This window comes from Argiope bruennichi, chromosome 2 (assembly GCF_947563725.1).
Source record: "Argiope bruennichi chromosome 2, qqArgBrue1.1, whole genome shotgun sequence".
NCBI classification, from domain to species: Eukaryota; Metazoa; Arthropoda; class Arachnida; order Araneae; family Araneidae; genus Argiope; species Argiope bruennichi.
Genome location: NC_079152.1, coordinates 113,592,468 through 113,664,556, shown reverse-complemented (window position 1 = coordinate 113,664,556; position 72,089 = coordinate 113,592,468). Strand labels below are relative to the sequence as shown.

Genomic DNA, 72,089 nt, shown 5'->3' with positions numbered 1-72,089 from the left:
AGCTGAAAAATAATCAGCCAATAAAAATGGGTAAGGCGCAACAGCCAAAACCACCACGCAAACACAGGAAAAAAATATGGTTCATCTCACCTTCGATTCACTGGAGGTGGAGTAATGTGGTGAAGCTTTATATGCGAGATAAAAGCTACGGGACACGAGTAATTATTTTTGTCTTGTGCTCATGTTACTCGGCTACTAACCCAAACGTTGCGAGTTCGGTCCTCGCTATCTCCAATAGCTACAAAATTAATTAAATAGAACAATACCGACTAATTTTCTTCTCTCATATTGTAAAAATCTATTAAAAGATATAAATTATAATATAAATCCTTTAAAAGAATTATAAGCCAGATATTGTAAAAGAAAGAATTAATTACATTAATACAATCATGAAAGCTATGGTAACTAAACATAAATATGAATTTATTGAATTCAAATCTCCCTTTTGAAAGCAGGCGCATTCCTTAGTATCAACCTATAATTGAAACTATATCTGAATTAGCAGCTTTTCTCTAAATTATTACATCAGACTAGCAAGAGACAATATGTTATTTACATATTAAAAGGCAATAATCTTTGATGGGAATCGCGATTTGTGCCCTTTGTCTTTCCATCCCTGTTCTGAGATAATGCCGTTAGGAAGCAGACAATAAACCAACAAATGGATGAAATAACATCAATTATCTAAGCATTGAACAAAAAAATAACTTAATGGAACACTGCCGTATTCTCCAGGCATATTAGGTGAACTCTAATGAAAGTTTAATAATATACTAGTCGCATTTGAAGGCAAGATTGAAGACTGGGTTACTGACTTCTTATGCTGCTAAACTATTAATATGGAATTCATATTTTATAATTTCAACCAAGTTATTTGACGACTGCAAAGCATAAATTTAATTGAATCATTGTATTACAAATCAATGCGCATGACAATTTAAAAAAAAATGAATGTACTACGAAATAAAAGTGAAAAACTCCCTCGTCAGAATTAAAGATTAGCAAAAGCGCTCACTACTGAATGTTTGATAGGTTAGTTTCAATTTCCACATAATATTAAAAGCATAACATATAGCGCATCAATATAAAATTAAAAAGTTTGTCAAAATTAAAGAGAATTATGTTGAAAATATAAAAATGAAATGTTAAAAAATTATTCAAAAATGAAATGTTAAATAATTATTCAAAAATGAAATGTTAAATAAGTATTCAACTGCAAATGTTAAAAAATTATTACAAAATGAAATGTTAAATAATTATTAAAAAGGAAATGTTAAATAATTATTAAAAAATGAAATGTTAAAAAAATTATTCAAAAATGAAATGTTAAAAAAATTATTCAAAAATGAAATGTTAAAAAAATTATTCAAAAATGAAATTTTCAATAATTATTCAAAAATGAAATGTTAAAAATTATTCAAAAATGAAATGTTAAAAAATTATTCAAAAATAAAATTGATATCATTTTTGAAAATTCAGGTAATGTTTGTAAGATAATAGTTTTATAAGAAAGAACATAATTTCCACTGGCAAGTAATAGCGATTACCCATCCAGCAAAATGTAAGCCTTTTCTTCCGCGCTCGAATAAACTTTCTATTTCACACATGTTTGTATTATTTTATTCTTTTATATTTTCTTTCCTCTGACTCAACGGAATTCTTGGAAATACGATGAGCATTACTATTATTTTTACTTTTTAAATAATTATTATAGTTCCATTAATTAGTTAGGCGAAGCTTGAATGAGTGAAAAAGTTCCATTATTATTCCAAGTACGCTAGCGTTTTACGTATATAAATGTTTGAATTTGCATTACAGCAATGAATAAAGTATATAAACAGATTATGTACATAAATGCACAGATGGTTGTGTCATTATAGGATTCTGATGTAAATAGAATTTATATTTTTAAGAATGAATCAGATGCGCAATGAATCTGTTAATATTTATAGAACTCAAATATATTAGTCAGAAATTGATTAATCCTTTTACACATTTATTTGAAATGACTTTTGTATTTGAAGGGCATTTAATTTTTTAAACATGTGAAGGCAGTAGCTCTTACGTAAGAATTCACTTATTTCTTATTATTCAGAATATATACTGCCACTAGACATTGAGATGACTTAAACTAAGTAAATGACAAAAATAAAAATGGAAACAAAAATTCAAACAAATACGGAACCTTATGATACGTCAAATCTACTCAAACGGTTAAAGTGAAACTGTAAAACCATTCAACATTTTCACACAACACAATAATTAACATTGATAACCTAGTTACGCGTTTCTTTCAATGTAAGTTAAAACAGATAAAAAAGATATACTGATTAAATTAGAAACCAATAAATTAATATTATTTAACAAAAAATTCAGTTATTTAAAAAAATTGTTTAAAATTATAATAAGCTCCAACTTTTAGATAGATTTGAGGTAAAAAATGATAATGAGGCATCATTATTTTTTTATTAATTTTAAAATTACATTTTTAAAATTATGTTCTTTGAGGTAGTTAATTACTACCTTAAAAATGTAGATAATTATGCGTCAAATGTTATTATTTCATTGACATTTTTTTCTTAAATTCAGATCTGCAGGATTTAAATATTCTATTTCAGCAGAAAGATTTTTGTTAAATTGTTTAAATGAGTGCTTTCTAAGAGAATGAAAAGATGGAAAATTTTCTTCGTCTTATTTCATTCATAGGAACTCATTCTAATTTGCAGGAGTTCTATGTATTGCTAAATATCACAGAAAATTAATCTAAATCAAGGCGTCTGAAACTTTTCGTGCTCAGAAAACTTTTATAACTAAGAAAGAATTCCCAGATTCTGCCTAAATCCAGACACATTTTTCAATATGTCATTTATCATAAGAAAAAAAAATTATAGATGTTACAGTAAAGAAAAATAGCATTAATAGATAACTCGAAAATGTCAACATCTCATATCCCAATAATATTGTAATGGAGTTACAGAAAATATTATACCTAAATTGAAAAAAATGTCTGCCTGTTCAAATGCCGATAAATTTTTTCCTGCTCAAAGATACATCCAATCTTCTAAATGCAACATTTTGCTTAGAAAACGTATGTATAAGAATTGATGAATATTTTTAATTAGTATTGTTTCTTTTTTTAATATAGATGCATATTACTCTTCTTCAGTCTTCAGTTCCAAATTGCTATTACAGTGCAAGTTATGCACTGTATGGAGCCCCGTCTCTATTCAACTTAAAACGATTATTTTAATTAAACCATTAAGAATAAGATGACAGTTAAAACCATTAAGAGTCAAACATTTATGATATGAGTAAGCCGAAAACACAAATTATTATTTTCTCAAGTCTTATAAATGAAGACTGGATGTGTCTTTGATAAGAGTTCTTGCTACTATTAGAACAAGCTGTATGAAAAAAAAAAATCTACAAAAATGTGTTCCTACGCAGTTATAAGCATGTTGCTTTCTGCTATTATTTTAGAGAAGTGTATAATTATTTTATATATATATATATATATATATATATATATATATATTACGAATCTGCGATGCGGCTTTCCTGCATAATTGGTTCCATGGGAGGTCCCAGAGCTTGGCGACAAACTTGACGACCATTTGGCGACTTTGACGCCAAAATAGATTATACCCGAAACATCGAGAATTTTCCCGATCCGTCGAGTAGGAACGGAGATACGCCTCGAAAATTCCTGATTGGTTGAGAGGTGTCTAGCCCCGCTTCCTGAGACCTATAAAAGGAAGCAGCCACAGCTGCCGGGCAGTCGTGAACCGGGGCGGTGAATTGAGAAGAAGTCGGAAGCGGCAGAGCAGAGCAAAGTAGAGTGAACCAGAGTCGTCGTCGTGGATTGGAGTGGTGAACCAGTGGTGAATTGGGTTGCGAACCAGTGGAGTCGAAAAGTAGTCGGAATCGACAGAGAGAACTGGCCTTCCAGACATAAGCGGAGCAGCGACGGAGTGAAGCTAGTGCTGAACTAAGCTGTGTTCTACTGTCTGCAGTAGAGTCTGTTGTATGCTGCTGTGTGTGCTGTTGTCTGCACGTCTCGGCTGAAGATAATTGTGTGCTGTATATAGTTGTCGTCTTTGCGCTGTCCTGTGTGTCTTCGTGTAAATAAACGTCGTTGTTTCATTTTCTACTGCCGCCTGATGATTGGGTGTTCTCCACACCATATAACTCCCTCTATCCAAACGAACCCCAGGAAATTCCGTAACAATATATATATATATATATATATATATATATATATATATATATATATATATATATATATATATATATATATATATATATATATATATATATATATATATATATATATATATATATATATATATATATATATATATATTCGAGAGCGAGAGAGACTTACAAAGATATGTCTGTTATATATTTCCATTGATTTCAATTCTAAATTGCATGCTTTAAAATTTTGCTTCAATGTATTCCCAAAAAGGCTAAGATGCTTTTAAGAATTATCGGGAAAATTTTTGTGTGTTGTTATTTATGAGAATTTTATAAAAGATTGTGCAAGAAATACCTGATTTTTATTTGTAATTATATTTAAATTGAGATGTCTTGAATTTTAAAAGAATATATTTACATGGCACATCATTTGTCCCTTTTTATATTGCTATCATTTATAGCTGAAAATGTCTTCTTGAAATTGTAAACATCAACAATGAATTCTGCTATACGAATGTCTGGTCAATAAGATATATTTTCCAACTTCAGTTGAATGATTTCTAATAAAACGTATTTCAAAGAGAAAAGAAGTTATCATTATTTTTCTAGAAAAATAAAAATTGTTTTTGTGAAGAAATTAGCTATATAATAACTTCTATCAGGTAACTCTGTCTTTGTCTATAATATCTATAATCTATCTACTCAGTTAACTGTGTCTTTGGTAACATATTTTATCTGAGAAAATTCAATGATCTCTACTCTTTAAGGTTTTTTTTATTATTCACGTGCTTTCATAAATACTAGTTAGGGAACAATCTGTTATTCTTATTCTGTTAATTAGATAATTATTGAAATAATTACACTATTATAGAGAATAAATTTTTTTGTTACCGCCTTCATAAAAAATTATATAAAATATCATTACAAAACATATTTCAAAAAATATGGATATCATTCCATATTATTTCCAATTAACACAACGGTCGTTGTTATTTGATTTTCTTTAAAATTATTTGCCATAGGCATGTTGGTTAATCAAGATATTTAATGTTAAGATATTGAGTAAATAAATTAAAATTAATTCCCAATTTTAGAGAGATTTCTTTTTTATATTAAAAATGTATTATCACTATATGCAAGACATCAGGAGTAAAATTTGAAAAATTGTGACATATTAAATATTACTTATATTTCGCAATCAGTAAATTCGTCTAGAATATTGTTTGTGTTTAATTTTAAAAACATTTCATGTGCACAAAGTGAAATTTGTTGCTCGTTCTATAAAATATTTTTCAGCATCAAATTGTGATATATTTAATCTGGCTACTTTAGTAACATTTCCCCTTTTTATGTTTATTTTAAACGTAATGAAGTCAAATCATGCTACGTTATGTTCTTCAACCAGGAATCATTAGTGTACGTTAACGTAAATTTTCACAGTCAAATATCTTACATAACTTTCTTATTTCTTGAATAAAATTCGTAGTTGATTCTAGCAATTAAATTCCAACATTATATGAGTAAAATTGTAATAAGAAAAGAAGGTAAAAAGAGAATAAATAAAATGGCAATTGTAAAAAAGAAAATATATAATCGTTCACCATATCAGAGATATTCTTTCATGTGTAACAGGGTGTTGATAATATATATACATTTGACAAAATGTTTATTTGTACACTTCAATTTTGGAATATTATAGCAAAATCAAATAAGGTAACTAAGTTAAAATTGCAGAAATATATTCTAGTGAGGTAAAATAATAATAAAATATCAACAAAAAAACAATCATATAAACTTTAGTTGATTAATGAATAAAACTTTTTAAAAACTATACAAAAAGAGTATTTCTACACTTACTTAGTGACAAATTTTAAAAATAATTATAATTATTTTATAGAAATTTAATACTTTGTATGCATTCCATTGGCTTTTACAATTGCTTCAAGACATCTTGGCATTGATTCTATTAACTTTTTGATGGTTTCTTGATCTATTTCTTCCCAAGCTTCCATGAGTGCTGCTTTCAAACTATTTTTACTTGTAATATTTTTTTTTTGGACTTCAGCATCCAATAGCATCCACAAATTTTCAATTGGATTTATATACGGGGATTGTGGTGGAGTTTCAAGGCTTCTTGGAGCATTATAAAGCAACCATGTTTTAGTAACTATCGCAGTGTGTTTTGGATCGTTATCTTGTTGGAATAAGAAAGTGTCACCGATACCCAATTTTCTAGCACTGTCTAATAAGTTATGCCTCAACACATCAATGTAACCTAAAGCTGTCATTTTTGTGTCAATAAAGTGTAATTTTGCAACACCGCCATGAGCTACACAGCCCCAAACCATCACATTTCCACCACGATGTTTCAGGGTCTGAAGTACATTTTTACTATCAAGGGCTGTTTTATTTTTTCGCCAGATTTTTCGGATAATAGGGGGTGAAAAAATTTCAAACTTACTCTCATCTGAAAAAATAACCTTTTCCCAGAAGTCCATCCGTTTGTCTTTGCATTTCATAACAAATTCTAGATGCTTCTTTCTATTTGCTTCAGAGATTATTGTTTTTTTTCTCGGAGTTCTGCCTTTTAAACCAGCACTATATAACACATTTCTTATTGTTTGAGAGGTCACTCTAATGTTAGAAGATGCGAGAAGGTCAACTGCAATTTTCTGAGCAGAAATTTGTGGTTTTCTAATAGCTGCTTTAACAATACTTCGTTTATTTCTTGAAGTTAATTTACTCGGGCCGCCTGGCCTGCTTTCATTTTCAACGCGTCCAGTATTTTTATATTTTCTTACGATGTAACCAATAGTTGTAAAGGGTAAATTAACCATCTTTTGAATTTCGAGATAAGATTTTCCACTTTTATTAAGGTTAACAATATGAGTTCTCATGTCTAAAAAGACTTCTTTTGATTTCGTGGCCATTTCTCAAATTTTCTCTGCGAGTGACCTTCACTGTTAAAAAAGATAATCTTCAAAGTTTAAAAAATACAAACTATCCAAAAAATTAACTATAATGTGAAAAATTACATGAAATGATAGTAATACTTACCGGAGATATAGGTGTACAAATATACTTTTTGCAAGAAATTTTCCAAGTTTGTAAGATTTAGATTTTATTTTCAATTATTTCAAATTTTTTTTTTTTATTTACTTAGAAATAAACAACAAACTCACGCTCACACGTCGCAATGAATAAAATAGCTGCTTATATGTTTCTAAAACTTTAAAAAAAGTGGTGTACAAATAATCATTTTGTCTACTGTATATATATATATATATATATATATATAAAATTTGATGTAATAAAATATGAAAGTAAAGATTCATATCTTTCAAAGAATATGAAAAAAATTAGAATCTTTAATTAAGGCAGGTCATTAAATAATTACAGAAGTAATGAAAATTATTTAAATGAAAATTGCTTAAATTTATTACAAGCATAAAAAAATATTGAGAAAAAAAACTAAGAATTCATAACAATATATTTTTAAAAATTTTCAAAATTCAGGAAAACATTATACTATAAATTAAATTGACCTCTTAAAAAACAAATTCTTTTGGAATTTAAGCAGGATCAAAAATTATTTTGTGTAATATTATTTCCCAAAAGTTACAAGAGTGAAAATTTTGCTTAATTTTATTTGAATTAAAATGTTAAAGAAATCGACAGAAAGTGAATATTTCTGCACTTAAAATAAGCGTGTGGAAAATTTGGTAGATAAATATCAGTACAGACCCACCAAAAACCTATATACATTCGTTTTTATTATTGGTTACTGTTGGTTTGTTTAATGCCTCCACTTCCATGATGTGCCATACAACCAGGTAATGTGTCAGCTTATATATATTTGAAAAGAAATTTATGATAATAAATACATTCAACAGATTAGGTTTTATTAACAAAAAAATACAGAAAAGGATCTATTTTTATATTCCTGAGATCTTTAATATGTTTATGCTCCCTTAGGATTAATCGCTAATGTTGCTTTGCCGGAAGTATAGTTTTAAGGACAATTCTATTGGATGTTGCATTGAGGTCGGATCAATGACTCCCAGTGTTGGCGACCATTTGTTAACTTTCCTTAAAATATTTCTCTTCAACTTTGTCACATTTTTTAAAACTTTCTTAACAATTTAACACAACTTGAAACAATTTTCTAAGCTATTTATTTTTTGTCAACTACTAGTAAAACATATTTAAGGGTTTAATTTACTTTTAAGAAATTTCATTCGGCAAATATATCGTTCATCACTAAGTGAAAACCGTAATTAAAAAATAAATAAAATCCAGATTCTTATTTCTTACTCATTAAGGTTACTTCTTCCATTTTTCCTAACGAAGTTTGATTATTTATAAAACTTTGCATACTGAAGTCTTTCATTGCGTTCAATGAAAAATAATTTTATCAATTAATAAAATGATTTCGCTTTACGAAACCTTAAGTAAAAATAGAATAAATTAAGTCAGTAACAACAATAGTGAGGCAGCTGTACAAACCATAAGTAACAAAAAACATAACAGTCAAGCTCCAGACTTTCTTAACAATCGGAATAGCAAATATAGCACCTCTAATGGAAGTGTCAACACAATAGAGAGGCTCTTCTCAAATAAAGCAAAGATTCAGAAAAGTTCTACTAACAAGCAAGTAAATAAAAAGAGGATAAGCATGTAAACCAAGCATCAAGTTTTATTAGGAGGTTATTTATTTTTTTGCCTAGAGATTGCTAACAGTATGGAAAGTAAATTCTAATTACTTTTCAATAACAAAATTATGTTCCTTGTTTTCAATTTAAGAAACATTTTTGTTTTCAATTACATCTATCTGTTTAAGAGGAAAAATTATTAAATATAAATAATGTTTATATTTCAAAATTTCTGCGTTTAATAAGATTTACTAAAGAAAATTCTTCAATTATGCAAGCGTAATTTCATCATGTAATTCAAAATATATAAAATGATTCATTATGTAAAAATCATCCAACCATGTAATTCAAAATGTAGCATTTAATTTCATGTTCTCTTTCAATTCCATAGTTTTAGGAAAATTGTTGTTTCTATCATACATTAATTTGTAAAAATAAAATTTATTTTGCTCAAATAAAGTGGTCATTGTAATGCAAAAAATGCAGTTCTCTTTCACAATATGTTAAAAAAGGCAGATTTAGAGAAGGGTATATATAATTATAAATCTTTAATGTTGTTTCTCAGCACAATTAAATTACTTCCCAGAAAAGATAGTTTTGCAGACACATCTATTGGTTGCTGAATTTATGTCGAATCAATGACCCCCGGCCTGGTGACAAATTTAGCTATTATGGCAACAAAGTGCACAAACAAATTTAGCTACTATGGCAACAAAATGCACAAACAAATTTGTCTGCTTTGGCAACAAAATGGATAATTCTAGAATCTTCAAGAATTTTGGCGATATGACCAATAGGAGGCGAATTATGCTGATTATTTGAGAACATTCTGTGATCTGCTCCGGAAGCTGTAAAATATCGGCCGATCGAGCAGGAAAATTGTGTTGAGTCGTATATATAGTGACGAATCTGTTGGATCAGTCCTCTGAAGTGTAAGCTTTGAGAGGAAGTCAAGCAAGTAGTGAATTGAGAACTGAGTCATGCACTGAGTAATGGAGATATTGAAATAGCTTTGGGTCGTGTGAAAAGTAGTCAGTCTTTTAGTAGAGTATCGACAGTTCAGTTCAGTTAAAGCAAGGCGACAGTGGAGAATAACGAGGAGAGATGTGTGTAGCTACGTGATTTCGCTCTTCCTAATGAGTTTGTCTGGCCGCTTTGTGTGCTGTTGTGGTTGCTTACTACAATTACTACCTCTTGGCTGCTGTTTGTTGTGAGTGCTGCTGTGTTTTGCTCTGTATGTCTCGGTTGAGTTTCGCCGTCTGCGTCCTCGTGTTAATAAAAATCGCTATTTGTTATTCAAGCCTATTGACTACTCCACCATACAACCACTAGAACGAACCCGTCGAATTTTGTGTGGAGTATTTATTTCTTTAACAACATATAATTGGTCTGAAAGCTAATGCACTGTCACAAAAGGCATGGTTTTAAAAAATTGGCTGTTATCATTACGGGATATTCTTGTATATTTTACATGTTATCTATAATGTCAATTCATTTTAATTTAAATTTATTCTTATTATCTTTCTTGATAAAAATGTTAATTGACGAACTTGGACAAACTGTGTCCTTCCCGTTTCTTAAAAGAATATAAGCTTTTAAACTGAGCTTAATACAAATGCCATTAACTATTTCTCTGATAAACCGTTTAAAAGCATATTTAAATAAAGAGATGGGCGATAATTTAGTATGCGAAAATCCGTATTTTGCTATAATCCAAGTACTCTTTTGGAGATTGTATTTATGACTGAGCTAACATCCATTTGTTCATGACAGTCAAATGTCTGCAAGTTCGAGTCTCATTATCAATAAATAACTAAACTCGATTAAATGAATTTTATTCGAAATACAGTCCTTTACTGACCAACCAAAAAAAACGAATTTTCTCTTTTATCTAGGGTTACTTTGAGTCTAATTTTAAGAACTAAAAATGAATTTCGAGATACGTTACATATGTTTTTCAAAAAACAAGGGATGTGATTTTTCTTTTTGGATGCTTAGATAAACTTTATTATAATTGAATTGAATTTATGATATCAAGAATTTAATAATATGTTTTTATGCAGTTATTTCATAAATGGATATTTTTTTACGCTATTTACACTTGTTATTACTTTTCAACAAAATTGCAGTAAACAATGTTACATAATGTTAGGTACATTTTCTAACAACATCAAAGTAATCTTATATAACTTTAAATTGCGTATACACTTAATTACAAATTAAAAATAATTATACGCCATTGAAAATCACTCAAATTGGTGTGTCGTTTTAAAAATCCTTTTTATCTTGTCTTTCCAGAAAATGGATAAATCATAATAGAAAATATATGTACTACCTTACATTTCTGTTTTATTTATTATTATTTTATAATTATTATTTTAACGCCTTTCATTAAGTTCATTAAATTCATAAAGTTATTAAATTGATTGACATAAAATGAAATGGCCTTTTCCACTTCATTGGATAAATGCAAATTTTTTGATAATGTAATTTTAGTATCAATCAGACAATTATTCTGTAATCTCTCAGTAATTAATGTAGAACTAACTCAATATTTTGTGAAAAGATAAGGGCCGTTGTGTTTCTTTAAATATATTAATGCTTCTTTAAAAGCTTAATATTTCTTATACAAGTCTGAGATTTCATATTATTTATCTAGCCGTTATTATAATATTGTATATAGAAATAAATGCAATTAAAAATTCAGGCAACAAAACATTATTAGATTAACATTTAAACTTTTTAGTATTAAAATTTTGTATGCCAAATATAACCTGCATTTATTCCTTATATTTATGAAAATAAAGAATTTTGAATAATATCAATCATTTAATAAGTATTGATTAACATTTTAGTTTACTACTTTTTTTATCAATAGGAAATCAAATTTTTTTTTCCTACTATTTAAATGAAGACAAAATGCAGATCAAATAAAAATTAAAAACAACTTCATTTGTTACTAATTAAAAAAGTGTTCTTATCTATTTTTTGAAAATAATTTTAAAATTTTCAGAAAAAAAAATGTAAAGAATAAAATTATATCTATTTTCAAATTTTTACGAACTATGTTGTTTTTATTAAATTACATTTAGATATATTATTACGAAATTTAATTCTTTTTTTATTTATTATTCTATTTAATATAGCTGGTTCATAAATGCATCATTTTTTTCTAAGCCATTTAATTAAATTTGTTATATTTAAGCAAATAAGTTCTAATATAAAATCTCGGCTATGAAGTTGGTTACTTCTAAAAGACATCCAATGGAATAATTATACTCATAATTAAATATACAGGGTGAGTCAAAATAAATCTCCTTATTTCATAGATGTATTACACAAAGTAATAACTGTATTCATTAAAAATGTGTACATGCAGATGTAATATAAATCTATTAAAAATGCACATACATGCAAAGGGAATAATTTTGAATAGTCGCCAATAGATGGCGCTGGAAGTCCAATCGTTATCAGCGTTTCTGCGAAAACAAAACGGTCAGAAAAACAACTCCTTCGTAAAATGGCGACACAATAGCTAAAAGTGTTTTCTGTACTTGAGTTTCATATTAGCAATTCTATTGTTACCCTTACGGACAGACAGAGCCGGATGATCGTAGGGCAATCCATCCTTGGTATGTAAAATTTCAAGAGACAGGCTGCATTTGTAAAGAAAAATCAACAGGTCGTCCGTCAGTAGGAGAACACGTAGTTCAGACTGTTGAAAATAGCTATGTGAAAAAACCCCCAAAAATCAACATACCAAGCTAGACAAGAACTGAGAGTAGCCAAGAAACTGTGTAGAGATTTCTTAGGGAGCGTTTGCAAGTGAAATCATATCGTTTGCAATCGGTGTAACCTTTGAAACTCGAAGATCTTCCACGTCGATTATCTTTCTGTGAGACACTTGTGAAGCGCATGGAGGAGACAAATTTTCGAAAAAGTTAGTATTCAGTGATAAATCAACTTTTCACATTTCTGGATTAGAAATAATCGGAGAATTTAAGGTGCGTGAAAATCCACTTACAACTTTGAGATGCCAAAATAATCCTCGAAGGTTAATGTGTTTTGGGCAGAAGAAAGATTTGAAAAGAGCTGAGGATCGTCTCTTCTTTCTAAAACCATTATGAAGGGAGTAGTGTATTTCGATATTCTCAAATTATGGCTTCTGCCACAGATACAAGAGGATATGCCTAGCTTTATTCTGCAGTGGGATAGTGCACCACCACATTTTATAACTGAAGAGTGGAGCAATGTCAAAACACTAAGATGATGGCACAAAGATGGATTAGTCGCGTATTTACCTCAGACAATAACTCTTACCTGGCCACCACGATCTCCAGATCTTACCCTATTTGATTTCTTCCAGTGGGGTTTCTTAAAAGATCTTGTGTATGTGCCTCCAGGTCCATGATTATCATCGATTTGAAAGCCGTTTCATTGCTGCTATTGCCAAGATCCATACAGACATGCTGTACAAATTTTGACGCGGTTTACATTCCAGACTTGATTAAAAAAGAAGTGCATATCGAACATTTGTGAGCAGTACATTTAAACCTTGCTTATATTTCCTCTGCATGTATGTGCATTATTAATAAATATATTTATTACATTTTGCATAGTACATCTATGAAGTTGGTACATTCATTTTGACTCGCCGTGTATAACTATTTTCATAACTTTACTTCCTTTAAAATCTCTATTAATATAATATTAAAAGCAGCAAAATATGGTGAATAATAGCTTTAAAAACGTTACAGTAATGAAATTTATTGCGTTGTAGATTTCTTCCCATATCTCTAACGCTCATATATCCTACATAGTGTATTCATATAATAAAGTCTTCCGTAACAAACAGTGAATGAAAAGCATAATTTTTTTCATATATTTGCAAAATAAAGTGACATGGTATTTCATGCCCATTAATGAGTATTAAGCACCGATGACAGGAATAGTATATACTGCAAACAAAAATAATAATAATAAAGCGCAAAAAGAATAAAAGTTAGTTAATTTTTTCTCCCTCTCAATTGATTGATCTCTGCTATGCAGTTAAAAGTATCCGATAATCGAGTTTGTGTTTTAGAACTTTTTTTTCCAAGCCGAATGAAACAAAAATATGACACATAACTACAATTGTAGTCACAAAATTTGATGTATTGAAGTCGTTCAGTCTTTGAGGTATCGTGTTCACATGTTTCTGGAAGTACAGACTGACAGACGATCAATTCCTTCTTGGATTTAGCTAAAAATTGTGAAAAGTGTCTAGACTATACATATTAATACTGTGTACCGAATTTTATCTGCCTTATTTTTAGTTCTCTTCGTTTTGCATCTATCTTGTTAACTTATATTTAAACAGCCGGCCAAATAGACATCTTTGAGCGGAGTTTGCTTAAAACTTAATAAAAAACTATAAATTTTGTATAAAGACTGTATACCAAATTTCATTCGTCTAGATGTCTATATTAAAGCGTGTTTCAGTTATCTTTATCACAGACCGTCATACAGATGGACATTTCCCAAAAATGTGTTTTTCAAAAGCAGGGAAACGTGGAGATTCGTTAAAATCTCGAATTTGAATTTTTTGACGATTACTATACATTCTCTGTACTACATATACGAGAAAGTAAAAATATATTCAATTTAATTTCTTTTGTTCTGACAACAAAATTTGGTTGATTTCATTTTGGTTCTTTTCCTTTTGGTGCTTTCACTGTAATTCCCTACATATCCTAGTTATTATGTGTTAGTTTGAAATTTTATTTGTAATTTTATTCATATAATTTTTTTTGTTTCTTAGAGGACATGAACAATGAATCAATGAATTCTAAGAAGGAAATACATTAATAATTGTGTTCTTGAAATAAAAATGAGAAGTCGTATGTAAAACATCGAATTGGGCTATTACGAAGGTATAACAACTTAGTTGTAATCTCTAACTAATAGCAACTACCCACTAAGTAAAAGGAGATAGCAAAAATTGTAAATTGTGGTAAGTTCTTAAATTATTTGCAGCCAAATAATGTTATTTATAATAAATAGCTGAAAATGGTAGCATAAGAAATCAGGAAAAATGTGATTCGTTTAAGATACTTTAGCTTTAATATATATAAAAAAGACACATAACAAGCGATTTGTTAATCAAAGTATTTTCTCAGCGAGCGAGCACTTTTTACGCAATAAAGAATTTTTAAAAGAAAGGATTTCATAAAAAGCGTGTTTTTGTTTAAAATATATTTTAGGAAAAAAATTCATATCAATCATTTTCATATATATATATATATATATATATATATATATATATATATATATATATATATATATATATATATATATATATATGTTTCAGCATTTTTCTGTTTCTTTTTTAAAGTTTCAAGAGATTTTAAAAAAGTTTGTGAATGTTTTTATGGATCTGCAATATATCAATCATTTTTCAAAATTAATTATTAAAATCAAATGAAAGAATATTCACATATTTTTGAATGAAAAAATACTACATATTTTTCAAAAAATAAAAAAATATATAGAATTTGTAATTTTTTTAATTTTTAATTTAACAGTAGCAGATAAACAAGCAAAATATTAAAAAAAAATTTACCTATTAAATGAAAAAAGTATCATCTTAAAAAATTGTCATCCAGAAAGATTGAAAAAATACAAACAAAAGTAGAAACTTTGCGTACTTCGAGAAAAATATTGATTGCTAAAGAAAAGCATGTTATTTATATTTTTGTTTATAAAATTCTGAAGGTCACTTAGATAACTTAATTATTCAAATTACCACTCTAAGAAAAAAAAATTCCTTTTTTTTTTTTTTTTTTTTTTTTTGCATTTACGCGTTGTTTTCAATTAAAAAAAATTCCATTCGACAATCTAAAACATAATTTTTATGTCTAAATATATTGAGAAAATACAGTTTGTTTTTTCCACTGTTGAAAAAAATACATAATCTGAAGATGAAATATGAAAAGCCCAGCAATTTCTAATATAACATTTTTTCATATACTTGTTGGATAGTAAAACAATAAAAAATTAATGAAAACACTTTTTAATTATGCACTTTAATATAATACTTTTTTATTTTACGTATTTAATAGTTTCAAATTATTATAAGCATAATGAAATTAAGAAAAATTTTTTCGTAACCCCTATAAAGGCAGAATTTTAGTGGAATCAAATTTTAAATAAATTTGACAATTAGCTGATTATTAAATTCTGAAAAAATAATGCATTATCAAATATGTTTGAAAACTTCAAAATTCTTGTACATAGTGAGATGTCTGAAAAATCCTTATAAGCATAAAATCAGTAAAAGGAAACAAAATTTTTTTAACTAATGAACTAATTTGCACAAAATTTTTTTAAATATAAAAATTTGTTGAGTTTCTTAAAAATTCCATCATCAAACTTCACTTGTTTCAAAAATTAATGACTTTATTAGGAAAACTATTTCTTAATTTCAATTCGGGAATTAATATTTAAGAGATTTCGATTTCTCGTCATTTCTAACATTAAGAATTTATTTTTAAATAACTTTAATTGCAGAAACGTCCCTTGAGGTTCCCTCAAAACATTTATTAAGATTAAATCCGGAAAGACCCATTTTACCGAAACATGTTTCTGACTGAAACATTCTCACAAAAATCATTATAATTACAAAATAACTCAAATGACAACATTTCAGAGCTATCTAAAGTTAATTTCAATTTCTTTTATTTGCTTGGAATGAACTGGATTCTTAAACACGCAACTAGTATTTCCTGCTCATTATTTGTGGAAGTAATTACTAATCCCTAATATTAATTAAAGTGAAAGTATGGGAGAAAATGTCTGAAATTGAATTTTTTATATGCATTTAAACGATTGGAATGTTTACGTTCCGTTTGATTGTTAGTTTCCTTATATTTATTTCTGAGACAAAGAAGTGGAAGTTTTATATATAAATGGTTGAAAAGAAAACACAATGTTATATAAATAGAAAATTTCTTCTTTTAATTTCGTAGTTAATTAAATTAAAGAAATATATTAATAGGATAATGACTCTTGTAAGGTAATATATATTCTTAAAGATCTTAAATAAAATCGCATACAACGACATTCAATTTTGACATTATATTTAAACTTAAATTGTATAACAGCTTAGGTAATCTGAGTATATTTGAAATTTGTTGGTGAGAAATTGAATAATAAAGGAAAATTTCCTTCAGGAAAGCTCAGTTGCGAGCAATATATGGAAGATCAAAATATACGCGGAAAGCGAAGAAGAAACACATAAAGCCAATGATGACTAAATTCACATACTGTATATTTTGAACATTATTACATGTATACTTCCGCTGCTCAAAGCTACGACTATTTATTAGAATACAGGAACGATAGGATCTGTAACGACAGCTGAACATTCTAGAATATTCTTGATGTTTCCGAATGTGGACAGCAAAAATGGATATTCAAGTTTCAAAGTCCCTGTCTATGTCACCAAGTCTCATAATCACAATTTTTTATTAAATGTCGAAAATGATATTGATATTTACATAAATTCTAGTTTTCTCGACGGTTGGTTAACGTGCTTAATACAATTAAGTAGATATCCATTTGTATGAAGCTTTGATGCAACCAAATGTCTGAAGTTTTTTCCAAGATGTATGAAATATCAGAATGCATAATAATTAATTAATTAAACTTATACGGAGTCGTGTCATTACTGTGAAGTTAATGTATCGAATCACAACCTAGCAGTAATCGAACTACTATGTACATTATATTTTTTGCGGATGTGCAGCTAGCTCCCTCACCTGCGTCATAAATTCATTTACAACCACATCTTCTTGATTGTAATCAACAACCACATCTTCTTGATTGTGATCAACAACCACATCTTGAGATTGTAATCCTTTATAATTCCTTACCAACATATCAAATTTGAAGGACTATTTCAGACTCACCGAGTATATTTAGTATTGTCATAGAAAAATAACCTAAAATGTGGCTTTATTCCAATAAACTAGCTTTACTTTTGCTTAATATTATTTCACAAGCATTTGGTTATATTTAGCGAACACGATATTGTTTTAGGATTGTATTTCTTTTATATTCTACAGTCTTTAAAAGGTTAATTATTTACATCATCATGGAATTGTAATGTAATACAAGGTATGAAGATGCTCTGAATTAAAATAATTTGAAGACGAGCTCTTTGATGCAAGATGTTTAAGACTGCAGCTTCTTCTCAGAAACCTATACTAAAAGATCATTATAACGTTTACAGATTAGAAAAATGTACAATGCATAGAATTTGAGAAACTAGATATCAAACTCACTGCCCTCGTGTTCCGAGTGGAGAACCTGCCAATAAATTATTGAAGTTACTTCAAAACGGCAAGATAAATAAAATTATAAATAGAATCATAATTTTAAAAAATGGAAAAGCAAAACTTGATATCACTCAACTAGCGCATCCAATTTCATGAAAATTTCGTTGAACAAGAGGCAATCTAGTGCTACATAATTTGTATTAGTTTTATATATCCTCTACATAATGTGTTTTAATATTTTACAAAGTATATATAACATCGCTTCGATGAGTATCATAATTAAGACAGATGTATTTTGTTCACAGATTCTCTTATCTAAAGAATAAGAATCAACACAAATGTTTTTCAATTCAAATAGCAAGAGAAATTTTATATAAAGAAACACAGACGTTCTTAAACTATCTGAAATACTCAAACAAGAAAAAAATGATATTTATTAAAAACGTAGGAGCTTCTTTAAAAGAATAAAAAAAACACTACGATTAGATTAGAAGCCTCCAAAGCATTCACTGCTATAAAATATTCTTTACTTAAGTAATGAGAATTATTATTTAATCTTTCTTTAAAGATTTAAATGAATTGCGGTACGAAATTATAATTAAAATTGAAACTCCGAAAATCATATATTTTTTTCTGGGCACGTGTGTCAAAATTCTATTCCTTTTTATTTGTTTCGTCATGATGCTTTTAAAAATGCTTTTTATAGTTATTTATTGTTTATTTAAATATATAATTATCAAAGAGATAATAATTTTTTTCTATATTTCGAAGTTAAAAGGAAATCGTCTGCTTTGTTTAAAAACAATTCAAGTCGAAAAATAGTAATTTTTCATGAAACACAAATAACTGGTTATAATTCTCCTAGGAGCATTATTTAAGGAATTTAAAATACCCATTGAGAGCCCTAATTCGATTAACTGACTTAGGTGGTTTTAAAATAATATATCTTATTATTATTTTTTTGGCATAAAAATCTGAGTAAATCATATTTTTATAAGAATTTGAGATTAACGAGGTATGAAACCAACTCGACCATCAACAAAATGTATTTTGTCAAATTTCAAAATAATTTCATGTTAAAGAATTAAAGAGAATATAAGAACAGAAAAAGATTCTTTAAATGCGAAATAAACGAATTCTTTAAAAGTGTTTAAATGATTCCAATGCTTCATTAACAAATTCGTTTTAATTGAATTCGTTAAAAGGAAAAATACTTATGGAATCTTTATTATTGTAAAACTTTTGCAGTACCATCTATTAATATAAATAAAAAAAAGAATTAATTTTGTATAATTCAATAATTCGTTTTATCACAAATTTATATGCTTTCGTAAATTTATATATATATTTTTTTTCATTTAAAAAATAACTCATCTACCACTTATGGTACTTTTCTTTATCTCGAAGATGTTTCCGAACCTCAAAATTATTCAGAAATTGTCTTCGAGACAGATTAGACAATAACAAATTAATTAAAGATATCAATATTTCATTTATTAAAGCTGGAATAAATTATAGTGTACTCTTTATGACGTTTCCTTACACTTTCACAAGAGTTGTGCATTGTTTTTTATCTTCATAAAAAAAATCGGAAAGAACCAAGGAGGAGTGATATAGCAGAATTATATGACTTCAGTCTTTTCTCATAGTCCAGTGACTAATTTATTTTTGTTTATAATTTATTATTACATTCATTAACAACTAGATGCCGCATTTTTTTACATTTGAAATCCTCTAAATACAGTAAAATCTGAAGTGAAAACTAAATTCTTTATGCAATTATTGAGGAAAAATTCGTCCATCCTTTAAAAGTAAGACAAATATGCTCATAATAATGCTTTGCACGATGACGCGAAAGACAGATAACAAATTATGGGCGAAGTGCACACATTGCAGCATTTGCTGGAATCAGTAATACAAAAGCAACAAATCGTTAATAAATCGCTCTCAGAGATGACCCACTTAAGATCAATACTTCAAAGAAATATTTCGATCAAATACTCTTTCTCTCAAATGACTCCTCATGATATCATTGCTCTTTTAAAGCTCTCGTAATAGGGCGTCGAATGTTCTAGAAGAAAAGATGGAACTAAATCCTGTTAATACCACCTCCGAGATTATAATATACACACGTTCCTTCATCTTTGTTCCCAAATTCACCGAAACATCGATCACCAAGATCGAGGATCATCCATTTCAACAGCCATTGCTATGTCAAAAAAACTATCTTTCTAACCAAAAAATATACTGTATAGGAAAGCAATATTATAACTTTGTAAATAAGAAAAGAAAACTGACGAAAAAACTAAGTTCCTCGGGCAGTCCTTCCCACTTTCTGAAAGAGCTCAATCCTCCCTGCATAGATTCTAAAAAAATATCTCAAATTTGCTATATTTCCCTTCAATATCCATTTCTATTTGCTACGAATATGTAATTATACATAGTACATGTACTCCCTACGCTGTTTTTAAGAAGGAAGAAGTGTCGAAAATGCAACACCAGGACAGCTTCCCCACAGAAGAAAAATTTCTCATTTACAGAAAATTTCGAAATAAATAAAAAAAAGTAATCATATTTAATACTGAATAAAAAATTAATTAAAGGTAATTTTTATATTATTTTGATCTGAATAAAATTTCTTTCAATGCAAAATGCTTTTTCAATAATTTTTAGTAACAAATATTAAGGAATTTAAGAACTTGTTTTCGATTACTCCACTGATCTGTTCTAATAATATTCTGCACAATCCTGATTGGAATAGTTATTCATAGTTAATATTTAATTCATATTTATACTAGTGGCGAGGAATCCAACTTCACAAACAATATAAAAAAAATTATTTTCATTTAAAAAAAAACACCTATACAGATATATAATAGTATAATTCGTTTTTTCTTTTCTTTTCTTTTTTTTTCATGTTAATCATTTCTGTAACTGCATCAGATTATAAACTCAACTTTTTCTTTATAAAAAAGAATTCAATATATTTTTTTTTAAATTCATATATGAATCATCATAGGTTATATGTTAATAGTTCGATTTCAAAGGATGAAAATTTTTTCATTCCGAGTACAAGCGTTAAAGGAAAAAGTTTCATCATTCGCAGAGCAAAACAGGAGGATTAAACCTTTTACTTTGATGTAGTTCTCCACATCATACTTAGCATTTGATATACTTATTTTTGTATGAGTTATACCAGAAGAATCTTTCTTGAAAACAAATAGGAGAATATATTACTCTGTCGTATGTCTAACTTTGTATGTGTTTAGTACTCTAAACTGAAAAAGAAACAAAAAATAATTTTGAGTTTTAAAATTAATTAGTTCAAATAATTGTTAATCTTTGACATGATATCCAATCAGCCATAATCAAAACAGGTGGATATTCATAGGAATCTCTTGGTTAAATTGTTTGACCGCAACCATAATTCCTCTTTGCATTCGAAAAAGTGAAAATATGAAACCTTTTACATTTATATTTGTTTCAATTTCTTTTAATTATTATGGATTTCTGATTTATTAATTTTTGTTTATCAAAATTAAGGAAAGGAATATATTCATTTACTATTCAAGAATCATTTCTCCTGCACCCAATTCAAAGTACGAGGGGGAAGAGGGAGGATACTGATTTGAACTTCTTTATTTTAAAGTTAAATCTCGATTAGATATATCCCATAACGCATCATTTGTAACTCAAATTCAGTGTTTATAAGAAGGTAAGCTTGAAATGGAAGGCAGAGTATATATATATATATATATATATATATATATATATATATATATATATATATATATATATATATATATATATATATATATATATATATATATATATATATATATATATATATATATATAAACAAGAAAAAAGTGCATTTCTATTCAAATGGAACATATTTTCCTTTTTTCCGATTTGGAATACAATTGTAACTGCAGCGTGCAGCAAGAAATCAACTCAACTGAAAATCCTTTTAACGCAACTGACTGCACATAAAAATATATCATATGCACGAATTGATGCACATTTTTAAAATCCTTTGTGTTTATAATTTTTGATATGAAAATTCCCCCTCTACTCTCATTCAAAAATGCTAATCTTTTTAAGATCAAAGTATTTCTCCACTGACCCTGATAACTTGCTTACATAATAATTCATTCAAAAAGGCATTTTTTTTTGTGCATAAGTATGTTAGGAAATTCGATAGCTTTCACTTTTAAACGCATATCTTGGTGCTGCTTTCTAACATAAAATATAATGCCTCGTGAAATTACTGGATCATTTTCAATATTAATAAGGAAATAGAGACTTTTTTAAAACATAGAAAGATAATGTATTATTATAAATCTCATTGATTTAACTTATTTGCAAACTCATATGCAAGAAATTCCTGTCCTTTCACAAATTGCTTCTTGCCTTGCATCTTATATCATTTCCTATTCCCGTATAATTTATTTTTGATTTAGTTTATTTCTTAGCAATAAGAATCCACTTTTTATTTATTTTTTGTAAACATCTCATTTGTAATAAATGCGAACGCTGAAGAAAAAATGATTTTCATAAATTTATAACTATAAATAGGGTTATAATAATAATTAATGTTTTCTTGAAATATAAACTTAACTTCATACATAATTACGAATCACAAAACTGAAATTTAGTTTTTGTTTCATTGTTTTATAATTTTAATAAAAAAATCATTTTTATTGCAATTATAAAATCACTATGGAATTCATGCTTTAATATTGTTAAAATTAAAATTTATATCATATATGCAATAGGAATGTAATTATTATCATAATTACTACAGATTTATTTAAAGCAGCTTCCTTTGGTCAAATTTTTTCACATATTTAAAAAAGTTAATGACTTTTTGTAATTTTAAGTTATTAATTTTTTTTAAATATTTTTATCAATTGTTCTTATCTTATACTCTTATCAGCTGAAATATTATGTTTTTATAGTAAGAATATTTTTAAAAAATCTTTAAGAAGTATGATCTGTTTTTAAAAGGGTTCATTGCAATTTATATGACATACGAACTACTTTAAATAGTTCAATTGGCGGTTACATTATTTAACTTTCCAAAAGTATTAAATGTTTAAATGTTATATATATATATATATATATATATATATATATATATATATATATATATATATATATATTTCACAAGATTTATCAATTCAGTGTACAATAACAATTATTAATGATTCTTTAAATCTTGCAAGCAAACAATAAATAAATCAAATATCTTGAAATAATCTGATTATACAAAATAACGAAATTAATAAAAACTCAGAAACAGAATAGTTATCAGAACTAAAAAAAACATGATCCCAATAAATTTCCAGTATATCTACAATTCTTGATATTTACATAGAAAAATTATTATTATTTATTATTTTTAAATCCATGTTTTTACATAATCATTGGGCGCTGTTACTTTAAAAATTTCAAGTGTCTCTTAGGATTTAAAAAATATTGATTACAATTTCACACAACAAATCCCTGAGATTATTTATTAAAAATAAGTGTTACATATGAACTTATTATACATCATTCAAGCAACGATGTTAGAAATATTTTCCTTTAGATATTGTTATTGTTGTATAAAGTTGATAATATCTGAATTTTAAAAAAAATTTGCGTGTTTTGATTTTAAATGAAGACATCTCATCAGTGTTATATTTTTGATTAAAATGAAAATTATTTTAAACATATGTTTTTTCCGAGGAAAATTATTGATAATCTATTCTTCAAATATCACTTGTTTCTTTCGTTAAGAAGTTTATATTCTGTATTTGCAATCGTTATATTACTGTATGCTTCCTTATCTAAAAAGTAGCATTGGCTTCTATCTATTATATTTACTAAACAAAAATTACCTTATTTAAAGTTAATTTACCAAAATTTAAAAGTTATTAAGTAAAAATATTAACGAATAAAAGTATTTTGAAGTATTTGAAAATAGAAATGTATTTATTATATAGAGATTTAAGAAACGTTTTATCGAATGATTCGATTCTACGAAAACGGGCAATGGAACAAAATGGTAATGGTTGAAAAAAAATGGAATAAAATTATACAAAAAAGTAATATACTTCTTCAATATATTTCATCTTTTTATATATCAGTGATTTGAATCAGTTGACGATATATATTACTCTTTAAATGATATGTAATAACCAGTTTATGTTGTACCATCTGAAAAAAAATGAAATAAAAAGCAATAAATATAATTAGTAGGGAAAAAAGTAAGATTTTAAATACAGTTTGTTGTGCTTCAATTATGGATAGAAATTGTCATTGATTTGCCTTTATTTACCAGGCCTATCAATGTAAACGACGATCGGAATGAGAAAAATGGATGATGCAGCATGAATTAAAATGTTCTCTCTCATTTCAGTCCTCAGTTGGATTTGGTACCAAAAAGAAAACTTAATTATAGGTAGGCCTATCCCAGATCGTCCACTATAGAGATGTATATCAATTGCATCTGTTAATAATCATCAATTTCTTTCTATATAAAGAAGAAAAAACACTACAGTGCTTTACTTCCTTTCGAATACTTTTTCCAACAACAAAAAAAAAACCCAGTTTTCTCTGTATTGTAAATACATCTCTATAGTGGAGTTACGTAAAAAATAAGACAATTTCTGTGTATTCATTCATTTCGCTGCAGAGGTGTATCCATTTATGTCAGAGCATTTACGATAGAAGCACATTGTTTCAAGAAAGCAGCACAGATCAGAAATATTAATTGATGAGTTAAAGTTTACTGCAGAAAATTATTCCGAATATTGATATAAAATATAAAACGGAGAAATTGGTACAATCAGCCTTGCATTAGAGAAAAAAACAATTTAACAGAATATGGTATAATGATTTAGGCTGGAATATTTTAGTTGATCTCACTAAATTCTGTGTGCTCCTTTGAAAAATTCTGACTGCAACGAAATATCGAAAAAACATCAATACCTTAATCAATGTGTAAGAAATTACGTTGGTGTTATTGAGCATAGCTTAATCCTAATGGATTGGAATGCTTACTCTCATCATGCAGATCTTGTAAATGAATAACTAGAGAAATGTTTTTGATTTGAAGTGTAGTTAATTTTACCCTAGCTTGAATGCACTTAGATATTTAATTGCTGGTGGCGTCATTCACAGTTTGAGCTTTGGGATCAAACGGCTGCAAATTTAAGATCTGATTTCATCAAAGTTCAACATACATGCAAAGCTGGTGAATAATTAAAACAGCCAAGGTGATAATCCTCTCTTTGGTATGATATGAAATTTCGGAAGATTGGTGCTTATTAGTGTATCGTCTTCATCATTAAACTGTGATTCAATTTTTTCAGATCGTTGAAAATATTTTAAGTTTCAAAATAAAATATTTAACTTTCTCAAAATCGTATATTTTGGAAACAAAAGAATAAACTGGTCTAATGTAAACTAATTGTGGCTTCTTAATCTGTTACAATGGATTAGTAACAGATTGGACTCATCTTTACAAAGTAACTACTTTTTTATTTCAATGGATCAAATCAAATGTCTTTAAAACGATACAACAAATTTCTTGTCAGGCTTATAGTAACGCAACACTTAATTTCTCAACCACCACGTTATCAATCCAAAGAAACTATAAAACGAAAAGACAGATTAATTCTTCTATAAGCACTCATAGATAAGGAATAATTTGTACTAATCGCTCTCAAATAGTCAATTTTAAGATCTTATGTGTCTTAATCGTATATGATAGTTTCAAATAATTGTCGTCATATTTCGAAACTCCCTGAGGGCTATTTTGTTACAAGTCTTCTAATATTGAATTGTGTCCACATGACAAATACAACAACCCTTTTCCAAACTTACGCACTTCAAAATGAACTTTGGATCTTTGCCTGATTTAATTTTGATTAAATCCGTATGCGTTGATATTCCATACGAAATATCGAATCAGCAGTCATGTAGTCTTAATGCTGGGATTTTTTCACAAGTGCAATATGGAGTGATCTTTTCTATATGCAGTTTTCCACTTGGCACAATAGTATAGTTTAACTTAGCATAAGAATAATAGTTTGGATTCGCACTTCTTCTCAATATATTCCTGAATCATTTGCTGTGAAATCAATAAAGCCATAAATTAAATAGGAAAATGATTCACATTTAAATTATTATTATTATATCTATAAGTTGCCAAAAATGCATAGAAAATATTTATAATATGTGAATTTCTATTAAAATAAAGTAGAAAAAAATGTACACAATCATGTGGAGAGAATTTATATGTGGAATATATATTTCATTGAACGTAATTAAAACAAACGTTTCAGGAGAATAAAGTTACGGAATATTTTTTTTTTATAAAATTCATCAATTCACCAATCTATTTTCTATTTTTATAAAATCGTAATATAATAAAAATCTTGAAAATTACTGCTCATAAGAAATTTATTATATTTTTGTCAGGTTTCATGTTTTATCACAAAATTCTTACGCGAATTACTCATGACAAATACGACAACATTCTCAACGACAACATACAACAACAAACGACAACAACGACAACATACAACAACATACGATTACATTCTCTCCTATTCAAAACTCTATTGTAACACCTTTCCAGGAAAAAGAACATTTTTTTAAAAATTTTTAAAGAAAAATAGCTGCTCTCCTTTACTTTTTCAGAAATGCAATCTTACAAAACATCTGTTCGGTATTCAAAACTTGCGTGATCCTACAATAAATGAAATTCCATATGACCTACCCGAAGAGGCTCTCTTAGAATATATTTAAACCTTTTCTAGAGGACTATAACTAGATAAGCATTCAAAGAGTCTTTTTATGTACATTATATTAGACTCTTCTAATGTATCCTAGGAAAATTTCTAAAGTTTGAAATATTTTTCAAAAAATACCCAAAAAGATTTGGGAACAAAACCAGGTTATTCTAAATTTAAAAGGTGTAAATATGATATTCAGTAGCCTTAAAATACATTTTAGCAATATAAAAGTTTTATGTTTACGCACTTTAAAGTGCGTGATGTAAAACGTTCTATTGGATACACTTTTTACCCAGACGTTTTAAATTTTCTAATAGGAGTTCACTATGAAAGAGTTTTTTGAAAGTTTATAAAAAATTTTGATTAATTAATTATTATTCGAAATTTTAACTTTTTTAACATCGTATAGCCATAGAAATACTGTTCATCACATAAAACTCACACAGAATAATATCAAAGAATTTTAAATCATTTAAAAATTAAAACCGTCTTTTCAAAACAATGCTATTTTTATTGCCTTATACTTCTCTCCTAGATTTAAATAAATTATTAAAAATTATGACCAAACTAATGATGCAAATGAATTTAATGACTCTTTAGTTATTATTAAACTCAATAATACACTTTAATAATGAATTTGGTTTCCCGTTATAATCTTCACCTGAAAAATTAGTAAGTTTATGTTTCAAAAATATTTAATATCTATGACTTTCTCATAAAACTGTGTTTCAATTTTGATGAAGGTGTCTGACTTTTTTTAATATTTTGATATAAACTTTAGAATTTGTAAGCGTGATTAGAAACGACGTCGAAAGAGTATTATAAAACCGCAAATAATATAAACAGACAAGACTTGTTAGAATTATAATGGCTTGGTGCAAAGCCTGTGATTTGAGATCAAAAGATGAAGAAATGTCTCAAAATCGTCCTCGTTAAATATGATATCCGAGGCCGACAGTCAACGTACATAATTCTTTTAATTTTGAAAATTCGTACGTACGCTTTTTGCCATCTTTGTTACTAGATTATAACTGAAAATGCTGTTTGTAACAAATTTTCTATAGTTCAAAAATCATTAATCTGATCATTCCATTTATATACAAAAGTTCGGCACATACTTAGAGAATGTCCACGTTTCATTTCTCAGCGAATTTGATGTTTTCAATCTCCTCACATTATTTTAAAAGATATCCTCCATAAAGTGCCTCCTCCTCGACTTTTTACCTTTTTAAAAATGATTGGTATCTTCCACCTTATATGAGTATTGTTCATTTTATTTTTTTTATTTTTTCAAAACCTATAAACATTTTTTTATGAAAATCAGCAAATAGAATATCTATAACAGTGAACAGATGTTTTAATTGATCTTTTAAAATATGACCATACGCTCTTTTATAAACTATAAATGTACATATACATTATAGTTAGCGGTGCATAGTCAGAAATGGTTTTGGCGCCAGTAAACTGTACCAAACTCAAGCTCAAACTCCATTTATATATCACAGAAAACATTAATATGTACGTAAAGCTTTTATAAACCCATAATGCACTATTTCAACAATTTATTTCGTTACCATTTCACTCATATTTGTATGTGTTCTGATATACAGTATGGGAGAAAGTCAATACTTAGTTTCCAGCTTGGTAGGAAAGTAACATTAGGATTTCATATTTCTGTTCAATCTTTTTAATTTATGTATTTTAATTTATGTAAAAAATTATTATGTTATTATAATTATGTAAATTTCTCAAAAAGTATTAATCAATATATCCTTCTTTAATATATCGCAGAAGATAATTATATGTATATAAAACTTTACTGCATTAATATATCAAAATGCAAACAAAGCAAACATTCACTTCGCATGCTTTTCCTGATTTTTTTCTGTACAAGTATTGGAGAATGGCAAAAATCACCTTCTGTGTAAAATAGGTGGACACAGCACTATCTTTTCCTATTCCTAACAAAAAGAATAAAAGCATTTTCAATGAAAACTTCTAGCTTGAGATAACTGATATGAAATTCCATGAATGTTCTGCCAATTTGATAATTGTAAGAAGAAACTATATGCGTGTTTCTCAAAACCAATTATTGCTGCTTAATTAAGTCTTCCTGAACGGTAATAAGCACGCACTAAAATTTATCTTGTACTGCAAACCACTGTTTAAAATGAAAAGATCCTGACTGGATAGTAAAATCGCTATCAAATACTCATAATGTTCATTACGTATGGTTAACTCACTTAACAGGATAATTACTCAAAATTAAATTCAAATAGTTGTTTAGTAAAAATTGCAGTAGTGGGAATAATACATCAGCTTTTGTAATCACTACTGCCATTTTATTTTTCCAAATATTTACATCAACAGATCTTTAATGCTTGATTTAAGATGAAATGGCAATTTCGTATCTCACCCTATTTCCTAATACAAATATCCAGAATAAATACCAATTCCACTGACGTATGTCATTGAACATAATATGACTCGAATGAACTTTATTTAGAAACTAATACAATTGCTTGAGATTAGAATAATTTCTTATCTCAAGCAATTGTATTATTCTACAAGCAATTGAGATTTCTTAAATTATCAAATATACTGGAATATAATATAAAGAGAGTAAAAATTATATTATTTATCGCTTTAAAAGGCAACAAAATTCAAAAAGACTTAATGACTCGATTTCAAAATTTTTGTATCGGTATATTATATAGATTTCATTTTTATATTCAAATTTATCTAATTTACTTTTTTTCGAACACCCAGAATACACTGTATTTTAAACATTGGAAGACTTCTATGAATAAAATTGTATATTTTAAAAATGCTATACAAATAAACAATATTCCTTATTAACAGGTTAACCATCAATAACGTTAGATCATGGTCAGTCATATGTGCCATCAATAAAATAAAATAAACTGTTTTATTTATTATTTTATTTTCAGCTTCAAATAGCGTTTTGATATCAAAAAGACAGCGCAACACCGAATATCCTGCAAACAATTTATATTATTTAAATACTTAACGCTACTTTAATATTTTTTACATAACACTCTATAATATAACGAATAAGTATAAAAATATTTAGTAAAAAGATCTGAAAAAATCAATTGTTTATTTTTAACAAGTAATAATTTATAAGTGCAAACAATTTGAGTTCAATGTAATTTCCCAGATTTATGGATATGGGAGCCCCTTTGGCCTAGTACTAAAGCTTTAGCTTTCGCTCCAAAACCGAATTCTAACTAAATATTTACCTTGCAAATAATACTGGTTCGCACTAAATTTGACATCAGAGAGAAAATTTCTGTCGGAAAGCGTTATGCGGGAGGTTCGAGGAATATGAGATAGCTCAGATATCATCCTCATCATTTTACCACTTCTTAAAATTACGAGACTTGTCCTAAAAAGCCTTCCTAAAACCATATAGTGGCACCAAATAAAACACGGTGAATTTTCAATTTTTTTTAAATCCAAATGAAGTATAATATTAAATTTCTTGGAAGGACGAAGGAGAAATATATTTGAGATTCAAAAATTTAGAAGATTGTAAGGAAATAATTATTTATCATTCAATATTTTTTTAATTTATTATTTAAAAATAAAAAAACTGTGTTTTTTTTTTAAATTTTTTAAAAATTTTGTGTGTGTGTGTGTGTGTGAGAGAGACACTTTTTAATAAATCACGTGGAAATTTGTAAAATCAGGATTGTTTTCAAAGAGCAGAAGATTACATTTATTATACCGATAAAAGAATGTATATATTTCTAGTTTTATTGCCTTGTTTGTTTTTTAACAAAGTAATAATAGGAAAAGTTGTATCATTATTCTGAAATTAATGTGATCATTCTAGTTTCCTATACCATGTCCCTTTTATAAATAACTTCATTTATGTTTTTTTTTGTTGTTGAATTTTTACTCCTAATTTCTACAATAAACAAAAAAAACATTATCTTTTGCAGAGTAATTACACTGCCCTTTTGAAAATCATTTTTCTGGGAACATCATTAAGATGTTTCCTTATCCGTAAACTTCTATAAATACCAAAAATAAACTAAATGTATATATCATTTTTGACAAGGCATTTGTTGTTGTTCGGGTTGAATAATTATAATTTTCGTGACAATTCCGCGCACAGAAAAAAAAGAAGAGCAAACTGGAGCGTATCCGGTCAACTTCAAGAAAACATTGACCTTGTCATATCGCGTGAAGACGTCGGTAAAATCATAAAAGAAATATTGCAACTAAAATTCGAGATTTCTTAGAAGTTTTTTGTACCTGCTTTGTTCAATGATGAGCCTAGCAGAGCGTATTAGAAGGAACGGGTCAAATGGGTGACTATTAAAGGCGAGTGTTGGGTGCAAAAGAGGTTTCCTTGTTTTTTCAAAAAACGCACTGGGTGTTTACTCTTTTACTTGGGTTAGACACGGTTGGAAAAAGGTAGCAGGATGGATTATAGCACTTTGGTTTTCAGAATGATTTTTCAGGTAAGTTACTTGTAAAACTCTTACCTCAAATCGACTCTAAGAAGTATATAAAAATTGTAAAATTTAGTATTTTCCTGTACAATATTCAGTAAAATGAGTGCTATTCTTTTCTACTTGGCATATGTAAAAAGTATTGCATAAATAATTTTCCTTTATTCCTTCCCAGAAGAAGCAAATTTTATAAATTTTGTTATTATAAAAGTAACCATTTTTTATTTCAATTCACACTTTAAAAGAAATTTAATTTGTTTAGTAATAACGTATTTATACCTTTTTTCGATATATTTTGAACAATAGCTACAATACATTCCGAATAGCTTTTTCAGTAAAAAAAAATATTATAATTTAGCAATAAAAGAGTTTTTAAAGTTAATTGCTTTTATTATTTATTCATTTATCATTATTCTTTTTTTCCGAAATGCGCTTTTTATTGATTAAGTATTTAAAAAAATGACTTTACCTTAAGACCAATTATTTTTTAAATATGAAGTAGTAATAAGTTTTATTGTTATTTCCGAAATATTTTGCATACTGTCAAAAAGGATTTCAAAACAATAAAAAATATAGCTAAGGCTTAGAGTAAATATTTAAAAAGTACAAGTAAATATTTAAAACATTTTGTATAAGTGATTGAATTATGATCTATTTCTTCTTATGAAATAAATGCTTCAATATAGTGTTTTTTATGAAATTCATCAACAATTTCCAATAAACTATTCTTCAAAACCATTTAAGATAATTTTACAACAATTCAATTTTTAATATTTATTTACTTATTTATTATTATAATTATTTTCTTTTAAGATCCATATTTTATTAAATTCAATGTTTAAAAGACTGTTTTCCCCAAAACTTAAATATCAAAATCATCTGAATAGATAAAAAAAAGTTCCAAAATTGTTTTTATGTTATTTTTTCCATACAGGCATTATTTAAGTCATTAATTATGTTTCATTTCCTTTATCTTTCCGTCCATAAATAAACATGCCTTAATTTTGTATTGTTTTTTTTTAATATTTGATCGATTTAGTAAAAAATAAAGAGAATTTGGAAATGTTTAGAAAATTTTCTAATAGTTTTTTTCTTTGCTTTAGATAACAATTTAATTCAGATATTTCCGCTTCTTCTCATTTTGTAGCCCTTTAACAATTATCATTCAGTCAATTCTGCTTCATCAAAATCTTCAAAGCATATAAATAATGTCATCATATCTGTCTATTTTCAAAAAGAATAATACATTTCTGTCTTGATTTTTCTATTCTGTATATAAAAAACAATTCAGGGAAAATGAAAAACAATTAGATAGTCGGTTCGGAATGTATAAATAATGAATAAGAGAAATTTTTTGGTATTAAAACAAAAGCAATTGGATTTATTTGATGGAAATTTGAGAAAATGACTACATAGTTATTTTCTGAATTTCCATTTAAGCAGAATAAATACTTCTTGAAATTTTCTTTCAGAATTTATAAATGTCAAAAAAAAATGAAACGAGTTTCAGGTAATTTACATGGATTAAATCTATTATGCACATTTTATTCAGAATTTCCATATTTCATTTGTTTTGCACTTTATTTTTGCTTCCTCGCATGTGAAAGCAGCGAAAAAAACATTTTGTTCATCCAAAATTTCGTAAACGTGATTTTGTTTATTTTCTACTAGTTTAATTTCATCTAGAAAGAAACATGATTTTGTTATAATATCTATTAAGTGCTTATCTATGACTACTCTAACTCAAAAATGAAATACAATATATATTAAATGTAATTGTGCAAAATTGTAGATTTCTGTAGATTGGAGCAAAATTGTAGATTTCTGTGAAAGATTACGAAAAATCCATCTACATGAAACATGGATGGATTTTATACAAAATTATATAATACTCATAGGCCTATCATCATAGGCCTCAGTTACTTAGGGTCAGTGTTACAGCTGGCGCTATGTAAGTGTGAGTACAAATAATTAAAAGATGTATAATTGAAATTCGATTTCCACACCGAAATTGCTTATCTTTATTAAATTTGGAATTTGAAGTTCAACATGAAACGTTTTAAAATAAATGCTTGATTTCATGCAACAAGACATATCTAGTCATATTGTAAAAATATGCGAGATGGTCCAAGTGAAACAACTCCTAGCGGTTTTAACAAAGTAATTTTTGGGAGATTATAGATTATATATTCAATAAATTTTTAAAAACCTTATTAGTTTGCTTTAAGTTCTGAGGCTCAGTTCCTTTTTATTTAGAATAACATATCGGGTCTTATGGTTTCATTTAATCTTTATTTTTAATTTGAACACTTCAAAGAAAATTTGATTTATAATGGAGGTGTAATAAAAACTAAAATGCTTTGCTTTCTTGCAGACAAATTCGAGAATACGAGAAAAAAGTTTAAAGCTGCATTTTTTAAAGTTTAGTGCGTAATTTTTAAAAATTAATCGACATAATAAGAAAATTTTTCTATCAGTCAATTAAACGCCAAATGCCACTTAAGAGATTTTCCCAAAACATTTTTATCACATCCAAATATATGTCCTGTATTAATCCTCTCAAGTGCCAATTTATTTTGATCAAATAGATTTAAGATCCAAAAAATTAATCTTTTAAAATAATTAAAAGAGACTTTCTTTCGAATTCAATCAGATTTTTACAGTTTCAAGCGTATTTTATCCATAGAAATATTCTTATAAAATGGATTTATCGATCTTAAAACTGAACGCAAAGAATGGAGAAGCTTTCAGCCACTCAGAAAATTAAATATAAATCTTCTTTATACTCTACATATCTATAAATTTTAGCATTTACTTTTAAAATTAAAATAATTTTAGTTTTATAAGAAAAAATAATTTAATGAATTCAGAAATTTCATCTAAGAGAGACAGCAGAAATAAACATAAATAAATGTATAATGCGTTGCAAAAAAAGAAAAGAAAAAGAAAGGAAAATCATAATTACAAAATTTATAAAATCCAATATTTTGAAAATTCTTTTATAATTATTAAAAGGCTTATCTGCTTTCGTTTCACTCGAATTTAGCAGTTTAAAGCGCATATTTCGTCATATAAGTTTTCGAAAAATCATTTAACTCATATTTCATGGTTTATGTCAACAATATTTGATACTCTAATTGCAATATTTGTAACAATTTTCTAGTAGTGTAACAAATCGTTGCGCAACTTAATGATGAAAACATCATTATCTTCTAATTTTCTTTCTCGGACTGTTCATAATAAAAAATTTGAAAATATATTGAATACCCTAACTAAAGTTCCCGAAATATTATATTCCTCATTAAAAATGACAAGAATAAAAACTTTTTTTCAGGATAAATTTTAAAATAATTTCGATACACATGTAAGTCATTTTATAAATAAAAATTTATGAATAAATGAAATCAGCAGTTTTATTATGGAACATTTCAGACATCATTATTTAATAAAATCTCTCATTACATTGTATTTCTGTACAAAATCAAGTAAAAGTACATATGTGATACTTTCGAAATTGTAATCTCTAATCTATATAACCATTCCTACAATTAAATAAACGGAGATTTATTACAGACTAATGATGGGCATTCAAATTTTCATTAATTGTCTTGCTTTATTTTATAACTTCTGTGAATTTTTATCTTGTAATAATAAATTTTCTTTTCATATTTTGGATAGTAGAAAATAAAACGATAGCAAAAGTTCCTTTTTATTTCAGTGAATATCATCATAACCGATCTCATCTGCACACAAAAACATATTTTCAATTTACAGGGTAGAAAACGTAACAATATATAAAACGAAACATAAAATATTATTTTGCCTTTCTCTAGAATAACGTCAGTTTGAGAAAATTATAATTTATCCTAACTCTATATTATGAAATAAAATGAATTTCAAGATTCTTTCGTAAAAGCGTTAAAGAATGCAGCAACAATTCTTTACAAGATAATAAAACACCGCAATTATCCGCAACGTCAGTTTCCTTGCAGCTTTGTTCAAGCAATACATAAGCATTTCTGTTGTTTCCTGATACATTCTATTAACGTATATGATTTATACAAGGTGTATTATATGAGCGTTGTAAAATTGAGAGCTTCACAATACAATTACATCATTCAGATTAACTACAGTGCAAATCACACTTAGCACATGTCAGTCTTATGTTGCACATCTGAATGACTGCTATTTTTCCCGAAGATAAAGTATTAAAGATAATGTTTAAGCTACGGATGCTTTCTTAGTAGACAAGGAAATATTTCACGATTTCGTGTATATTGTCAAAAGTAGACAATAGAATAGAGTTTATAATCTGTCGATTTACAAAAGACCAGTGCTTTTTCAAGAGGAACCAAGATAAAGTATTAGAGAACTTAAATACATCGCCTCATATTATTTTGTTTATTTTCGATACTTTCATGCATTTTTAAATTCCAGAAGTAGGATGAAATCAGCCTTCCTTGGTTTCTGCGTAAATTGGTCTATAGTTAATATTCATATCTGCATCAAGCACATTTGGTTTTTTTTTAAATCAGTTTTTTAACACGTTGCTGAATTTGTCTTCTCAATTTTTTTAATGAATATCAAAACAATTTGCTTAATATAAACTAATAAATCATGAAGATGTTGCATTTGGTTATAAAAAGAGAAATACTACTACATTTTTGATGCATCACAACTTAAACTTCAAAATCATGACTTTGCTCTTACAAACGTTTGGATTAAAACCACTTTTAATAATTTTATACTTCATTTGTAAAGATTTTCCTTAAGAAAAAAAAAGAAACAATATAGGTAAAGAAGCAAAGTGATATTATTTTCCTATTTCATCTTATATTTTCACATTCAACGTTTTTTTTTTGTATGCTTGTTGTTTAATCATATAATGAAATAATAAGAATATCAATAACTGTATGACCCAATTGCACGTATTGATAAATTATATACTATTTTCCTTTTATATAGCGAGTAGCATTTGCACTTGAATTTCTATTCATTCGTGCACTCGGAAGAACAGACAGATTTCCAGCTGACTGGTTTTATCTCAAATTTGATATAAATACACAATATTGTATTTAAAAAATTTGACTTACATAAAAACACATTGAGTTTCCAGAATTTTACATAAATTTAAAATATTCGGTTTTCAAAATTTGATACATATCTATAATATTGGATTCACAAAATTTAATATGTATCCGCAGTACTGGATTCGCAGAATTTCATAAAAGTCTGTAATATTTGATTTACAAAAGTTTATACAAATCTCCAATACTGAATTTACAAAATCATATTCTACAATATTGGATTTACAAAATTTTAATGCACATTTATAATATTGTATTTTAAAAATCTAATGCATATCTACATGTTCATTCCACTTATTCGTTTGGTTTTTGAGGCAGTTCACAAAGAGATATAATTTAAGGGAATTTCAGTTTTTCGTGTACAAAAAAAAATCATATTGCTCGAAAATAATTTTGTACAAATTTATTGCCACATTACAAATTTTGTAACACAATCCAAATATTCTAATACAAGGTTTGAAAAAATCGTAGATTTGTGAATCAATCAGCTGTAAATAAAATTCTTACACGTTGGGTTCAATTTAGTTCCTAAAATTGATAAGGAAAAAACTTCAGAAGAATCTTATGAAATTTACAAGATTCTCTAAAAACCTCCAGTGCATGGTTAAAATAAAAGGAAAGCACAAAAGTAAGTTACCCTTAAAATACCTAAAACTTTTCAGATTCGGATAGTTGTGGTGCCTTTATTTAAAAGCTTAGTTTGGCTATTTGAAAATGTCGTTCTTGCTCGTGCAAGAAAGTAAAATGCAAATAGAGTATTTAATGTCTGACAACTTCGATGACTATATTTTCGAATTACTCTGTGACCAATTTTACAAAATAGATTTCATTGTAGAAATGTCAGCTTCGAGATGAGATTCTTTTTATAATCCATCTTGTTGGTGCATCTGATTTACTTTAAATGTGTCGTAAATCACTTAGTCACGTTTTGGAATGAAAGCTATGAAAAACTTTAAAACTTTTTGTTCATTATTTTTTCTTATATTTTTTTCATTCAACTAATTAAGAACTTTTATTAATTACTGTCAGTTTCCATAAGATTCTTGCATAATTTCAAAATGGACATTAATAAAAAAAACGAAATGCCACTTTTTCAACTTATGAAATATTGAGCGATATAAGGTGACTACCCATTGTTAGCGCTCACATAAAGAAATCTTTTCGGAAGTTCTGCATTTGATTATTTAGCCAAATTTTTATTTAAATATTATTTTTATCGTATAACAATTTTTTTTAAAAAGGAAAATAACGACAAACTTTAATAGTTCTTTAAAAACTTTGACACTACTTTATGTTAAAAATCTTTAATAGAAAGTTGATGCCTTCAAGCTTCATTCCAGCTCCTTTTCTTTGATGCTTCTTGTGCTAAAAAGAATTATTAAAAAGTAAGAAAATTTTTTGATGACTAATACGATAAAGAAATTTTTTTTAAAAATGCCTGTATACTTCAAGCTTATTGTAGAAACTATAATTGCGTTAAGAAATTTAACATATTCTTCATGAAACTACATATTACTAGAGATTATTTTATTACATAAAATTAGTTTTAGTTAGCAAGAGAAACTTATAAACTAAAAGTAGGAACATTCCTTAAGAAAGATAAAACAATTGTTTTTTTTATAACGCTTTATAAAATAATTAATTTAGGCAAAACTTCTCTTTGAGAAGTTATATGCAGGGGGGGAATGTGATAAAATTAAATAGTCTGACTTTGTCATTGAAAATTCTTTAAATTTAAATTTCAAATTTTCTTTAAGATTTCACTTTCAGATACCATTTATTTTACTATTACATATGTATATTAATTTTATTGTATTTAAGTACAATAAACCTATAAAAATATTGATATATTATTTAACTCCATCCCCCCTAAATTGCATTATGTGTACAATTTAATAATAATAATAATCAAATTAATAATATATTCTAAACCTTTTTTATGATCTCTTTACAATTCAACTTTCATTTTTGAATAATCTCTTTTATTGAGACTTTTTTAGTCTTGTTCTCGAAGTGCAGTGTACATATTAATTTTTCATCTATTTTGAATAGATAACAACGGAAAATAATAATAGAACATTCTTTTAGTAGCTAAGAAGTAGATTTTTCTATTTTAATTACATTCTATATTTTAATACTTAATTTATAACTTATTATTATAAATATTATGTAATCTTAAAATGAATCCTTCAGTTCACTACTAGGTGACGTCACTCGTGAGAAAGCAAAGATTATTTGTGATAATCTATATATTGATAATTTGTGTCTGTTGTTATGTAATGTTGTTAATGTAATATCATTAACACCCACAAATGCACAAAATTTCAAAATTCTAGAATATTGAAAACTGAATAAGAATGATTATGAAACTACAGTTTCACAAGCATGAAACAAATCAAACTAAACAAATAAATATTTTTTTATTTGAATTCAAAATACTTTTAAGATAAAAATTATATTAACAATCTTTATCATATTAAGATAATGATTAACAAAGATTTTTCCATGGTTGTTGATAATATAAAGAAACTTTAAACTTGGAAATGAAAACAAAAGTATGTAATGAAGTACATTTAAAAAGTAGCTATTTTGAATAGCTCCCTGAGGCGTCGCCAGTGCTGAAATCTGTAGAAGAAACGCAAAATTTCAGGATGAAAATAAACTATGCGATGTTTCATAAAACAGCAGGAAGTTTAAATTCGAAGTCCTGATTTACATACTGTTTTCGGCACAATTTTTTTCAAAAACTAATAAAAAAGATATGCGCTTGCTTTAGAAACTCACCGTGGTTGCCATGATTTATCCTCTTTTCCCCATTTTTCTGCCAAACGGAATTCAAATATGAGTTAGTTTGCCATGAAAACAGGCCCCCAGAGAGAGGCAGAGAAAGAAAGAAAAAAATCTAAGGAAATATAAGCTTTTCTTGTATTGAAAAATATATTTTTTTCTTTTTTTTTTTTTTAATTAGGCTTGTCATGATATTTTGCGCTTATATTTTTATGGCATAAGACTTGTACTATTTTATTTTAATAATTTTACTTACAGAAACATATCCTATAAATCAAAAAACTTAGGACGTAACCTGGCAATGAAGTAGATGATAACATGTCATTCATTAATCAGTCACTGCAATAATAACTCATAATAAAAGAAAAACCTAGATATCAAGTCTCAATGCCTTGATATCACCCTAATTGCTCACTTAAATGTCAAGTGCAAGTGTCATATGGTTGTTGCTCTTTTATCTTCTATTTAAAAGTATTTATTGTCATGTAGAGGGCGTCAGGTTTTTCGGTGGACTTGCAGTTCAGTATTTAACCCTATTAACCGGTCTGAAATTCCTCCTAATAAACAAAATAGGAGAAATATCAGATGTTCCAAAGTCGATTTAACCAGTAGAAGATGACACGCTTTGGTTTTATCACGCATTTATCAATCGCAGAATGGACTCGACATGCTTGGACAAAAAGGATTAGTATTAATCGGCTCATAATAAAAAAAGCAAAAAAATTATCTATCAAGAAAGACTAACCAAAAGTGGACAAAAAAGTAAAAGATTATCATCTAACGTGCAAACTTTCTGTATAAAGAAATATTAATATTTCAACGAATGTGATTTTCAGATTTATTTGAGAAAGAGTAAATTATTTTTGCTAGATTTTTCTGATATTTTATATTGAGATAGTGGATACATACCACTTTTTAAATAATTGTTATCCTGGCTAAGTTCAAAACCACCGTACCCCGGTTCTGAGGCAAATGAATCTTTTGCATTATATATTTTTTAAAAATAACAAAATAATGTCATAATATTAAAATACAAGATTAAAGCTTTCAAATAATATATGCATAATAAAAACTTTTTTTTTCTAAAAAATTCAATTTTTAAAAATGGTTACCTGTTTGCGTCTACAACTTGCCTTGATTTCCTCTACTTAGGTTAACTGTTAATATTTCATGTATCATAATCATTTCAGTTTAATTTATCCAACTACAAATTTGCTTGCATACACAATGCACTACAGTGCATCACGGAAATTATCAGCAATTTTAAATAATTTTTATTGACTGGAAACGAAACGAAAGATATTGTTCAACTATAAAAGCCCTTGAAGATGAAAGATTTTCCTGTTTGGGAAAAAGAGAATTAATCACGAGCGAAGAGCTGGAAGATCTTGCAGCACTCCTTAACAATGAAGGTAGCACAATGAAGATTGAACAAGCATATCTAAGTTGTAAGAAGTCAAACGCACGGTTTTACAAAACATAGGAAACATCATTTCGTAACGAAAATTATTTCAAATTAAAAAAAAGACATTCTATGAAAGGCTATGAAAAATGTTGCTCTCTGCATGGCAAAATTTTAGAGTTGTGTCAGCCACAGTCGCAATCAAAACTTACGAGCCTATTTAATTTATTGTCATATCCTTTCAATAAATATTTATTCCTTTTCACTTTCTCTTATACGAAATACACAAAGAGAAGTTTTTGTAACTGTCAAAAAATCCAAGTGAAGCAGCTCAAATTTTTTCATATGGATTTAAAAAATTATTAACTTTAATTTTACGAAAAAAAAAAATTTTTTTTGTCATCCTTAAAAATTATGTGGCAAAAAATGCTCATCCTTTCTAACTTTTTTTTTTGCTATTCTTCGCGCTATATCAATGCTTTAATTTGTGCTTTTCTTTTCTTTATTCACCATTATATTTATCTATATTTACAATTCGTAAATTTGAGATTTGATTTTTGTTTACTGATAAAATTTAGTTTGATATTATATGCAATTATAAATGTCTATATGATAATGATATATTTGCATTGTCGATATTTTATAGATGCGTATCCTAAGAAATAGAAGAGGAAAATTCTTACAATATTTTTTTTCAAATATATGAAAGATTAAAAAAAGAATTAGGTTTCAAATTAAAAGAAAATTAACATTACGCAGCAAAAAATGCATTTAAATGCAAATATTATCTAGAATATAGTAATATTTTGTGAGTTTGTAAAGTAATTATTTCAACCATCATAGCAAAAAGTCCTGACCGGCATCGTGGCATAGAGGTAGAGTAACTTCCCAATGATCTGGGTGTCCCGGGTTCGAATCCCAGTTCGGGCATGGTTGTTCTTCCTCTGTGTTCTATCTATGAGGTGTGTGAATGTGCTCCCAGGTAAAAAGGGGTTGTGCAAACGAATGTTTGAATTTCATCTTCGTATGAGCTAGAAGTCAGACTTCTGCCCTCGGGTGCTCTGAGGTCTTTTTTTACCTTCAGAAGCTACTGCACCCCCTTTCCGAGGTAACACGGACACGACATCAGCAGCAGCAGCAGAAAAAGATCTTCAGACAACAATGAAACACTAACTATGGGAAAGTATTTCAAAGGTAGAAATCTTTAAACAGCACTACATTATAATAAGAAACATAAATTGCACTTTGATCATATGATTTCAACAAATCTTATGTTTTAGGGATTTGTAATGTTTAGAATATACACATTCTCGTCACAGTGATTTAAAATGGTCATCAACATACATTTACTTTATTTGTACATAAACTATTGAAATTTTTTCTGAAATATTGTCCATTGTAGTTAGTTCTTCAAAATCTCTATCTTCTCTCAGTATACAGGAAAATATTTGTTTGGTTTCCTATTTATTGGCAGAAATAAATAAAGTGGCAAAGTTCTTTTTTCCTTTGCTGTCACATCATAGAAAGTAAATTTTTCAGAAAACCGAGATAACAAAAAAAAAACAAGGATGCGATTTGTTGCCTTCTCCTGAATTTTAAACAAATAAAAGTAGCTTTACTTCAACTTTTGTTCATTTGCTTTTAGGTGCATATCTCTTTTGCATTTCCAGTTGCTTCCAGTTCAATTTGCAGCAAACAGTATCTACATTACAAGCGTTATAAAATTTATCCGAATAATATAGAAGGTGAATATCTAAATGCTTTCAAAATATCTGTTAAAATAGTAGCTTCCTTATATATTTATATACGAAAAGAGAAATATATTGTTTGTTTTTCATATATTGACATTTCTTACATTAAAAGCACTATTTCATGCTTAAAAATGCAAATGGGTAATATTAGCAGTCATACGTTTCCATTTTTGAGAAATGTTTTTTTTAATGAAAGATACTTATTTCAAATGCATATTCAATACATTTATACTTGTGGTAGAACAATTTATTCATTCCCAGCCATTATTAGCCACTAACTTACTGTTCAAAGATACTGGTCTGTATTTAAGGCCAAGCAATTCCCATATAATATTCTTACCTTTCAAGTTTCTTTAACACTGCAGTGTATCGTGTGGCCATTTGACTTCATGTTTTTGTTTCCATTTATAAGCTTTACATGACTAGGGCCAAACGAGCCTAAACACGAGTGTTTTGATATCCTTTATAAAATGCTTTTTGGACTTTAATGCTTAAAAAAAATTCCCAAAAAATAATTTTTAAAAAAATGTAAATAATTTTCCTGAATTATATGTAACTATTAGAAACACATATGTTTTTTGGAAAAAAAATATAGTCTTGCATTCTATGATTAAGTGCTCCAGTTAAAGGTTATGATTGGTTAGCTTGTAACTTATACACTCTTTGTAGCTTCATAACTGGTGATTCTGTGATCTCACTAAAAATCTTAAATTCAATGTAAAAGCATGATTTATGCAAAATTCATCTAGTATAAGAGAGTTTTTTTCAGGTTAAAATATAACTATAAAACAAATAAAATTGTGCGTACAAGATATTATCTTAACTTTATCTTTACTTAAAGTATTAAAAAAAATTTCGCCCATTAGGACAAAAAAAATCTATTAAATTTACTGATAAAGTAAAGCTTAAAACTAAAATAAAAATTTAACTCCAAGAAATTTAATACGAAGATTACTAGAGTCCAGAAATAATCAAACTATAAGGTTTTGTCCGCAAATTTATTGACTGCTTCAGAATTAAAATCCTAGCAATAATTATTTTGAAACTAAAGCTGATAACATTTCTTGAAAATTTTCTTTACAAAACATGAACGGATAAATAAATAAATCCCCGAAAAGAGTTTTTTTAGATGAATTTAATATGTTGAGAAATATCCATTGATTCATCTACTAAAACAAAGAAGTTGGTTTCAACTTCATTAAAACAAGACAACCATTATTTTAGATAACGATTTCAAGCTTTTGCATGAGGCTGGGAACATCTATTTCAATCTTAAATTTGTTACCGAAATGATAACTTGTGTCTTTAGCAATATTATAATCATTTCTTTGAGGTACTTACAAAACTCGAAAAAAAGTCAGAATCGCGGAAAAATGGGAAAGATCGTTCTTAATCACAAAAAAAATGGTAAAAGAAATAAAAATAAGATGAAATTGTAATCTTGCAGATGTTTAAAATCTCAATTTAAAACACTATCTAAAAACTAATGTATTTAAACTTAAAATCCTAGAGCAGCTATTTACTTTGAAAAAAGATTATTCAAGAAAAAAAAAGTTTTTTCTTAACTTCGATAATAATAAAATTATCCATTAATAAGGGTTCTTTCTTTTCGTCGCATAATACTCCCGAACTAACATTAATATGGATTGCCCTATTACAAGGGGAAGTGAGAGTTTCATTCAAATTTGTAGGTAATTCTAATTTGAATTTTTTCTATCCCTTAAATTTTTTATGCTTAATTTACTTTCTTTCAATCCTTTCTTTTTATTAAATACCTCTTCTTCCTTTTTATTCTTTCTATTTTTTATCCTTTAAATTACTTTTCTGTCTTCTTATCTTTCTTGCTGGAATAATGCTAATATATTATTTATCAGTCGAATTCATTCTCATTAATTCAGATTCAAACCAATAAAAATGTATAACTTTTATTTTAGTCTCTAATTTAATTTAATAGTCTTTATATTGATTCGCCACTAATTTTAACCAATTCATGGACGATTTTATTGTTGTACAAAATGTTCTATTAAAAACAGTAATGAAATTTTTTTCACTTTTGTTAACTAAAGTAAATGCGTCGAAAATGAATTTATTATTTGTTTTAAAGATTAATTGAGCTGTTATTTTTTATAAGTCATGAATATTATTCATTTATTTATTGAAATACTTTTTTATCATTAATTCAATTAAAACTTCAATTATTATAATAATAATTAAAATACTGTCATTATAAATTAATTTAAATTTAATTATACACTTTATACTAATTTAATTTGTTTATTTTTAATTTGTTTATTAAAATTACTTATGTTTTATCATAAATCAGAGACATAATTTTTATTAACATTTGTAGTTAAGAAACGTTTTTTCTGCTTCATGTACACATTTTTAGACTCGCTTATCTTCATTTGAATTCTAAATAAATGAAATTCTTATGCGCTCTTTTCAACTTCAATTTAGCAGAATTTTGTAGCATTTCAAATTAATTTCTTTTGAATGAGCACATTTGGTCCACAAAAGTTGTCTAAATTAAATAGGTATTTATAATTTAATAGTAAATTATATAATGTAATTAATTATAACAATAAAAATCCTTAAAATAGCAATTAAACTACCGCCTTTACTATTTAATTTAAATTTAATTATACACTTTATACTACCGATTTATTTATAAAAACTACTTATGTTTTACCATAAACCAGAGACATAATCTTAATTAACACTTGTGGTTAAGAAACGTTTTTCTCCTTCATGTAGACATTTTTAGACTCGCTTATTTTCATTTGACATTTATTCATCAGTATTAGTATTATTCTACATGATATTCGAATATAAACCTAATAATCAAAATTCCATCAACCAAAATCCTGATTGTCTTAAATCCTGGTAAAAGCTACAAGTCTTCAGTCCTATTGTTCAGGTCCACTCCAAATTTCAAAATAATCTTATTTCTTAAAGTAAAGTAATCAATTTACTTTGCTAAAACTTTTGATTTACAGGGTGGTTATAATTGAAGTTCCGTTTTGAAATGATCATAAAAGGAAAACTACTGGGCCAAATGTTGTCAAACATAGTAATAATTTAAAGTAGGTCATGGGAATTTGTTTTCTGCCAAAAAAATAAAAAGTTCAAAAACTCACCACCAGGACTGAAATAACGTTGTATCAATATTGTTAAGCAAAATAAGACATAGAGGCATCGGTTTAAAATGTGTTTAATCGTTTCCAAAACGTGATACAAAACTTATTGAATGTGGCGTCCTCCATTTTCTGAGGGCATGTTAAATCGCGTTACTGCATTCTCAACAATAGTTCTTAGCATAACAGGAGGAACGTTACGCACATGCCGATGTGTCGCATCTTTTAGTTCCGCCAAATTGTTTAGATTATCACCATAAACAATGCATTTGAGATAACACATAATTTTGTACACTTTGTATACGCGAAAGTAATCAGTTGAATACTACTTCCTTTTGCTTAGTATATAATACTTAAATTTATAATTTTTATATTAAAAAAGATGTGGAATTATATAAAATTATTAATTTTATATAAGATATATAAGAAATTATAATTATATATATGTATATTTAAAAGATGAGGACATATTATATAAAAACGATAAGGAAATGCAAAATTTGTGCTTCATTCATAATTCATTCATAATGACTAATTTGGTCGAAAATTTTAGAAGGATTTACAATTTCTGTGTGAAGATTATACACCAAATTTAATTTAGGCACTTACTGCATATTTAAATCATTTAATTAACATAATACCCTCCTATCCTTAAAGAGGTGAACAGACAGTCAAACTGGAGATTTGACCGCAAATTGCAAGGTAAATGTAAAAGCCAAATGCCAAAATTTAATTTGTAAGTCTCATTCTATTTTTAAATTATGATGTTCATAGACTGAAAGACAGCTACTAGTTAAAACTGAAAAAAATAATTGTAACTCTGAGAGGTCTAAAACGTAAATATTAATTAATGCATCAAAGACATTTTTTTTTCTCTCTCTTTTTTTTTTTTTTTTTTTTTTTTTTGCGCTTACAAGATTTCTTTGTTTGCTTCGTGTACAAGAAAGTTACAATGTATGTTGCAATATTAAATCAATTAACTTTCTCATATTGTGACATCACTCGCTTTGGTGATTGGTAATTTCGTCTTGAAAATAAAAAAAGAAAATTTCCAAATTCTCTTTATGATAATTATTTTAAGCTTCTTTTAAGTAATAATAAAGAGTTCCCGGGCATTCCGATAATGAAGTAAAATTTACAAAAGTAAAACAATTAGTAAAAAGTTCCCAAGAACGCTATAATTATTAATGTTTTTCCTTTTTCCAATATAATTTTCTTTATCGTAAAGGAAAGTGAATTTCATCTGCAATTAGCTCTTTACTTTTCTATATATAAAATAACTGAACTAGCGAAAAATCAAATATTAAAATATTTCAAGCATGGATAAATGTTGTTCTTTTGTAATTCTCTTTTTTTAATCGGCTCTCTAAAAGCTTTTAGCTGCTTAACGGAATTCTTTTAGAAATAGTTACCTTAATGGATGTTCATTGAGATAATCAATATTAGCTATTCCTTTTCTGTGCATTATACAAAAAAAATTAAATAAGAAGGAAAAGTTCCAAGATGACATAGCAATTCAATATTAAGATTACAGCATTGATTTGTCTCAGTAATTTTTAAATGAATTTTATGGGGTATACTTTGTTTTCCAGCAATATCTCCTTCATTGTTAGAAGTTAATGTCTATTAAATCTTTGGCTAAAAATTTTCATTTCACTCAGCTGTAGAAACTGAAAATGTGAAACATGATAATACGAAAACTGATTCACTTTATGATGCCATATATTTTGCATCATCTAATACCGAAATAAAACTCTGTTTTCACAATTTATTCTCTCTGTGTTTTTATTTATAACATATTAACCGCCTGTGACTAGATGAATCTAATTTAATTAAATATTGTAAATAACAACTCATAATTTCCTCAATAAAATAATTTTAAATGATAAATTTGGATTGAGATTCAAGCAATATTATTTTTTAATATCCATATACATGTTATTTTAATTGTGCGTATGAGCATTGTCAGTGCCATGACAAATGAATCTTAGCAAAAATCATTTTGTGGCCTTCTAGGAAAATACTATTTATGAAAAATATATAACATTAAATAAACTTAATTGATCTTTTAATTATGTCTGTCATTATATTCTAACATTAGCTACTCGGAAAGGGGCCACATGAGCTCTAGAAACGGAGGCGTGGTATGGTGTTAAGTGTTAACATTAGCTATTAATTTGAAACTTATTCTTTTATTATTATTCGCCTAATTTCAAATGTCTGGTTTCCTTCGATTTCACACAAATTATAGCTTATTGTCGTTAAGATATCTATGTTACGGTAAATGTGATTGATTTGGTAATTACATATCATTAATTACCAGTGATTATGAATAATCATGATTAATATGGTAATTACATATAATTACCAGTGATTATGAATAATCATGATTAATATGGTAATTACATATAATTACCAGTGATTATGAATAATCATAATTAATATGGTAATTACATATAATTACCAGTGATTATGAATAATCATGATTAATATGGTAATTACATATAATTACCAGTGATTATGAATAATCATGATTAATATGGTAATTACATATAATTACCAGTGATTATGAATAATCATGATTAATTATGCATAATCCCTAGTTTATTATTATATTTTCCGTTACATATATATAAAATTTGTATAAATAATTCATATCTTTCCTACCATTCTTTATGCATTCCTTATTCAAGAAAACCTTCATAGAATTCCCCCAAATACATATACTGCCCCTATTTCGCAAATTTTTGTTTCATATGAAAGTTCATTATTTTTAAATACAACATTAATGGTGACTTGCCATTCACCACCTTCTATTTTTGAAAAACATTTTAAAATAAAAGTCTTTGACTGGATCACTGAACAGTTTCTGTAATATTTTTTCATAGAATTCGTCACTTTGAAAGCATAATTAACTAATCAAATTTCTTAAAGTTTTGTGTCAAATGCTTTTTTAAATAACATTGGCTTTTATTTTGATAAGATGAAATTCGTTAAATTATAAAAGCAACAGTTTTGTAAATCATTATGATTTTTGATCAACAAAACTTGCCATTTTCATCTACTCTTTTTTTTTCTTTTCAATTTGTCAAAGGTACATTGATGAGAAGCATGATTCCATCTGCTAAATATTTTGAGCATGCGTTTATTATATTCAATCTTGGATTTTTTCAAACGTCTTCTACCATAAAAAATAACTATTCAGTCATGAATTTTCTGAAAAAGCAGTATTCCTAAAATAACATAATCGTTGTGCATATTTTTGAAGTTTTTACGTGAAACGTCATTCTACTGAATTAAAAACAGATGTTTCTGTTAAACACCTTTAGAAATTCTAATAATTTAGTTCACCCTTGTAAGTTGCTTTTCTTATAATTATTCCTAACTGAAATCACACTTACCACAATGTCATCATTTTTATGCTTTTCAATTAATTCTAGTTAAGAAAAGTATAAAATAAATGCGGGCAAATTTGAAAATGATCAGTTGGTTATAAATCCAAATTAGTTAAGATACAAAGAACATATAACAATCAAAATATTTAAAAAATTAACATGTATTAAATATTTATCAAAACAAGGCTAAAAAAATTTAAATTATCAAAACGTCTAGATCAAAATGCAAAAGAAAATACTGATACTTATAAATTTGTTTACACTTGCAAAAATGTCATCATTTTTGGGCATTACAGTTCATTCTAATCAAGTACAGCATAAAATAAACGGAGGTATAATTAAAAATAAACAAATAATTATAAATTCAAATTTCTTAATTAAGATGCAAAGAACATGTAATAATTAAAATGTTAAAGAAATTAATGTATAATGTTAATATGTAATATAACATTATTAATATGATTAATAATTTTATTAATTACATTAATTATATGTAATTGACGTTACTAATGTATAGTTTTAATATTATATTTGCAATATTTATCAATGCGAAGTCTAAAAATATTTTATGTGTGTCTTAATCATTACAGTGTGGTGCCGCACGGTGGATTTCTGTTTTATTGTCTCAATGCATTTGTTAAGCTTGTAGCAACGCCATCTTTTTCTATTATAAAATCTAGTATCCAACATTTTCACTGCACTCCGGAGCTCCAAGCATTCTTGCTTTTATTAAGCACCCTTGTTTTCAAGGTCAATTTTTAAGGTTTTATTAATAAACTTGTTGTTTAAACTTTTGGCTCTTCCCTTAATTGAACACTCAGTAGCCACTTTGCCTTTATTTTCACACCATTATAACTGGTGATCAGGATGTAGTGGAAGCTTTAACATGATTTATTGTTTATAAACTTTCATACGTTTCCAGGAACACGATTTTCAAAATAAAAATGGATTTACATCATGAGTAAAAGTATTGTTGCGAAATTTCTGGGGTTCGTTTGGATAGTGAGGGTTATACGGTGTGAAGAACGCTCAATCACCAGGCGGCAGTAGAAAATGAAACAACGACGTTTATTTACACGAAGACACACAGGACAGCACAAAGACGACAACTATATACAGCACAGAAGACTATTATCTTCAGCCGAGACGTGCAGCATACAACAGTATACACAGCAGCTCTACTCCGTCGCATCTCCGCTAGTCCCTGGAAGACGAGTTCTTCACCGTCGCTTCCAACTACTCTTCAACTCCACTGGTCCATGACTCCAATTCACCGTCGGTTCACAACTACGACGACTCCACTGGTCCACGACCACTCTTCTCTGTCACTTCCGACTACTCAATTCACCACTGGTTCACCAATCGACTCCCCGTCTACTCCCCGGCAGCTGCAGCTCCTTTTATAGGTCTTAGGAGGCGGGCTAGAAGCCTCTCAACCAATCAGGTACGTTCGAGGCGTATCTCCGTTCCTACTGGACGGTTCGGGAAAATTCTGGATGTTTCGAGTATAATCTATTTTGTCGCCAAGTCGCCAAATGGTCGCCAAGTTTGTCGCCAAGCTCTGGAACCTCCTATGGCACCAACTATGCTGGGAAGCCGCATTACAGATTTGTAACAACATGTGTCCTCAAAAATCATTAAAGGTTATAACATCAAATAGAGATTTTAAAACTATAAAATTTCTTTCTCAAAAAATATATATAATATAGATTTCAATATATTTCTCATACATCTCATTATACTTAAAATCACAAAATTATATCAATACTGGAATTTTTATATCTATAAACGAGCTGGTTTCTACCAAGAACGCATTTCTGCCACAAAAAAATAATCGACTTTCTATTTCTGTACGATATAAGAAAATGCCCTGGTCGAAACCTATCGTCCACAAGTTAGAAGTCATGTCACATTCTTCCTCAGAATAGGATCGTCTCTGCACTGAAGGAACAGCCATAAAAGTTGATTCCTATATGCTGATGTAAGGAACTAAGGAAGTTCTGTGAAAGAAGATAACCATTCTTTTGTTTTCTTCTCCAAACTATGGTAGAAAATAGAATATAGAAAATTTGATGTTTTCTGTATTTGAAAGTGAGAGAAGAATTTTAGAAGAATATCCTTTAATAAATATTTTGATTTTTAACTAAAGTTGGTGAGTAAAGTTAATGAATAATTATAATCATTTTTATATGGTTCTACTCCTGTGACGTCATTCGATATGAAGTGATGTATCACAAATGAAGGGTACTTTGTTTTGACTATTTCAAAGATTTTATGAGCAATTTTATGAATGTGTCTTTAAATCATAATGGTTAATGTTTCTTAGAAATTGTAACTTTTTGCTGAATTAAGCAATACTATAGTATGAGTAAGTTTCATATTAATATCAAAGGGTTTTTATCATCATCCTATATACAGGACAGCTCCTAAAACCACTGTAAAACTTGTTTAAATAAAGATTTTTTTCCGTAGAAATTTATTAGATATAATATCTTGTCATTAAAAAATTTTGAAAGAAATTTTAAAAAAAATTTATATATTTTTAATTATAATGTCATTTATGCCGAATTAAAAAATAAAAATTAATCATTTTCAAAAGTCGAAAAAAATTAAAACTATTAAAATTGAACTTGAGTTTATAATACATGTAGGACTGGATGGGACAAAATGAGCATTCAATCCCATTTGGATTAGTGTCTAGGGTACTGATTAAGAAACTTTTAAGGAAAAAAAATAATTTATTTACAGTAAACACGATTAAAAGGACATTAACAACTAGAACGGGAAAGAGTACTTACATTAAAGTTAGAAGTAAAATATTTAGATGGCACAAAGGGCGAAGCCTAAAAAGATGTCTGCAAATAGCTAAACTATGTAACGCCTCTCTGCTCTCGAGCGAATGCCAACAGCTCGCTTTATATAAAATTTATGGTCACGTGACTTAGCACTTTCGATTAGTAGAACCCATGGTGCCATCTATTACAATATAATAAAACTCAATTGAATTTATGCGTTCAGTATAACAGTGGAATGGTAAAGGCCACTAATTAAAACTCTACATACATAACCTCACTGAACTTTAAAATATATTTTAAAAGAAGAAAATAAACAGAAAAAAAAATGATATTGACTATGAAAATGTAACAAATCTGATCTGTCCTCTATATAGGATGGTAATCCTATCTTTTATAGGACGGATGAATGGGTTGCAGATGAAATTGATGGATTGTTTGATTTTAAGGTGACTTTACTGCGACTGTAATTTCAGATTAAAATTAATAATTTTTTATAAAATTTTTATTGATAAATATTGGTAGTCATTTTAATATTTTTCTTCTTCATGTCTCATTCATATTAAAAAGTCGTGTCACAAAGAAAGCCCGAACGTTTTTGTTTCGAATAAATATTGTTTTTGTTCACTTGTTTCGAAAAAATTTCTTGATTACTCTGTGAATGTAATTTTAAAATATAATGTGTCATTGAATTTTATAGATTGACTTTAAAATATAAATGATTCGATACTTTTTTTAAATCTTGAGTAAGAATAATTTTTTTCACTTTTAATCTGGATAAATTAATTCTTAGAGCTATAACTATGTAAAAAAATATTTTGTAGCAAAACGGAAATTCCGTCAATTGCAAACTGCAGATTCTGCTGCTGTTTCACTGATATTGCAATGTGCAGAGAAACGCCATCTTGCATAAAATTTGTGATGTCCACATATATACACTGTTATATTGCTGGAATGAACAATTTGCGCAAAAGAAATATACTATACAGTTTACAGGACTTGAAAGATGAATATCTTTTAAAAAGGAGAGTCCAAAGATAAATATTGTCGTAATACTGCACCATAAAATGGCCTCTTCAGAAAGAAGAGGCAATGGTTGCATTTGAAATAGATTCTCTCTTGCCCGTATTCTGTAATTTTGAGTATTGACAAAACCTTGGAGATGGAAATGCTCTTCTTCTATCGAAAAATGCTCCTTGGCCAGGCATTTTTCCTTTTAACTCTGGCAAGAAATTGCAAGGAAAAAAACTTCTCATTTTCGTACATCAGTAGGAAGCAACTAAAGAAAATGCGTAGTTTTGAAAGAATAGCATTGTAAAGTAGTTCGTAAAAATTTACGAGCAACTTTATAATACACCTGACAAGCATGTCTAAAGTTCAAGCAATTCCCATTACGCTGGAGTTTCCCAAAGCATTGTTACACTTTCTGGGATGCAGTTTCCAGTTCACACACAGACGTCCAAGCAATTGCTTTGTTTCCTATACTACATTTCACGATAAATAAACTTGTTTACTCCATTAAGATAACATTTACTCCATTAAGAGACTTTTTACATCCATTAATATCCAGAATTTTTTCAATACGTTCTTGTAAAAATGCTTCGTAACAGGAGACCGGTAATGTAAAAGTAATGATTACTTTCTCAAATTCAAAATAATAGGAACTATTTGTTCCCCGCCTTTTTATCACGAGTGTAATATACTGTACGCATGTCACGTTTTTTAATTAGTATCTTAACATATTTTAAAGCAATCGTCTTTTAGCATCTTATGACGAGTATAGTGTTATCTACCAGTCAAATTTTGAACTATTTTTATCGCAAAACTAATTCCGTTATTTCACATATACTCACACTCTATTATAATTATACTGTATTTTGAAAGGATGCCGGACAGTCTTTCATTAGGACATTTTTGAGTGAGATAGAGCAAGCGTTTCTCACTGAGAATCAGCTTTAAGTAATATTTTGGGAAATAAATCATCTTTATATTAAAATCATAATTTTAATATAAATAAAAGTTATTGTGTCTATATATGTATATATTTATACATGTACCGCATCACCTTTTAAACGACTGTGCAAATTTCAATTGAAAGATAAAAATCGTTGTTTTTACAGGTATTTGCAGTTTTATTCATCATTGTTTCTGCTGAAAAGACGGATGAAAATAAAAACCATCATCCTAATCATCGAAACACCGTGATGAGCTTCAACGATCATTGGATAGGAATGCCAAAATCTCCTTACGTACACTACACAGCTACAGTCAGTACTACAACAGCTTCCGTGGCGCCTCCAACATCTCCACCGTTAGTCACGAAAAGAAGCTCAAAATCGAGACCTAAAAAAAAAAGAAAACCAACTAAGAATTCAAAGCGAAGACACGATCCCGAAGAACTAACCAAGTCGGAAGAAGAAAATTATAGAAAAAAAGAAGCTTATCCAGATTTTGAGTATGACTATGACTCTTATGGCCCATCTTATGGAAAACCGTCAGCTTCGACGCCGTATGTCATAAGAAATTCAGCATCAAATTCAAGAGTGGTTTACATGAATCCTTCTGCTGCTGGATCTTCACCATCCGTGAGTGCGATATTTGCCGGTATTCCAAAGATTGCAACATATGTCGTCCCATCTTCTAAAAAATACTATGTCCAGAAAGTGAAATCTCACGCAATGTACGCCCCACCAGTTTTTTCTGCGTCATCAAACTCCCCTACATATGCTGCCTCTTCTAATTCTGGGGTGAGAAGAATTGATCCTTTGGATTACGATGACAATGCAGGTTCGGTTTTAGGTCCACAAAATAGCTTTCCACCAAGAGCCGTTATGAACAAGATTGCTGAACCGGGACAACAACAACCCTGTCACGGGCCAGAATGCCACCAACACCACAAGGGCTTGGTACGATTTTATTGGAGAAGAGTGGTTTATCCACCAGGAGAAGGGGGGAGAAACCGCCCATCCAGATTCAGACGTCCATCTAGATTCAGAAATCGTCGAAGATTCCGTGACCGAGCCAGGTCTCCTTCAGATCAAAAGGAACTATATGCTTCAGAACCGGAAGAAGAAGAGGAAGAGGAGGCTGAAGATACTAACCATCATGATGAAGAGGAAGATTATGATGAAGATGAAGATGAAAATGTGAACAGCACGAATAGTCGAAATAAATGGAGACCAGGGAAGGCTTATGGCCATGATTTGCATGAAGGAAGTAATTACAGCGATGATAATATGAGAACCTACAGAGATAAAAGATTTGCGTATAAAAAGAGAATAAAAAATAATTGAAAGCTATTCATTATTAAGATGAGTTGAATCATATTGATTTCATGCATTTCTAACCAGAAATTTATTTTGAATAATATTGAGAGAAAAAACTATTTTGTTAAGGAATACAATACTCATCAACGTTTAACACTGAGTTTTAGGCAAGACAATAAAACATATATTACTTTTCAGGATACTGGCCCATTTTACAATAAAAGTTTATTCAAACTATGCTTCGACATGCAAAGCTCAATTTTAAAGCATTAAGAATATTTAAAATGTATTTTCTATCTATAGGAATGATGAATCTAAATTTTGAATAATAATTAATATTCATGGTAATTTTTATAGCGTAACATTCCTTGGCTAATAAAAAATATATATAAACTGAATGTTTAGATAGGCAAACAAGATAAGTTTAAGTTTTTTTTTTTAAATATTGAAAATATGGAATGGAATTAATCTTATTTTGATATTTTTCATAAATGGTAGCAAGAATTTAGTGATGAGTTTAGTTTGAATATAAAAGTAACTATAAATTTTTAATTAATTATCTCTAAAATTCATGTAGAATGTTCTTATAATGCAATATGAGTTCGTATATTTTTATAATTTCTAAAAATATTTATAAATAAACATGTAGTTCTGTTAATTTGGTGTGCTTTATATTATTTAAAAAAATAAACTATAAGTTGCCTCTGTTCATGTCAGCACTAATCCCGGAAAATCACTTACTAATCCTAAATCTTGTGCATAAATATGTGTTTTGTTGATTTATTGTAATGAGAACAATATGCATCCTTTAATTTATTTTTGTCATTTATTTAGTTTTCATAACAATTCATTTTATGAAACATTGCAGTATAGGGAAATATATTTTATTCTGTCTATGTAATTGGTGAAATAAAATTTATTAAATGTGATTGCAGTTATCTGTTTACTGTCGTTATTAATTTTCTTTACTTCAATTCGCAAACTATTTCAGAAATCTCACATTTGTTGAAGAAAACAATTTCCTTCAGAATACCATTGAGAAGAGTATTGAAAACTATCCAAATAATATAATGCAATTAAAAGAACATAAAATTCAATCATAATATTACATCTAAGTTGCATGGACCTAAATGTGTAGTCTTCTTTATTATATCCATTTAAAATTCATCTATTGAGTAATATCAAAATATTTTACCAAATAAAATCGTATTTCCTTTATAATTCACAGATAATTAAGTTTCATAAATCTATTCTAGTGTATGGCATTAAAACAACTAACTTTAAAAGGTCAAAGTTCAAAAGTACTGATTAAGCAATCAGAAACTGTGTAACATGCATTGTAGAGAGTAATAAATCAAAATTATGCAGCACATATATTTTCATTTATGTCACAAATGAATTATTGAATTTCACTCCTCGAGATTACAGAAATTTGTCTTTCATGCCAAATATGCAGTGGTTTTAATATTGAGATTTTAATTCATGTTTTAAATTATAATTTATCAAAGAGTGATGGTTTATTGGAAATAATTAATACCTCATTTATATTTATAATAAAAATGAAAAGACATCTAATGAATATTTCTCTTAAGTTTAATCTAAAATTCTCATAAAAAATTATTTCAGTTATTATACTTATATAGAAAAATATGAACTTAAAAAGTACCAAAAGAAAATGTTGTTTAGAAAACTTTTGTATATAATTTCATTCTCGAAGAGTTTTAATCATCACAAATAAATCAGTCAATTAAAATCGCTACAATTCAAAGCATACAAGATTTTAAACTGTTTTAAATTACGGTATTTTTAATATTAACGGCAAATTCTAGTTACATGAAAACAAAAAATGATAACAAGTTCGCATAGTTCATTTTAGGAAATGAAATTCACTAGAAAAAACATTGAAAATTAATTAGTATTGAAATACTATTTTAAACACATTGCTATTCATAATAATGCATTTTTGGTATTAATGATTACTAAATACTACTCTAATAAGTACTTAAAAAGTACGAGGGTGCTTAGAAAAGTTTCAGGTTTAATAAAGAAAATAAAATAAATCTGTTTAGTGATTGCTTTATTTTTCAATGTATTCCCCTTCCAAAGATATATACTTGCTCCAACGGTACTACAATGCTTGGATCCCCTCTTTGTAAGAGCTTTCGTCTAGGGCCTCAATATATGAATTCGTCACTGAGATGCCTTCGATATTAGAACAGAATTTCCTACCATCTAGATATTTTTTTCAGATTGGGGAAGAGTCTGTAGTCCGATGGGGTCATACCTGGAGAATAGGGTGCTTGAAGAAGAATTTCAAATTTCAGGTCCTGAAGTTTTGCCATCACAATGACAGCTTTGTGAACGGGAGCATTTTCATGGTAAAATAGGTCCCTCTTCTTTGATTTTAGAATGTAATTTGTTCAAAAGATTAGCATAATATTCAGCATTGATGGTCTTGCCTTTTTCTAGATAATCCAACAATAAAATTCCCTTTGGATCCCAATACTGATGCCAAAACCTTCCCAGAAGATGGTGCAATTTTTTTGGTGCTTATTCGTTCTTCGCTGTTCACTGTTTTCATTGCTGTTTGGTCTCTAGAGTATAGTGATGGATCCATATTTCAGCCACAGTGAAAAAACGCCTCAAAACATCAATTGGGTTACAGCTTCAAACAGTATTCCGATGTCGTCGTGAACTGCAATTTTTGATCCAAGGTAGCAAACCCGACATTCATCTTGCTGACAACTTTCTCATGCCCAAAATATCGATTAAAATATGATATGCTCGTTCTTTGAATATAGCAATAGACTCAGTAACCTCTGTCAATTTCAGTCGGCGATTATTCATAATATTTTTATGAACTTTTCCGATGATTTCATCTGTAGTGGCCGAATTTGATCTTCCAAAACGCTCCGAATGTAGAGCACTTGTACGACCACGTTTCAAGTCTGCAACCCATGCTTTAACAGTTGTAAACGATGGAGTAGATTCCCCCAGAGTGGTATCTAGCTCAGTTTTAATATCTTTTTAAAACCTTTTTTTTTTTTTAAATATTTTATCACAGCTCGCACTTTAGTTTTTTCCGTACTCGGCTAAAAACAAGAGAACATTTTAAAACAACACATATAAAAATAAAAAAACACAAATCTTTTAAAATACGCAAGAAGTATTAAACAAAGATAGCTCTTTGAACTGCTTTAGTCAAAGTAATTCCAGGAACTCCAACCCTAAATCATTTTTTCATCCCACTCTCGTATTTCATGAGCCCATTTAGATTTTTTTATCTGTTGAGGTTAGTGATTTTAATTAAATATTCTCTACACTCATAAAAAAAAATTTAAAAAATAACTGAATTTTAAATATTTTTTCCTTGAGCTGCTTCTACTTCTTTGAACAACAGGTAACAAAATTTTTCTAAATATTTTCCTTTATCGAACACTTGTTTGAAATGGAGGTAAATTGAAAATCTACCTTAAAGTAGAATGCTTTTATTTTATACAATATAGAATAATAGAATGTTAAGATAGTACCTTAAATATAAGGAGAATTACAATGCCTTAAATTTTTACTCTAACATAAAAAGCATAACAGAAATGTATTCTTCCCTCAAACGATTTGTACAAACTATTAATACAACGTCATACTTAATAAGACCTTGGAATACATGCACATTTGAAACATATCATACAATACAATATTCAATCGCATGTTTAGATAAAGTGCGCGGTTAATTTTGCTTTGGGACTGTGACGTCACAAGAAATTAACTCCTCTAAAGATTTGTTAATGTTCTAATCACACCAAAAAATTCTTAGCTATTGTAGTAAAATAAATATTATTGAATGTGAAAATTATTCCAATAAATTTTAAATCTGGATTTCTTTTAAGAAATGAAGTATAAAATTAGTGTATAAGGTAATGAATATTCATCTGTTAAAGAAAAACGAATTAACATTTTTTTTTTTTAATATGGCATTTATTAAGTCTTTGAAATGTGTCTAATAAACTCTTACCCAATAAGATACTAGTATCGAATTTTTATTCGAAATTCAGTTTTAGTTTTCACTACTCTCAAAAACGTGAATAATTTTTTTAAAATAATATAGATATAACTCTTTTAATTTTTCAAATTTAAATAAACCTGTAAACATTTACGTAATTTGTTATCTTCTAGATGTTTTTAAATGTTTATTTAACTTTTTTTTGATATTTATTTGTATATTTTAAAAGCATTTTTTGGCAATGGTTTGTACCAAGTATTGTCGTAATTGCTTAGAATTCAGTTAGCATGCATAAACTTCCAGCAATATCTTGTCCAAATGAAGTCATACATAATACTTACTAGGTGATCAAAATTAAAACACCCCTACTATGAGCTCTCTATACAGCTAACTACTTAATGTAAAGGCTCCAAAATTGCTAAACATACTATTCAAGACATGGGGAAACGGAATACGGAAAATGAATAAAAAAAAAACATTAAAAAATACACCGATAAATGGCGCTGTACTACAGAAAATATGCTGAAAAGACACAAATAACCATAAAAAAAACACATGCGGTATGAAATTTTTCCTTTTTCAATTTCTATTGCTGATATGAAAAAAAGAAATTGAAAAAGTGAAGAAACTTAAACTGTCATTGTAACTACAATTTCGCACTGTAAGCAAAAATTTGCATAAACCCTTGGTTTGCAGATACTATTCTAGTCATAAAAGGAGATAAAACTGGGAATATGTCATTCTTATCGGCAATGTCTGTCACGCTGCCAGGACGTGCTTTGTTTGTAAAGTTGTTTTATGAAAACAAAGGAAATGCTGCAGCTACATTTCGAGAATTTCGTCGACTTAAGAATTTATGCAAAAGGACCATTACTTTCACAAGCTCTCAGGAGAATGATTACTCGATCTTAATAGTTCAGCCGGGTCGAGGTACGTAAATCGACTTCTTCAGATGTTGTTATAGATGTGCTACCGCTATTGAAGAACAATCGATGGATAATGTTATAGGCTGTAGCATTGCACACGCAGTGTCACGGTACTTGGGTATTTTCCCTACTGTGCAGTGTGGAACATACTGAGAAAAATGGTGCATTTTTACCCGTACAAAATTCGTTTCAATCAGCAGTTGATGCTCATCGACAAGAAGAAACAACTGACCTATGCATTGACATTTCTGGTTAGAGTTCAAGTGGATGCATCGTGGCCATGGCAGATTCTGTGGAGCGATGAAGTACATTTAAATTTAAGTGGGAGAGTCAACACCCATAAATGTCATATTTGGGATTCAGAAAACCCTCATACCTTCAAAGGGATTCCACTTCATTCACCGAAAGTTACAATTCATATCCACATTTACTCTTGGACCTTTTTTTCGAAGAGACTATTCGAATTGACCCTGTGAATGCACCATGACGGCTTGGAGTTACAAAAACATGCTCAAAAATTTTGTTGTACCCCAAATGCAACAGCGCCAATATCTTGATTCAATAACTTTTATGCAAGATGGAGCGCCTCCACACATTGTGTACAGTAGTTATTTTGGCAACATTTTACTAATGATAGAATAATTAGCAGTACGTTTCCAACAACCTAGCCATCTCATTCTCCAGATCTTAATCCCTGTGAATTTTTGCTGTCAGGTCTTGGTAACCTTAGCATATTTGAAAAACAGTAACATTCCGCATGAGAGAAGCATTTCAATTCACCAATTACGATCCTCAGTTGAACAAGCTGTCCAAGGAATGTAGGTTTTACATCTTGAAGAAGGAAATCATATCGAGCAGTTTGATACGTTCGAATAACATGCGCTACTAATGTATGTTTTGCATCTTTTCAGTATATTTTCAGTTGTTCAGCGTCATCTACCGGTGTTTTTGGAACTAATACTTTCGTGTCCGTCTCCCCATGTCTTGAATAGTACATTCACCAATTTTGGAGCCTTTATACTGATTAATTCTCAGTACAGTGAACTCAGAGTAGGAGTGCTTTAATTTTGATCACCTTATACAATGAAATGAGAAAGAATATATAATGCAGCATATTGTTTCTGAAAATTGGATAGGTAAGATATATTCTATAAATATATTCTATATTCTCGAATGGTCCCTGTATTAAAAGAGGAAAAGAAATTTACTTAAAGCTTATGATTCATTAATAAATAAATAGAAATTTTTTCCCGCAATTTATCTTAATTGAAATATTGAACATAAATGTTATATATCAGAATATTTCAACTCAATCTAAATTATAAAAACATACATTTTACAACAACAATCCGGATTAAACTCATTTCTTAATAATATCATATATTTGTTGAAATAAATTAATGATAGATCCTTATCTTATTCATCTCAAATTTAAGAAACCTGTTAGATCGAGAAAATATAAATGCGTTTTTAATATCTGGCATTAATAAAAATAATGTAATATTTTCTAAGAAAATTGAAAATAAAAACACAAAATAATAATCATTGTTATAGCTATTATGAAACAGAGAAATGAAAGCAAGATTCCATCATAACAACTGCAGAAACTTCTTTAATTACGATAAAGTTAGAAAGGATCTCATTAAAGAAAAAGAAAGCAGCTAAGTTATTTTTCTTAAGGCGATTTTAGGAGTTTCAGTAAGTCTTTCCTTAGCAGAAAAGTTTAAAAAAAATTTAAAAATACGGAATTGTTTTCAAAAAGTTATTTTGAAAAAGGTTTTTTTTCCCTGAAATTTTGAGAAGATGATGCGATTTATTTAAAGCTACAGTATTAATTCGAAGCTTCAAAAGTGGCATTAACTTTTGATTTAAAAAAAAAATCATTTTCTTCTCAAATGATTGTGTAAAAAAATTTAAAATGGAATAAAAAATAAGCGAAAGGAACCAGTCGCGATGGCAACGATTTTAATATATTTCATGTGATATGATCTGTAGATGGTATCAGAAAAAAAAGAAAGAAAATTATGAGTTTGTTTTTAATGTTTTGAATAATTATGAACATAAATAGACATTTTTATGTTTTATTTGTTTTATTAATATTGAAAAGGCTTTTAATCATTCTTTTCTCCTGTATTGTTATAATATTGCGTGTTTTGTGTTTAGCTTTTTATTAAAGCGAAAAGAATCAAATTTGCATTTTGAAGTGTCTTTCAATGCCTAGTTTTGACCAAACTTGCCAGAATTTTGCCAGAAATTTCGGACAAATAAACAGGCAAACAAATAAACAATTATTGGTGGATTTTGTACAAAACTGGATGCAATTTTGTTATTATATTTAAAAATTATATCAAGATTTGAGATGATTGCAAATTTTGATGAAAGATTTATGTTTATGTGTCCAAAATTTGCCACAAATTAGATGAAGATTTGAAATTTTGCAATTAGATGCAAAATTAGATGAAGATTTGAGAAGACTGCAAAATTTGATGAATATTTATGTTTATTTGTATAAAATTTGCCACAAATTTTGAACAAATAAACAGGCAAGCAAATAAACAATTATTAGTGCATACAATGCAAAATTAGACGAAGATTTGCTTTCTTAATTTTAAGATCATATATTAAAATTTACTTAATTGGTTTCTTTCCTTTTTTATTTAGCACTTTCAGATATTCATGGAGGCATATGGATACACGGACAGTCAATACTTTGATAGAGTTTCTCTCATCATTTAATACAAATCTATCAATCAAGTAATAAAACAATGTTATATTTTATTTATTACGCTTGCTGCGTTTCTGAGGTAATGTAGTCATATATAAAGAGTGGAAAGACGAACAATTTTCTCTTTGATAGATTACGGTAAAAAAAAAAAAAAAAAAAACGTAAAATGAAAACAATTAATCATAAAATGTAAATTAAAATTTGGATTTAAGGCCCGCATACCAAATTTCATCTGATTAGCAGCTTCATTTCTGCGTTATCTTATTCATACACATATATACTTTTCAGAATCAAGTTTTAGCTGTATTAACATCCGTCTAAAACTATTTAATGATGGATCTCGTAATTTTAAACAGCGGTCATATGACAAGGACGGCATCTAAGCTAGTACCCTCTTTTCTAAACTTCCGCACCGCACGACACCAGCGGAAGGACGTTTCGCCCCGACGGATTGAAAGTGCGCCAAGCCCTCACGCACTATAGTGGAATCGGGTCTCGATCCTGAACCTCCCCGGTTCCGAAAATGAGACCTTACCACCAGGCCACCACCGCCCTTCAGAATCAACAAGAATTTAGAATCAAATACAGAGATTCATCATAATCGCAAGACCAAATTTTTCCACAAACTCAATATTTTCGTTTTGTCTAATTTGTGTGCAAGAAAATGTTAAATAAACAGTTTTGTTTTTTTCTTAGCTGATATCGATTCTTATCTTTCTTGTTATTGCTTCATTCTCAATTGTTGTTAGAAATATTATCCAGACAAAGACGTTTTATTTTATATAATTGATTTCTTATGTAATATTTATTTCGTCATTGCTATTCTAATAAAAAATGCTCGAGTTATTTTAGTTTATTTTTTTCTAGACCAAGAGACAATAATAAATGTCCGAATAAAGATCCTGAATATTATAAATGTCCTGACATGAATCCTGACATGAATTTTAAATCTTGTCCTGATCATGAATTTTAATCCTGTCCTGACATGAATTTTAAATCTTCAAAAATGAAAATTATAAGAGGTTTCCTCAAACTTTTTCCGCTTGCTTTAATGCCTTTATTGGAAAGAAAAAATTTTATTACTTTATTTTGATTCGAAACATTTCCCAAGAACCTCAATATATATACACACTGAAAAAAAAGGAAGTGATATAAATAGATTGACATCTTTTACTTTTTTCAAAAATTTCTTTAAAAAATGATTCCATTAAAACAGTTTTCTTAATTCTTTTTATACTGTTGGAGTATTTAATATTGGGTTGGTTGAAAAGTCTTCGTCGTTTTCCGATAATTTGTGTCGGTCGCTGTTGTGAAACTAATTATTCTTATCAAAATTTAAAATTAAATATTTTTGAAAAATCGATACTTTCATTAATATTTTTGTCTATTTACCGCCAATACTGGTTTAATCGCCTTTGTTTTGCATCACCTTAAATATAGAGAACAAAGCAGTGTCTTTAAGCATTTAATCTCAAAATTCTAAAAAGAAAACTGCTTTTCCTGTCACGTTAAAGAATGCTATAATTTTCAGACTCGAAAATAGATTTTAAAATCAATACTTTGGTAGGCCATCCGCAGTTACTAACATCCAAATCCTGGCCTCATTGTAAATAATTAGAGTAAGATGACTCTCGTGAAATAATACAAAGACTTGATATTTTTAATTTCGAAAGTAAATAATAACTGTACATTTAATAATTGGATTCTAGTCTTAATATTTGGCTCATTGACTTGCTCTGCATCCTATCCCCACGTGTGTAATTGGAAATGGTCCGTCTTTAACAACTACTCCAAAAACAAAAACTATTCTCCAAAAGTTATGATCTGATGCTATTGAAAGAAATTGAAAGGAAATGCTTAATACCAGAGATTGCTTCTAAACAAATATTTCGTTTTGACTAAATACACTAATGTTCAAAATTAAAGTCACAAACATAAAAACTGCAAAAATGCAAAACTATTCACTGTGTTGCCACGAAATTTGGCACAGAGGTACACTACAATAGAAGAAAGAACATAGACACATAACAACATGGAAAAGATTTTAATTAGGAATTAAGAAACAGGGTATATCAAAACGGGCTACATTAAGAATCAGAGATAAAACATCTATCTTGGGGAAAGCCTGTCTAATATGGAGTGTGACCACCGTGCACTGCTATACAGGCTTCACAACGAGTTTTCATACTGTTTATGAGGGTGTCAATAAATGCTTGGGGCAACAAAGCTCATTCTTCCAAAAGCGTGGCTTTTAACTCTTGGAGGGTATTAGGAGGGGGGTTACGCTGTGAAATGGCTCTTTCGAGACCGTCCCAAACATGTTTAATAGGTTTGAGTACCGGAGACCTTGAGGGTCAGTCCATACGTCGAATATCCTCTTCCTCAAGAAAATCAACAACGATTTGGGCTCTGTGTGGACGCGCGTTATCGTCCATAAACATGAAGTTTGGGCTAAAAGCACCCCGGAACAATCTCACATAGGCTTCGAGGATCTCATCCCTATAGCGATGTGCACTGACAGTACCCGCATCGAAGACGTGCAGTGGTGTACGACTGCCCAACATTATGCCACCCCAGACAAGGATTCCTCTGCCAACAAATCTGTCGATATCTTTTACGTAGGAGGGATGATAGCGAGCTCCTCGCTCTCACCAGACGAAGATTTAACGAGTGTCACTCTGTGTGGTAAATCTCGACTCATCACTGCAAAGAACACGCCCCCATTCTTGCTGTGCCCAAGACTGATGGGTTCGCCACCACAACAACCGGGCTTTTCTGTTGGATGCAGTCAAAGGGACGAACTCAACTGGTCCCCGGGCATAAAGGGCCCTCTCTGCTAGACGTATGTATATTGTTTGTCTGGAAATTCTTATTCCAGACGCAGCAACAAGGTCAAGTGCAAGTTGAGGAGCCTTTGTCAGCCTATGCCGCCGTGCACTAAATGCCAAATAGCGATCCTGTGCAGGCGTCATTGCTCTGTGACGGCCTTGACCGGCCTTCCTGGTTACAATACCATTTGTTTGGAATTGATACCATAACCTGGATACCACTTTCGGTGCCACTTGTAACAATCGAGCCACTTCCGCTTGAGACTGCCCAGCTTCAAGCCTGTCAACGGCTCTCATCTCAAGGAATCTTCTAAACGATTATGAGTACTCATTCTCACTGTAAACAGGTTAAATTCTTTTATTAATGCAATATTCACAAAATTGCAGGCAAAACTCCTAGATGCCTAAACAGTCTAATTTCAGTAGTTCCTCAAAAACTAATACTAAACAACATTTTTTCCCACAACAAAGGTTAAAATCGTGTTACCTGTCCTTCATAATATATAAAATATAATTTGTTTAAATTTTACTGGTAGCCAGTTGGAATTACTTCGAAAAACATTTTTGTGACCTTAATTTTGGACATGAGTGTACAATAACCAACATGACAATTTGATGCAAATCATTGAATTGAATCGTCTGGAATTTGGCAACCGTAAAGGATGGTCAACACGGTCTGGCATCATCTTGTTGATGATGCCAGACCATATGTATGTCCATCCAGCGGAAGTTATTGCTGACTGGAAGGGATATCTTACATCTTCCTCCCTTATAACTTGGAAGCATCTTTGGACAACTAACTTTATAGCTCCTTTCTAAATTCTTTTGAGAGAAAATCCTTCCTGGTCTAATGAGAGCATCATGAAAATTTCCAAAAAATGAGAAATCAAATTATCAAATAGAGTGATGAATAAAATAATGAATGTTGGTTGAAATTCTTTCTTTTCAATTATTCTTTTCAATTTATCCCAAAATCTGTAGTGGTTTCAAAGAAACTCAATAAAAGTATGTCACATTTTTCCAGAATGTTCATGTTATCAAATCTTTTTACTGTGATCCCATTTATTTTCGTAATCCAAGAATTGCGAACTCTTTAAGTAAAATTAATCAAAAAGATTTTATGAAATGTTAAAAAAGAAAATTCTCCATTTCTTTTATCGGAAAGGGATTTTTAATATTCCTTAAAATTATGACTCAGTTTTAACAAATGCCAAAGACACAGAAGTCACTATTCTAATTAAACCCTTTGATAAAAAATTTATTTCTAATTATCTTTTCATTTAAAGGTATGAAAGATTTTTAAAATTTCACTTTAGCTGAGAGCCTCTTAATCTTTAAACCTTCGGAAAACATGAAATAGTGTCACAAAAATAATAAAAAGAATTTTATAAACAGTTATTTGCATTTTTAGAATAAAATAATTAATATTCAATACTTAATTAGTACTGTATTCCATCAATATGTATTGTATAGGAAAGACATAAATTACAAATATATAAAAAATATATTTTACCAATACACTGCATAATTGCCAAATAAGTATTTATGCAAGCAATTTTGGTGGAAATTTATGGAAAAAGGTTTTTTTTTATCTATCTTATATCAATGTATATTTAAATATATATATGTACAGAAAAATATAAATGACAAAATAAAATTCCTCATTAAATCTTTTGACATTTACTAAAAAAGAAAATTGAATACATGTAAATTAAATACTAACATGTCTACACTGTGTTTTAATTTCATCAACCAAATTTAGATTAAATAATTTATGATCAACAATATGAATTTATAAGAGAAACAATATCTAAATATTGATATCAGGAAAGCATAACATAGATAAATGAACGAATATTAGTATCCTTTTCAGAAACTCACATTAATTAAAACTTGTTCATCTTCTCTCAGAGAAATTAAATCAAAATATGCTAATCACTGCTAATACATAACTAATCATCATTTGAACGGGGTTTGAACAAGTTCAAATGAAACCAAGATTGCAGAAATTTCTTTAAATGCGGTAAAATTAGAAATGATCTCAATATAGATAAAAGCGTCACGGTTGTTCTACCTAAGGCAGTTTCTGGAATTCTGCATTGTTATTCTAGTGAACAGAAAAAGGAATTTCAAGGATTCTTTTTCCGGGATAAAATGAGGAAACGTTTCTTTAAGAAAACTTCTACAAACAAGAGGGTTAATTAAAAACTGGTGTACCTATTCAAAACCAAGCAAAATGAGAAAACTTTTGATTTTAAAAAAAGAATCCATGTTAGATTAATTTAGAATCAAAGCTAATGAAAGTATTAGCCTCTACTAATGAACTTTATTAAGTCTCTCGTACACGATATGCATCAAAGAAAGTTTCAAATTGACTAGAATATATACTTCCAGATTTTTTTATATATACTTCCAGAATATATATTCCGAGGCTCAACACCCACTGACACTGCAGAAGCACAGAGCAGATGGGACCGTCAGGATCAAATGACAATCCGTTCGTAGGTTTGGTTTAGTTTAATTTAGTTATATTAATGTCTCGTTTTTTAGCAACACTAGGGCTGTTTTGGGAAGAACCTCGTAATTCTGAACAGAGGTCAGATGACAAGTACGACACCTGCTTCGTTTGTGGGATGAGAAATCTTAGAAAGGTAAGTGAAAGCTGAGGTGCCGTTCTCTTCATCTAATCGCGGCTAAGAATTAAAAAATCCTTCACATAAAAGCCCTGGATGCCGTACATGTTGATATAACTAGAGTCAAATAATAACCTTATATAGCCTTGTACAACTCCGAGATTCAAGAAATCGTAAATGACCCCAGAAGCACATATTATACCCAGGTAATTTTATTTACTTGCTAAATTATTGATATCGCTTATTGTTGGCTAATTGCATTGGTCAATGAATGCCAGATAACAATATCGTTATTTTTATCCGTATTTATATATTAGGCCTATAAGTAAATACAGCGAATAGCGTTATCCATTAGAAAAGAAAAAGATTCAGAAGGACCCTTTATCAAACAGTCACCGAGAGGATGCTCCTGCATGGTGTAAGTGCGTGGTCACTCTCCTCCTCTCCAAGACTGGAAAGAAAACTAGCATCTATTCAGAAGATATTTCTCCCATATATCACTGGATCATATCATACAACACCAACAGCAGCTTTGCAAGTCATTACAGGCATCATGCCACTACACCTGAAAGCCCAACAAGAAGCCCTTTTCATCCATATCACTTGCTTAGAGAAAGAAATAGAATTTGAAGGTGTAGGATATTATCCAAGAGAATTCGAAGAAAAAGTCAAGAATATTGCTATCCACCCTTCATTGTTTGAGATAGAAAATATATCTTAACAATAGAGCCCTTTGAAGAGGTTACTAGTCTGGCATTCTGCACAGATGGGTCCAAAACAGAGCTGGGAACAGGTTGCTCATATTGCGCATTCGAAAATGGCATAAAAGTCCTCGAATGGAAAGGAAAACTACAGGAATTCTATACTGTGTTTCAAGCCGAATTACTTGGATGGAAAATGTCTATTATAAGAGCTAGTGAAGAAAACGAGACGATTAAAATATGGACAGACAGTCTTTCAAGTTTGCTAGCAGTACAAGATCCCCATTCTCCTCATCAACTTGCCCGAGACATCTCCCCATCTCCCCTACTCCTCCAAATCCCAAATATTCCCTTAAGATGGATCAAAACCGATTCTGGTTATCGGGGTAATGAAGACCAAAACAGCCATTATCGAAAGTGTTTCAGTGGAAGCTCCAAAACCCAGATGTCCTCTTAAAGAGCGTCTTCTGAAAATATTTATAAGAAAAGGGCAACATCTTCGAGATAATGGAAATACTGGTCATTCTGTTTATAAAGTCATCAAAACAGTAAAATTGCAGCCACTCTCCTGGACTCGTGAAGAAATCCTGTTTATAACAGGACATGGTCCATTCCCTTCTTTTCTTCACCGTTTCCATTTATCAGCAGATGATTATTGCTCTTGTGGAGATCCCATCCACTTTGCGACATCCTGCCCTTTTACTCCTTCATGGCACCTCCGAAAACCCTCATCCTAGCTAGAAAGTCTCTGATACAAAAGAGACCTTAATCATTTATCTTCCAAAAAAAAAGAATCGTAAACATGATTAGATTCCTAATTGATCAAGGAGAACTGTTTCAATTAGATTAATCCTATTAATTTCTTAGGACATCGTTTAATTCACCTCGCATTTTATTCATAATTTATTCTTTAACCTCTCTCAAGTTATTAATATTTATAATTCATTTATATTTTCACTCATACTCATACTGTACATACTGCCATCCAGTTTTTTTGTGCTCAAGATATTTTTCATTTTAGTTTTCATAATTTCTTGTTATGTTATTTGTATATGTTTCTTGTCATTTGTTTGTTTCTTTCCTTTTAATTGTTGTGTAATTTTTTCCACCTACATCTATACCAAACCGGAAAGGGGCCACATGAGCTCTAAAAACGGAGGCGTGGTTGTTAAATGTTAAATAGAATAGAAAAAAGATGGTCGACCTATTGATAAGTTTTTTTTTTTTTATAATTTGCTCTTAAATTATATCGCCTGTAATTTTCTTTGCTTTATTTCGTTTTATTTATACGCTGGGTCAAAGCGTCATACAATAAAGAGAACAGGAAGAATAGGAAAGTTGCAAAGGTATCTTGATTTGAGGCTACATTGAAATTTTCGTGTAGCAAATGCGGATACTTTATTGCTAAATAATCATTTATATGCCCCTTTAATTTAATTTGTCTTTATTAGGTCTTTAAACATACAATTTTTTGTATATTGTCTAGCTATGTGCTTAGCTTAGTTTAGTTTAGCTTAGTTTTTGATAGTATTAAGCTTTTTTAACAGTTTTAAAACTCCATCATAAATTAAACTAATAATTTAATGAAATATTATATCATACGTGTGGCGCCATCTGATGGAAAATTTAAAAATAGTTCATTGTATGATTCTAAGGTATTTTTAATAAAGAAATGTAAAATAAAAATTAAAAATTTAAAAAGAAAAAATTTCGATTTTTTTTTTAATGCAATAACAAAAGTAAATTTCTAAAAAATTATTTTTATTAAATCTATCTTCATATGCTTTACATTAATGAATTTTCATTCATTTTATAATTATGTATGCCATATTTGTCCTGAATCTTTACAATCTTGCTGACATTTTGCTTTTTTAAATTGTAGAAGCTACATCTTCATATGTAATAGAATTGTGATTACTTTTTTTATTAACAGAAATCAGAATACTACTTAAATTACTTTACGTACAAATAAAAATATACAAATTCTTTTTTTTTTTTTTTTTGCAATTTTTGCAATTTTTTTTAGTTGATTACTGTGAATTTTTCTTTCTTTTATACTGAAACAGTTTATTTAAAAAATTAGCGAATTTCTAAAATTTTAAGATTAGAAAATAATAATAAATTACATTTATTTCCATTTTAAGTGCCACGACAAATTTTCTAACAAAAAAAAAATTAATATAAATAGAATGTAGTAGTAAGTTATTGCTCAATTTATACCAAAAATAATTCTTAAGAAAACTTTTTGGCTCTAGAAAAAATTGCTTTCTGTCTAATGATGAAACTTCAGTTTTAGTTTTTATTACTTTTAAAATCTTTCGTTTCATAGCCATGAATTTACTCCTTGAGTATTGTCTTAATTTATATGCTATTTACCAAAAATCTTTTATGCAAAAAAAAAAAAAAAAAAAATACTTTTCTTTTAGTGTTTTTAAAAGTTTTTACTACAATTTTTCAAAAATTATTTTTATTAGATATTTTAAGGTTTTTTTTCTTTATTTTAAGAAAGATTTATTAAAAAAAATTTTTGATAAATCTATGACGTATATTTTTATTCATTATTGAAAATAAAAATTATTCTCTACTTTCATCAAATACCTTTAATTGTAGTATTATTTTAAATTGAATTAATTGGTTTGGTGAATTAATTGAATTTAGTTTTATTTATATTAACGTCCCGTTGTAAAGCAACCATAGGGATAATTTGGGACGGACCTCGTAATTGAGAACCGCGGTCAGATGACGAGGACGACACCCGAGCTGGCAACCCCCTCTCCACACCACACCACACCAGCGGGAGGACGTTTGGCATGACGGATTTAAAGCGCAACAGATCCCATTATACGACGGTTCTTCGGTGGAATCGGGTCTCGAACCTGAAACCCTACGGCTCAGAAGCCGAGATCTTACCACCAGGCCACCGCGGCCTAATTGACTAATTAAATTGGCAGAATATTTAAAATTTGCATTTTGTTTAATAGGTTATTTTTTTCTTTTAAATTATAACTAATTACAATTGCACATAAATTTTATGTAAAAATAGCAAAACACTATCTATTGATTTTATATCATTCTCTGATTATGAATTCTTATCAATTAAAAAAAATTTTTTGTTAGTTTTCAGTTTACAATGAAATGAATAGCAATACAACAAAAAAATAAATCAAATATATGAGAGCTTGCTCTCACATTAGCAATTATTATTATTATTATTATGAGTGAA

General features: G+C 28.5%; 1 protein-coding gene across 1 annotated transcript; it reads left to right on the top strand.

Moving 5' to 3' along the window:
• The first annotated feature begins 31,368 nt into the window (after window positions 1-31,368).
• LOC129961895 (uncharacterized) lies at window positions 31,369-55,297 on the top strand. Its single transcript, XM_056075523.1, has 2 exons — window positions 31,369-31,448; window positions 53,908-55,297. The coding sequence occupies exons 1-2, from the start codon at window positions 31,410-31,412 to the stop codon at window positions 55,078-55,080; spliced, it is 1,212 nt and encodes a 403-aa protein (XP_055931498.1). The 5' UTR covers window positions 31,369-31,409; the 3' UTR covers window positions 55,081-55,297.
• The last annotated feature ends 16,792 nt before the right edge of the window (window positions 55,298-72,089 follow it).

Coding starts and splice junctions, on each gene's coding strand:
- LOC129961895 (XM_056075523.1), top strand. CDS start 31,410: ATGGATTATAGCACTTTGGTTTTCAGAATGATTTTTCAG. Junction 31,449..53,907: donor TTTTCAGAATGATTTTTCAG/GTAAGTTACTTG, acceptor TTGTTTTTACAG/GTATTTGCAGTTTTATTCAT.